This window comes from Andrographis paniculata, unplaced genomic scaffold (assembly GCF_009805555.1).
Source record: "Andrographis paniculata isolate CXL003 unplaced genomic scaffold, ASM980555v1 Contig65END, whole genome shotgun sequence".
NCBI lineage: Eukaryota > Viridiplantae > Streptophyta > Magnoliopsida > Lamiales > Acanthaceae > Andrographis > Andrographis paniculata.
The window spans coordinates 4,639,907-4,711,995 of record NW_026137601.1 but is presented as its reverse complement, the minus strand read 5'-3'; the positions used below and the strand labels follow the sequence as shown (position 1 = coordinate 4,711,995).

At 32.2% G+C, this 72,089-nt stretch overlaps 4 protein-coding genes across 6 annotated transcripts; 1 reads left to right on the top strand and 3 right to left on the bottom strand.

Annotated features, from left to right (window-relative positions):
- Positions 1–11,331: 11,331 nt before the first annotated feature.
- LOC127262398 (uncharacterized) lies at positions 11,332–15,656 on the bottom strand. 2 transcript variants are annotated; one of them, XM_051291053.1, is made up of 7 exons: positions 14,951–15,656; positions 14,497–14,651; positions 14,304–14,368; positions 12,855–14,211; positions 12,640–12,764; positions 12,345–12,534; positions 11,332–12,271 (listed from the first exon to the last, which is right to left on the bottom strand). In XM_051291053.1, the coding sequence occupies exons 2-7, from the start codon at positions 14,630–14,632 to the stop codon at positions 11,655–11,657; spliced, it is 2,490 nt and encodes an 829-aa protein (XP_051147010.1). In that variant the 5' UTR covers positions 14,633–14,651; positions 14,951–15,656; the 3' UTR covers positions 11,332–11,654. The 2 variants fall into 2 exon arrangements, with proteins under 2 accessions (XP_051147010.1, XP_051147011.1); XM_051291054.1 differs by having other exon boundaries at positions 11,332–12,268.
- A 13,530-nt stretch (positions 15,657–29,186) lies between these two features.
- LOC127262585 (putative recombination initiation defects 3) lies at positions 29,187–32,905 on the bottom strand. The gene is made up of 12 exons (XM_051291335.1): positions 32,775–32,905; positions 32,255–32,435; positions 31,663–31,807; positions 31,270–31,404; positions 30,963–31,015; positions 30,665–30,859; positions 30,460–30,525; positions 30,310–30,356; positions 29,984–30,134; positions 29,778–29,844; positions 29,553–29,676; positions 29,187–29,332 (listed from the first exon to the last, which is right to left on the bottom strand). The coding sequence occupies exons 1-11, from the start codon at positions 32,837–32,839 to the stop codon at positions 29,570–29,572; spliced, it is 1,212 nt and encodes a 403-aa protein (XP_051147292.1). The 5' UTR covers positions 32,840–32,905; the 3' UTR covers positions 29,187–29,332; positions 29,553–29,569.
- Positions 32,906–63,426: 30,521 nt separating this feature from the next.
- Positions 63,427–68,000, top strand: LOC127262459 (U-box domain-containing protein 33-like). Of its 2 annotated transcripts, XM_051291148.1 has the most exons (8): positions 63,427–63,992; positions 64,770–64,891; positions 65,080–65,201; positions 65,311–65,415; positions 65,506–65,932; positions 66,014–66,154; positions 66,219–66,728; positions 66,806–68,000. In XM_051291148.1, exons 1-8 carry the CDS (start codon positions 63,767–63,769, stop codon positions 67,742–67,744), a joined length of 2,592 nt encoding a protein of 863 aa, XP_051147105.1. In that variant the 5' UTR covers positions 63,427–63,766; the 3' UTR covers positions 67,745–68,000. The 2 variants fall into 2 exon arrangements, with proteins under 2 accessions (XP_051147105.1, XP_051147106.1); XM_051291149.1 differs by lacking the exons at positions 63,427–63,992; positions 64,770–64,891 and having other exon boundaries at positions 65,159–65,243.
- A 147-nt stretch (positions 68,001–68,147) lies between these two features.
- LOC127262460 (adrenodoxin-like protein 2, mitochondrial) lies at positions 68,148–71,724 on the bottom strand. Its single transcript, XM_051291150.1, has 8 exons — positions 71,595–71,724; positions 70,869–70,946; positions 70,400–70,464; positions 69,681–69,742; positions 69,356–69,462; positions 69,122–69,171; positions 68,896–68,978; positions 68,148–68,815 (listed from the first exon to the last, which is right to left on the bottom strand). Exons 2-8 carry the CDS (start codon positions 70,924–70,926, stop codon positions 68,701–68,703), a joined length of 540 nt encoding a protein of 179 aa, XP_051147107.1. The 5' UTR covers positions 70,927–70,946; positions 71,595–71,724; the 3' UTR covers positions 68,148–68,700.
- Positions 71,725–72,089: the final 365 nt, after the last annotated feature.

The following is a 72,089-nucleotide window of genomic DNA, read 5'->3' as shown; positions in this document are numbered from 1 at the left end:
TATTAGATAATAAAAAAGTATAAAAAAATAAATATAGATTTTTTAAATAATAATAAAGATAATAAGTTGAAAGTGATAATATTACAACGAATGTTAATAAAAATAATTTGATGTTTTGGTTACTGTAGTGCTGATTTGACCAAATCAAAATATTTATAAAGAAAATAATAAATATTCTATAGGATATGTTAATACAGTATAACACATTTTTATAATACATTATATAATTTAATGTAATAAAATATTGTCGATAAAAAAAATCGTGTTAATTTTGTAAATACAAAATTTCGTACAAATTATATTTATTTTGAATTAAAGGGGGTCATATTCTTTAAAATGGTCATTTGATTATTTTTTTTAGTCGATTTATTTTTCAACTCAATTTGAAAGCTTCTTTAAAGGATCTTGAGGATTTGTTCTTTGGTTTGACTTTGCCGATTTTGGAGAAATTTGATCTCCGTGCAAGCGAATTCTTTTGATGGTTTTGAGCTTTTGATCTTTGAGGTGAATTTGATGCTCTATAACATTTTTCGGCGGCGCGTCCCTTTGACTTTTGGATCGAAGAGAGCCGGATTTGATGATTTGGTGAAGTACGCGATGAACGTTTTAAAGTTTTAGGATGAAACTTGGAGACTCTTTCTTGTCTTTGACGGATTCTTCAGCGAGTTTCGGAGCTTTGATCTTTCCTTCGGCTTAGACTTACAACGAAAAACGTTAACTTCATCGCTTTGTCAACCAACATTAAATCATTTGTCCAAATCAGCGACTTTTTTACAAAGAAAGCTTCGAAAAACATGAAGAATACAAAGAATAATGTAGAGTATCTAAAGAAACTTACGTTTGCTCGAGTCTTCGAATAACTCCAGTATCTCAAATGAATTGGCTAAAACTCCTATTTACAAGAGAGAGGTAGCTTCGGCTTGCTTTTCAGATGATGTCACGTGGCGCATTTCGATTGACCTACGAAAATTTTTTATAATCCCTTCTTTTTCGTTGGATGTTGTTTTCCATCTTTGAATGATTTGATTGTACGCCTTCAACACAATAATATATGATTTCATATATCATAATATATTAGTATAATTTTAGCATAATATATTGTGATTTCAATACAATAAATAAATTATACAACATAGCATAATATATATAACACAACATATATTATCTATGTTTGTAATAAAATGTTAATTACTTCAAATTAGCATGCTAACATAGTCAAATCAGCTCAGTTAACTCCCTAATTACTATCAGGATTTGAATAACAAGGTAAATATGATGTTAATAAGAACATTAAGAAAAAAAAAAAACTTTAATGGACGTCTTATTTTAATTGACATTTTTTTTATATATTACGTAAAAATTGACGCATTTTTATTTCGGATAAAATTTATTAAATCAAAATATATTTAATATATACAAATTAACTTAATTAATTGCATAACATATAATATCATGTATCATGTATGACCTATTCAAAACTATTTTGTTTCTATCCCTCTTCAAAAAATAAATATTTTTATCTATATTTAAAATTTCATATCTTTTATAAAATTAGTTTATACTAATTATAAAACAATAAATGATTTTTTATTTACTTTGTATTATATAAACATTTTATTCTCTACAAAATAATATTCATAATGCATATATATTTTTATTATAATATAATTTTTAAAATATTTAAATACATATTCTAATTTTTTTAATTATATATTAAATTTATTTTAAAACTATTATTACAATTAATTACATAAAAAAATAATATCATAATTTATTATTATTAACTAATTAAATTTTGAATTGAGATTTGAATAGTAAAACATTTTGAATTGAAATAGTTTGTATGATATGATATAAATAGATGTTGATGTGATGGTTTGAATGTAAAATTAATTTTTAATATAATATAAAAAATAAAAGATAAATATTTGATTTGATTTTTTTATTTTATTTTATTTTTTTAAGAAAATTAGGTGAATAGTTGAAATCTTTAGAAATCCTATAAATAAAATATTGCTATAAAATATAATCAAATATATAATAACTATATAACATAATATATATATATGTATAGGGTGCATAAAATATATGATATGTAATATATGGATATAGATATACTTTATATATATATAAATGTATGTATATATATTTGTGTGTGTTTGTATTTTAAAAGAGAGAGAGAATATAAGAGAAAAGAAAGAGAAACGAGACAGAATGAGTTCAAAGTTAAAAATCAGTGTATTTCAATTCCACCAATTAATACAATGAGTAAGTCTATTTATAGATCTTGATTGTAGAGATTAATCATCAATTACACTAGGTGTCAATACATAAATAAAACACATGTAATACTTAATTGAATGACACCTATAATAATATACTTATGTGTCATAATACTCCTCTTTAGGTGTCATTAATTTGCAATGAATACGCCTCGTTAAAACCTTGTTAGGAAAAAACTCATTGGGACAAAAATTCTAGTGAAATAAAAAGAGTACGATATTCATGCATTTAAAAATACTCCCTCTTATATGGACATCACTTGAAATCCTGTAGCCGACGCATCCCAATGTTCTTCACTAATTTTTCGAACGTTGCGGTTGGTAAAACCCTGGTCAATAAATCTACTAAATTCTGGTCCAATTGAATCTGCTGCACATCTATTTCACCATTTTTTCTGGAAATCGTAAGTAAAGAAAAATTTTGGTGAAATATGTTTCGTTCTATCTCCCTTAATATATCCCCCATTTGAGTTACACTATACAAGATGTATTATCTTCATATAAAATAGTAGGGGGATTATCTTTTTCAGATTTCAACAACAATTTTGTAAAATGTGTTGAATCATTGATCTTAGCCAAACACACTCTCTACTGGCCTCATGAATTGCTATTATTTCTGCATGATTTGACGATGTGGCGGTTAATGTTTGTTTAGTGGATCTCCAAAATACCACTGTACCGCCACAAGTAAACATATAGTCAGTCTGAGACTTGGCTTTATACGGGTCAAAAAGATACACAGCATCTGCATATCCAATCAATTCATGTTGACATCCTTTTAGATATAATAGGCCGAGATCAATAGATCCTTGAAGATAACGAAGAATATGTTTGATTTCCAATGTCGTTATGTTGGTATTGCACTAAATCTGACCAATAAATTTACAGCAAATACTATATATGGTTTAGTACTGTTAGCCAGATACATTAGTGCATCAATAGCACTTAAATATGGTACTTCAGGACCAAGTGCTTCATCATTCTCCTTTTTTGGTCTGAAAGAATCTTTAATATGATCGAAAGTTCTAATGACCATTGGAGTACTTAATGAATGTGTTTTATCCATTTCAAATTGTTTTAATACCTTCTGGGTATATACAGATTGATGTATCAAAATCTTATTTTCCAAATGTTCAATTTGTAGACCAAGACAGAATTTTGTTCTCCCGAAATCTTTAATTTCAAAATCTCTTTTCAAATATTCAATAGCTTCTTGGACCTGTCCAGGGGTTCCAATTAAATTCAAGTCATCCACATAAACAACTATCATTACAAAATTTCACCCATATTTCTTTATAAAAATACACGGACAAGTAGAATCATTGGCATATCCCTCTTTCAATAATGATTCACTGAGACGATTATATCACATGCAACCAAATTGCTTGAGCCCATACAAAGACTTTTGTAATTTAATAGAATAACATTATTTTGGCTTTGATTTGTATGCATCAGACATACTAAATCATTCAGGGATTTTCATGTAAATATCACTATCCAATGAGGCATATAAATAGGCAGTTACAACGTCTATCAGACACATATCCAAATTTTCATGTACTGTCAAACTGACAAGATATCGAAATGTTATTCTATCTATTACTAGAGAATATGTTTTATTAAAATCAACTTCAGGTCTTTGTGAAAACCCTTGAGCAACAAGTCTTGCTTTATATTTGGAAATTTCATTATTCTCATTTCACTTTCGAACAAATACCCATTTATAACCAACAGGCCTAACACCTTCAGGTGTTTGAACAATGGGTCCAAAAACTTTATGTTTTGCCAGTGAAATTAATTCAGACTAGATCGCATCTTTTCATTTTGGCCAATATATTCTTTTTCGACATTCATCAACTGATCTAGGTTTTGGATCCTCATCATTTTTCCATTAGATCAAGTGCTACATTATATGCAAAAGCATTATCCATAATTGTATCATTTCGGTTCTAATATTTTCCAATAGTAACATAATTTATTGAATTTTCAATAATTTCATTCTCTTCAGAAGAAATTTTATTAGGATTAAAATCTTCAACAAGTTTATCAGGATCAATTTCTTTAGAATTCTGATCCATGTTACTACCCGTTTCTTGAGGGTTTTGATCAACATTCAAATTCTCAACCCTTTTATTTGTTCCTTTTTTTTCGAGGATTTTTATATTTGGAACCTACAAGTCTGTCACGCTTTAGGCATGCATTTAATTCATTAGCACTTTGTATTTTGTCTCCACGAATTAAAATTTTAGCAAGTACATTTTCAGTAGCTATATAAGATCTAGTAATCGTGTTGGCATCACAAAAAACATCAGATAACTGATTTTCTATTCGTTGCAAATGTAAAATTCTTTGCACCTCTAATTCACTTTGACTTGTACAAAGATCAAGAAAACTGAATGGTATTTTCCAAGTAATTTCCTTTTTCAGTTGATCAGTTTCTCCCTCTAATGTCAGGAAATGCAACTAATCAAAATGATAATCAGCAAAACAAGCCGTAAACGAATCACCAATTAATGGTTCAAGATATTTAATGATAGATGGTGATTTTTACCCAACATATATCCCCACTATCCGTTGGGGGCCCACTTTTGTACGTTGGGGCGGTGCAATTGACACATAAACTGCGCACTCAAAAGTTTTCAAATGTAAAATATTGGGTTTTTCATTGTACACTAATTATATTGGGAGTACCTATGATAGCTTTTCGGTCTTAATTTGATCAGTGTTGCTGCATGCATAATTGCGTATCTCCAAACAAAGACAGAAAGTTTGGGTTTCATCAACATAGGTCTTTCAATTAATTGCAGTCTTTTTATATTCAGCTAGACCATTTTGAGTATGTACATGAGGTACATGATGTTCAATGTCAATTTCAACAAACATGCAATCATTATCAAATGTCTTAGATGAAAATTCACCAGCATTATCAAGACGAATTTTCTTGATTGGGTGATCTGGAAACTGAGCTCGTAATTTAATTATTTGAGCAAGCAACCTCGCAAATGCCAAATTGCGGGTGGATAATAAACACACATGCGACCATCTAGTAGATGCATCGATAAGTACCATAAAATATCGAAATGGTCTGCATGGTGGATCTACAGGCCCACATATATCACGCTGAATTCGTTCTAAAAATGAAGGGAATTTATTTCCACTTTTGCTGGTGATGGTCTAGTTATTAACTTCCCTTTCGAGCAAGCAACACATTTAAGCTCATTTGTATTTCTCACAGGGTCTCCGTTCTGAAATTTTGCCCTAAGGGTTCAGCGTCTCACTTCAATTGAAGGAAAAATAGAATCGCCGCTCCGCTTGTATAATCGCCGCTCCGCTTGCGCGCAGAGACAGATGCTGCTTGTTTGGGAATGACCCGCTTCGCTGGTTGAAGATGGCACCGCTTGAACTATGTCGCTGCTCAAACATATTGTTACTGCTCTGCTGTTTCTCCTTTGCTCCGCTAAAAAAGGGATCCGCTCCGCTCAAAGAGGAGACCGCTTCACCGCTTACAGGACATCAGGCTTCACCAGTTCGGGACAGTTGTCCAATTCTTTCTTTTGTTTCAAAATTCACTGTAAATGAACGAGCAATCATCTTAAATATTCAAAATAGAACAGTAGCGTTGCTGCAAAACTTTCTCTTTTTTTTTTTATTTTTTTGAATTTTCTTCCGAAAGATAAATGCCGAGCAGGTATGATCCTTGAAGGATATCGCACTCTCGAAACCTACAAAGCGTACCGCCGATGGATTAGAGGTTCAAAATAAAATAAAATTCAATATTACAATTAAATTAGCATTAAACTCAATATTTTCCATTAAAACAAAGATACTAGGCTTATTCCCCGGCAACGGCGCCAAAATTTAATCGAAGATTTTTGGAGAGATTTTAAAAATATCTTTTAAGATACAAAAAAAATTATATATATATAAAATGAAAATTGTGTCGTGCGTGTTCGTGTAGTAACTTCAAAATTGTTCGTTAAAAATAAAAAAATCTCTTTAATCGGCGAGTGTTAGGGTCGAACTCAGGGAATATGCGAATATCCTATATTTAATTAGAAAAAGTGCAATGAGTTAATGCAATCAAAGAAATTGAAAAGATAAATTGCAGAAATTAAATCTAACTAAAAAGCGATAAAATATATGTATCTCGAAAAGGATGAAGCGAGGCGTTTATGTCTGACTTTTGCGTTCCTTAATAGCTAGACTTCCATGGATGAAATAAGCGGGATGACGATGGCGTAATAGTGAAAAATATATGTATAATTGCGGGGCGGCTCGAAGGAATGAACGTGATCGCATTTGCTCGCTTAAGCCGATTCTTGACTTTGTTGGTACTCGACCTTAGGGGATTTACAACGAGGCTTCAGCGACACCCGGCGAAAAACATTATAAGCAAGAAACTCTACTGTCACTAGAAATTTTTATGACCCAATAGACCACCGCCTATGCCCCATGAATTATTCTTCCAACCGTTCCGCTAGTGACTCTACCCCTCTGATACCTCTCTTTAATCGGAGTTGAATTCAGAACAGCAACTAAGCAGATCGACAAAGCTCTCGCGTACTTAGCTACGTTGAACTACCCAGAATCTGTTTGTGACACGAAACAGGGCTGAAATAGTCGATTGTTCTACCGCCCTTCTGCAACCTTGTCGAAATTCAACTTGAACAATTCAAATCGAACATGGGATTTTTAGGTGAATGTGAGGTGGAGAAATATGATAGAATTTTACTAGCTAAAATAATATGCAGGAATTAAAAGAAAAAATAAAAAAAAGGGAGAAAATCAGTTTGCTCGCGACACAAAACCGAAAATCTCGTATTATTAAACTAGATAAAAATATGGGAGAAAAGAAATGGAGAAAATGGAGTGTATGGAATGTATATTATTGTGTATATATGGTGTGTATGGGTATTTAAAGGGGATATTTATAGGGGGAAAAGCTTCTAGAAGCTTCGCGGTTACAACTGCCCATAAAAAACTACTTCTAAAAATAACTACTAACTACCTCTAAAAATAATAATAAATAACTACCTCTAAAAATAGCTACTAACTACCTCTAAAAATAGCAACTTATATAACTACTAATAACTTATTAAAAACTACCTATTTTCTAGAATGTTCTATAATAAATATTACAAAAATTGCCAAAAATTGGATAAGTGATTATGCAGGAATTAAATATGGGAGTTGGGAGAGCGCCGGAATAAATGCAGGGTGACTGGAATAAATGCAGAAGCTGAGGAAGGTTTGACGGATTTAATGCAGCCACCGCTTGTTTTCTGCATAACCGTCATCGCTCACTTTCATACAGATTTCCACTCCGCTCATATTTCCGTGCAGCTGCCGCTCACGGAGTCCGCGCCAGCCGCCATTTTCGCTTTTGAAAGCCAGTTTTGGAACTCTCAAACAGGTTTTCAAGCATTATTTCACCTGTATAAATAATAAACACCTTACAAATATTTATTCAAGTAAATAATAAATAAAATTAATCTAGCCAAAATTAAATACTTAAATAGCACATAAATAATGCTTAAAAATATAATTCAAGAAACACATCACTTAATTTAAATTATACACCAAATAATTATAAATTACACCTAAAAACTAATAAATTAATATTATACACACAAGATGAAATAAATACAATTATTAGAGTAAATTAACATAAATAATACCAAAATTTGACATAAATAAATAATTAATTAAATAAATGTAAGCTATAAAATATAACAAAATCAAGAGTTATCAGCAAGCAACCTTGCAAACGCCAAATTGCGAGTGGATAATAAACACACATGCGACCATCTAGTAGATGCATCGATAAGTACCATAAAATATCGAAATGGTCTGCATGGTGGATCTACAGGCCCAAATATATTACCCTGAATTCGTTCTAAAAATGAAGGGGATTTATTTCCACTTTTGCTGGTGATGGTCTAGTTATTAACTTCCCTTTCGAGCAAACAACACATTTAAGCTCATTTGTATTTAATATCCTTTGATCTTTCAAGTTATGACTATTGGTATTTTCAATAATTCGTCTCATCATAGTATTACTGGGATGCTCAAACTGGTCATGCCAAATCATAAAATCTATAGACTTCTGGTCTACTAGATATGTTTCAATTGCGTTAATCTTTGTGTAATATAATCCCGGAAGACAATGAAGATAATTTTTCTAATATATTTATGTCCATCAATTAATTTTGTAATCAACAAAAATTCATTATTTGTCTCACTTGATGTCTCAATATGATATACATTTCTACGAAGATTATTACAACTCAACAAATTTCTTTGAGATTTACTAGAATATAGTGCATTTTGGATATCAAGTTTTACTCCTTCGGGGAGAAATATTATTGCTCTTCCAGAGCCCTCAATTAATTTCGCACAACCACTTATAGTATTCACTTCAATTTTTCTCAACTTCAGGTTGGTGAAATATTTCTTATACTACCCCCGTCCCATAAAAGGGGCAACATTTTTCATTTGCGTCATTGTACTTAACGTTAAAAATATCATTATGTTTGTATAATTTACTCAACAAATATCATTGTATTTGTATTATATGAGACTAATAGAGGTATTTTTGCAATTTTCTTTTGATTTGGACTACGTATTGATATAATAATTAATATTCAATATCAACATGCAAAAAGCTCATGGTACTTTTATTATGGGATGAAGGTAGTATTTCAAAATGGTGTGTGTTGATGCATTATCAATGAGACATGAATTGTCTTCCATATTATTCATTATAGCGTGCTCAACATTCATATTTCTTCTTCTGGGAGAAATATAAAAATATTTATATAAAAAATTGGAGAAAATACATAGCCGTAATATTATTACAAAATATAGGGAGCAAAAAGTACATGAATTAAAAAAATATAGACATATCTGTAAGTGTACACTATTATATCGTACTTTCAGGTTATTTTCCGATCGCCTGGAAGGGACAAAAGAAAGATCTTGTTGTTTCTTCAAGAATTTATGATCTCTAGTGGACCTCTCAGTAGGATTCGAACCCAGATGAAGTTCTGACCATCTATCAGAGAAAAAAGAACGAACCGATCTTGTAGGATTCCCAAGAAATGCTTCGATTTCTTCCGGAAGCTCACGTTCCGTGAATAGCCGGGACATTGAGGAATATCCAGAAAGGCATTTCGGGAATTGGTGATCGCTCAGTGATAAAGGAGGTAGGGGTGCAGAGACAGCCAAGAAGTTTGCCTAGAAGCAGCCACCCTTGGTTTCATAGTATCCACCTTCAGGGTGTATTAGAAAATTAGATACATTTAACTGTGTATTATCAGTACATTTATCACCCTCACTACCATTGACAATATTTTCTGAAAAATTAATCACCGGAGGATTGATATTTTCCGGTGCTTTAACATCTTCAGATACTTCATTTTTCTATTTCAAGGAATTTTGGTACAAGTCATCGAAATAAGAATTGGAACGACAATTTTCTGAACCAATGTCCTGTCATTTCGCAACGATAACACTTATCATCGATTTTCTTTGAACTTTGCCCAATATCATTCTGAGGCCGTTTAAAGGGCCTATTTGATTCATGTTCATTCAAATGTCTCTCACGATAGTAATGCGAAACAAACCTGCCACAACCACGTCCACGATTATATCCACGTCCATGACTAAATCCATTTCCATGGCCTTGTCCGCGAACTCGTCCGCGGCAGAATCTAGCATATTATTCAAACACTAAATCGCATTCACTTCAGGGAATGAACTTGCATCAGTTGGCCTCGACTCGTGATTTTTCAATAATAATTCGTTATTCTGCTCAGCATAAGGAGACAAGTAATAAGATCACAATATTTATTGAAATCCCTTTCTCGATATTGTTGTTCTAAAACTATATTAGAGGCATAAAACATGGTGAATGTTTTTCCCAATATATCTCTATCAGTAATATTTTCTCCACAAAATCTTAACTGGGACGTGATTTTAAACATCATAGAATTATAATCGGCAAATGTTTCAAAATCTTGCAAACGCAAGTGTTACCATGCGTGTTTCGCTTTTGACAATATGACCGACTTCAAGTGGTCAAACTGATCTTTCAAATTTGTCCATAATTCGAATGGATCTTTCACCATTAAATATTCCATTTCCAGGGCTTCGTCAATATGATGACGCGAGAAAATCATTGCCTTTGCACGTTCTTGATTTGTATATTCATTTTCACTAATGATTGTTTTCGAAAGCACCATGGATTCGAGGTGCATCTCGACATCCATATCCATAACCCACGGCATATAATTACTTCCGATAATTTCCAGTGGGAGAAATTCAAATTTTGCGATATTAATCATGGTTAAAAGAAAATAAATAAACTTACCAGAAACTTCGCAACCTTTCGAGTAACCTAAAAAAAAATATACAACAACAAAAATAACAAAAAAAATACATTATCTTTATATACACTTCTTCAGCGAAACCCCGTACTGTATTATATAATATAATCAAATATATAATAACTATATAAGATAAAATATATCTATATATGTATAGGGTGTGTGAAATATATGATATGTAATATATATAGATATAGATATACTTTATATATATAAAACCGTATGTGTATATATATATATATATTTGTGTGTTTGTATTTTATTTTAAAAGAGAGAGAGAGTACAATGAAGGGAGAGATAGGAGACATTGAGAGTTCAAAGGTAAAAATCACTATATTACAATAAAACACAGTATCATATTTCCTCCGTTCCAAATACGCTGCAATATTTTTTTTTTTTTTATGTCCCAAACATCTTGCAACATTTCCAAAATAGAAAATAATTAATTATATTTAATTTTTATCCTACACATCACCTAATTTCTAAATTATCATACTTTAATACTACATACCTAAAAATTCGTGCTAAAAACAAATATTGCACCTTATTTGGGCCGGAGGGAGTACTTAATTGAATGTCACCTATAATAATAATATAGTTATGGGTCATATCAAATACACCATTTATTGACCCAGGAGAGAGGGTAGAAGATTACAAATAAATTACACAAAAAGAACATTCATAATTAGAATATAACTGGGCGGCCAAACTCATCCGTACAACCTCGTAGCATTTCTGTTAGTGTACGTACGTATACACACACAAACAAACAAATACAATTACAACAAGAGCAAAAGCTTCTTCTTTTTCCCATAAGGTAAGGTTAGAGCCACCAAACCATCATTCTCCTACATAACATAACATGTCATTGTAGCTTCTACGTACATACATACGAGCCGAGTCGAGCCGAGTCGAGACGACGAGCCAAGCCGAACGAGCTGGGTCGGGTCGGGTTAGATCCGGTTAGTTATCGCTCTACAATTCCCTAACTGGCATCGGATTCCACTTCGAGATCGGGAAGCAAAACCTCGTCTACGAGGCTCAGCACAAAGTCCTCGACCAACTCATCGATCGTAGCCTCCGTTACGACGAACCCAACAACCTCGACGTCCGATCGAAGTTTCATCCAATTCCCGGGCACGCCCATGTCCATTTCGATCAGCTGCTCGAGCGAACAACGCTTCGGGTTTCGAAGCGTGCAGCCATCGATGAGCTTCCACGTCTCCCGAATCAGATCCATCCCTCTCGGGACGGGTCTAATATTTCGTTTACCGTCGAATACGCCGGAAAACTGTCCAAAGTATTCCTCGCAGACCTCCTCCAACGCCTCGTTGGCACAGTCGAAGAGGAGCTTCTGGTCATTACAAGGCCGGCTTGAAAATAACGCCACTTCATCGAATAGAGACGAGTCGAGGATGTCATAAGAAGACACCCACCGCGTAAGATACTCGTCCCAGTTCAAACCCGAGCCGAGCAACACGGCTTCAACGTATTCGAATGCCGATTCCTCGTCCTCCGAAGAGATTCTCATGCAAAGTCCCGACTCGATCGGACAAGGTTGCTCTTCGAAGCAGATCCGCAGAGGTTGGAGTTCTTTTTCTACTGAACATAAAAGATCCTCATTTTAGAGAAAAAAAAAAACGTCGTAAAATTGTAAACATGTACTATAATTAACCTGGCTGAGATACGGTGCTCGCAGGGCTAAGGTCGTCGTCTGCGAACAATGGGTAGAGAACAGACACGGGACTCGGCCTCTCAGTTTTGTCGATGACAGGGTAAGAATCTTCTTCGACTTCCCTGCTTTCCGATGAGCACGACGGCGACGCCGGCGGATGGGACAATATTGGAACTTCTATAATCGAATCCTTCGGATAATCACACGAAAAATACAAAATGCAGTAAGTATACTCGCAAGGAAGAAAATCCCGAAACAACAGAGCACGCTGTAATGAAGATAATCGAAAACTTACTGATTCATGGGAAGTACTTTCTTCACTTTCTACGTCTCCTTCTCGGGTTTCCACAGCGAATGAATCATCGATGATCTTTTTATCCTCCCGGCATCTTGATTCTGCAACTTCTTCAATCTCCGAAGCTGTCAGAGAAGCATTTTCAAATTTGGTTAAACTCTACCGAAATTTCTGATGAATCTACAATTATCGAGCAAAAAATAGAAGGAATTTACCTTCGGGAGCTCTATCATCTTCCACGGAGCATTCAAGTTCCGGAGAAGAATTCAACCCATCTTTTACCGGAGACTGTTCTTCATCCGAGGAGCTGCAACGCTTCCTCAAACTCGAACAATCGTCAATCTTTTCTTGCAAAGTCCGGCCAGCGCTACTCCAAGCTTTTCCAAGTGGAGAGAATCTCATCTCAGGAGTTATAAAGATGTCGTCATCGGTTTTCCTAGGACTATGACATCGGTTCTGGTCATGAAACGAAATGATCCGACTGAGGGATTCGGAAAGATGCTTCTTAGCCTCAGTGTGGATATCAGATCCCCCGAGTCGCGACAATCGGGGAGACTCCGAGCTTCTCTCTTTCAATTTAAAGCTAGGCGAAAAAAGGGTGAATCTTTCGGTGTAGAAATGGTTTCTATTCGGCGAACTCCATCCCGGCGAGCTTTTCCCGTTTTTGTGGCTAGGAGACGATCTAAGGCTCTGTCCATCGGAAGAAACGACGCGCCTCTCCTTCCCCATTGCATTCCGTAGCTTTTGTTTGAAATTAGTGAAAGAGAAGTAAGACGGAATCCGGTTTCCATTCTCCTTATCATAATCCGACGAAGCAGACAAGCCACGAACAGGGCTGTGTCTGTGTGCTGTTTCTCGGCTCGGCTTCAAGACAACAATTCTACCCGGTGACGTATAATCCTTGTTCCATTCCAAGCTCTCGACCGACTTGCTCCTTCGAAAGAAATTCCACTGCCTGCGGCTGCGTAATTCGTTGTGTTTAGGAACGGATCTAAGCTTTTGGTCGTCGTCTCCTCCACGGGTATCGACCAATTTCTGGAAATGCTTGACGAGGGCCGAGTTCTGATCCCGTAGAAGCTTCAAGAACAAGCCCTTGTTCTCGCTCAATGTCTGTACCGCGTCCATGAAATCCTCAGCGCAAAGCTCGTCCCTTTCTTCCCGGGAGTGCATAACGAGTTTTAACGCCGCAACGAGGTTTTCCACGTCGGGAGGACTGTCGCCATCACCGCCATCTGGCGTACGAGTGTTTCTCCGACTGATCCGCACCAGCTCTTCTATCGCTGCTTCCAGATCAAGATTGTTCGTCGCGTTTTGCTTTGGAACTGCATCGACGTTTTCGGCCGACCACACGGCGCCATTCAACTCGGCGACATCCAGATCGCTGCTAGACTTGATGTGGTCTCTGTTTCTTCGGTTTCGCTTGTTTTTTACACCTTTTTCGGATTCAAAGCCAGCTCGCTCAGAATTGGTTTTGCGACCATTCGATGAAAATCCGTTCTCGTTGATCATCTCAACGGCCATAAGTTCCTTCACACTCGAACTCGCAGCATCGGCTGCATCATTCTCGCCATCCTACATTACTTACATGTTAAATTCGAACAATGCAACAACAAATGGTCAAATCAAACACTAACTACAACATCGCAAAATCGCATCAAACATACCGTTGTATAATCAAGATTCTCGATCCAATTGGGGATAACCTTTTGGCTACTCGAATGTCTGATTGCTATAAGAAACACATAAAACAATGCTCAAATAACCAAAACACCTCAAGCTAAATATAGAACACAGTTTCCGAAAACTCGAAACAATCGATCGAAAGATAGCAACAACCAATTTGTATCGAGCTCTTACCATGCTTTCTTTCTCGCCTGCGATCGGAGAGCAATTTCGCTGAAGATCGGCCCTGCCGGAAGTCAAAAATGCTCATCAAACTCCACATACAGCCCGGCTGCTGCCGCAGAGAATGCTGCAGTGATCTCTTTGTCATTGCAAGGATTATCTATTTCCTTCAATGGCAAGAAAAAACACCTTAGAAACAGTATGGAGAAATCAATGATATCTGAAGGGAAGATTATTCCAATTCTGAACAACAAAATCGTAATAACTGGAAAAAGAATTGCAGTGAATTCACCCTCAACAAAAATTACCAATATATATATATATATATATATATAATATACTTATACAATTAGCTGATTGACTCTAAAATCATTTATCACATTCTTGTCTATGAAGGAAAGAACTATTGATTGCAACAGGGCAAGAAATGATATAAATACAAACATACACACACATATATATATACCTGAATTTGGCAGAGAAGAAGCAGCGAGGGATACTTTATGGAGCATCCGGGGAAAGAATTGCTGCCAAAGGATAAGTTCAAAGCAACTGTAGCCCTGGGGGATTGTCAAGGAATCAACTGCTTTTTTTTTTTGGTTAATCTAATCGTCGTCTGTTTTACAGCAAAAGAGGACCTGGAAAGTGGTTGGGTTAATGGCGGTGTGATCCTCCCTGGAACGGAATGGTCGAAGGAGAAAAGATTTGTTGGTGGCAGTTGAATCAAAATGAGTTTCGCTTATGAAATTTTCAATCGGAGTGAGATTTCTGCATCGAGAAGCAAAATCTGAAGAGGAAATTTTCAGATTGTATTTGCAGAGATTTTTATTTATTTATTTCAGGAGGTGCCAAAATCAACAAAAGGGGGAATAGAACAAGGAAGAAATCGAAAATTGGGAATGATTGAGAAAATATGAAAATTCCACACCGACCAGAGAGAGAGAGAGAGAGAGAGAGAGAATAGTAATAAGTAAAAGGAAATTGCTAAAATGGAGGGGAGAAAGTAGGCGTGGGGACAGCCATTAAAGAGAGGAGCAGAGCACTGTACAGATCAAAAGGAAAGAAAATTAATGGAGGAAGAAAAGTTGGAAAGTGATATTAACCAGTGGGGCGTGCGGGTTGGGTAGGATTATGGGGGCATTTTTAGAGAGAGAAGTAGACGGGTTAGAGAGAGAAGGGAGGGAAGGGGGAGGGTGGGTTGAAAGGTGTATTGAAGAAGATGAAGGACATCGTTGATAGAAATCTTTGGGAGATTTTTTGGTTTAGAAAATGAATATGAATTGTGATCGTTGATGTCAAAACAGTGAACGGTTGGGATCTATTTGGTTTTGTGGTCCCGGAGTTTGCATGACTATACTGGACTTGTTACAAATTATATTTATGTATAAATTGTGAAATTTATTACTATTATTAATTGGTTTATTTTTAAATTTAATATAGCAAGGGTGTGTTTGTTTGAAGGATTTTGGAGGATTTCCACTATTCATCCAATTTTTTTCCCCCAAAAACATCAAATCAAACACCTATTTTTCATTTTTTATATTATACTAAAAATCAATTTTACATTCAAAACATCACATCAAACTCTATTTATATCACATCATACAACTATTCAAATTCAAAATTTTTACTATTCAAATCCCAATCCAAAATCCAAACCCCCAAACAAACACACCCTAAGTAAATGAAAGAGGAGGGTTAAATGGGGGGTTTATTCTTTCAGTTTTTATATAGTGGTTTTTAGTATTTGAATTATATTTTTCTAAAAAAATTGAGTATATAACTTTTTTCTATTACAAAAATATTGTATCAAATTATTTTAATTAAAAAAAATCAAATTTTAAATTTAATTTATACAGAAATGTTTGACTCAAAATTTGAAAAATAGTAAAAGAATAATATTGGATGTAGCATTTTAAGATAAATAATACTCCCTCCATCTCACGTATCATGTCCGCATTTTCATTTCTGTCCGTCCCACATTCTATGTCATTTTCCTTTTTTAAAAATGATTATACATTTTAATCTCATTTTAAAATTTTTAATTTTTAATTTTTTTAATTTTAATTAAACTAATTAGTTATTTTAATCTTAATTTATAATTATTTATATTATAGGATAATTATTTTCACTAATATATTTTTAATTATTTATTAATTACACCCCTCATAAAATACCGTGTATACAGCGGAGGGATTATCATTTGATTGGAATTTTGAAAAAAGAAAAAAGTATTATTAATCAATAATGTAAATTTTTTTTAAATATGTCTATATATAAATAAAATTGAAACTCTACTGTATATATATATTAAAAACATTGGCATTATTCGATAATTATATAATATCAAATCAAATATTAAAATATTTTAAATTTAATAAAAAAATTGTGAGTTTAGTTCACCTTGAATTTAATTTTGTATTTTTTGTTTAGACTATTCAAACATTATAAATAAGATAAGAGTAATATATTTCTATAAAATAAAAAAAAATAAAAAATTATGAATATATATGGTAGAAAAATAAAAATCAAATTTCAAATTTCAAATATATTATTGTTACTTCTTATAAATACCAAATCAAACTACCTTGAGCTTAATTTTTGTGTTTTTAAAATATTTAAAAATGAAATGACTATTGAATTTGGTAATTTTGTAAATAAGTATTAAATCTAATATATTTTTTTAAAAAAAAAAATAGTAAATGGTAACAAAGTAAAAATATAAATGGATAAACTTAGGCCAAAGTTATATTGAGTGTGCATTTATTTTTTGACTTTTGAAATAAATTTACCTTTTACAAAAATAAAAAATAGTACTTTATTTAATGGAAGTTTGGGTTCAATTTTTTTTTTTATCATATATTCTTCATGAAATGTTTTAAATATATATTATAAAATATTGCATTAAATTACCGTTCAAACAAACAAAAATTAAAATCTAAAAATTAGGATATGTTTGATATTTTTATGTGAAACCAAAATCAAGTTACTCATGTTATATATTGTATAATAAAATAATATTATTTATTTTTATAAAATATCATGTTTAAATATTATTTAAATTACAATTTAAAATTAAAAAAATATAAACTCAAAACAAAACCATCACAAAAAAGTAAACACATCTAACAAAATTGATTGTTGTTATTACTCCCTTCGTCCAATTTCTATTGTCTTAAAGTATATTTGCACAATTTTTTAAGTGATTGTCTTTTTGTTATGAATTGACAAATTTGCCCTTAAGTGTATGGTAGAGATTAAAAGAATAAATAAATGAAGGATAAAAATATAAAATTTTTGTTTAAAAAAAAAATAAGACAAATAGTTGTTGGACATCCCAATAGGACATTAGTTCGTAGAAGGAGGGAGTATTATTTAAACTAATAGTAGTTATTTTTATTTTAATATTCCTAAATAGTGTTATGATTACCAAAGCAACATTAAATGCAAGTAAATGAATACAAATCATTTTAAAAAAATGGATAATCATTACAATTTGACCATATTACCGATAATGCTGTTTGCTTTAAACTCTAGGCATTGCTACATTGAAAAAGGGAGGTTTTTGAATATTTACAGTTTTCTCCGGCCAAAAGTATAGTTTTAGACCATCCGTAACGGAGATATCCGCTTTTGGGTATCTTTATTATTTTTTCTTATCTATTTTACTTTTTTTTTTTTTTTTCTATCGCGTCAGTGAAGATATTCTCTTCTATTTTATATTCACAACAAAGATACTCATCCTAATTATTTAATAAATTTTTATTTTTATATTATATATATATTATTTTTTAATTATAATTTTACTTTGTAGTATTAATTATTATACTATATTATATTATATTATATTATATTATTATTTGTCAATATTTTGATTTATTAAAAAATTATGGAAAAAACTTTATATTATTTATTATTTAATTAAATTTAGTTTTAATTTTAATATCAAATTTGTATTTTGTTCGAAGAGTTATTTTTAAATATTGTTTAAATTATATGTATTTTGTTCTATGCTATTCAAATTATCTTGTCTTTTATTTTATATTAATATCTTATTATTAATTATGTATGTATAATTAATTATAAACTAAATATATTTATTGTTTAATATAATTTTATATTATTTAATTGCTTTAAAATTTATAATTATATTTTATTTAATAAATTAAATTAAATTTACTAATATTGATTTGTTCAATAGAATTATATAATATTTGTATTTGTATATTTTAAATTTCAAATTGATAAAATATATTCAATATTGGTATCATTTTGTAGAATACAAAATATTATAAATTATAAAAATACTACAAAATTGAAATATTACAATAAATTCAATATAAATTACAAAAATAAAACATATATAATATATTATATATATATACATACCTAAGTACCATGTGTCCCAAACTTTTAGAATTTTTTTAATTATTTTTTATTGAGAAATGTAAAAATATTATTAAAAATATTTAATTGTATTATTTTGTAAGAAAAATAATGTATTACTTCATCGCTAGATAAATTTGACTCAATTCTTTTGCATATTTACAAAAAATGAGATTAAATTTGATGGAAGGAGAGAATATTATTAAGAAATGTGATTAAAATTTTATGAGAATAAATAAATTCATAACTCATCTATCATATTTATCGCTATCAATAGCTAAATTCATTTTTAAATTTTATTATTCGTATTTACTTTTGGAATAATTTTTTTTATAAAATATTATTAAAATTAAAAACTTTGTAGTCACATTATTTTTTATTGTTTAATTATATTTAGATTAATAAAATTAATTTTTTTTTTACATTATTACTATTTTATTAATGATATAATAATTTTTTAAAAAAATTATGTTAAAATAGTACTATAAAATATTCGGCATAAAAAAATAAATTATTTTTAATTTTATTTTAATATATCACTAAATAAAAAATAATTAAAACAACAATACATTATAAATATTATATAAATTAATTAAACTAATTAATCATCTAATACAATATTTTTTAAACTTTGTATGAAAAAAAGAGACCAAATTTATGGAACAAAAGAAGTATTTATTAAAATACTATCATATCACACTATACACTTTAAATCCATTAAATTCAAAGGTATTTAAGATTTTTTTTTTTTTTTTTCACTTTAAACAAATCCATTCACCCATATAATATAATTTTCATGAAATACAATAAAAATCATTGAAATAATTTAAGTGGAGTGAAAAATATATATTTTTATTAAAAATATAATTAAAAGTATATTTGAGAATATATTAAAAAATTAAAAACAAAAAACTCAAAACAATTATGATTTATTTGATTGTGATTTAAAATTAATTTGAAATTGAATGTTAGGTTTTAGTTTTGTTTAATTAGTATTTTGATGTGATATTTTGTAAAAAAAAAAATAATATATTTTTATTGAAATTTGTTTATGGTAAATAATATTAATTTCAGTTTAAAATTAAGAAAGAATAAAGCCCATATAATTTATAAGTGTGTCCACCCAATATGTTATGATAAAGTTTTTAATGAATATTTCAAAAATATATTATATAAACAATTCTATAATACGAGGAGCGTTGCCTTGTTGATTTCAGTTTCAAATCAACATCGTAAAATATAAAAATAACACATATTTTTATTACAAATAACATGTCATATGTTAAAATCAACTGTTGCATATCTTGTGTGAGACTGTATCATGTGTTATATTTGTATTATTTTAATATAAATTATGCGCTGTCAAAAGTAATATCGTCTGTTTTTTGTTAGCAGATCGCGTGCTGTTCAACCTAATGCTAGATTTTAAATTCAATATTATAGTTGCCTCTCTAAAATATATTTTAAATTCAATATTTTATATTACTGATATATTTGTTAATATCTAAATATATATATATTTAAAAAACACAATTATGTGTGTTTATATCTGTCAAGTTTTGATTTTGATTTTTAGTTTTAAATAATAAAATTTTATATTGAAGTAATTATTTATTTAATATAAATATATATTAATATGATATTTTGAATATAAAAATAAATTTTAATATAATATAATAATTAAAAGATAAATAGTTGATTTAATACTTTTAAAAGAGACAAAAATTAAAAAGAGTAAAATCATCTCTAAAATCTTACAAGTAAATACACTAAGCACTTATATGTTTTTTATATCAAGCATATGTTATAGGTAAAAATATGTATATATGTAATATTTATTTATTTAATGTAATTTACCTTGAACAAATGTAGATTTTCTCACAAACGTATATATAATTATTTTGTATTTGTTTATTTGTTTGTGCATTTTTTTTTTTTTTGCTTATTTGATTTGATTTTTTTTTATTTTTTATTTGTCAAATAGTTATTGGATATTGTATTTTATATAAAAATCATATATTTTTTTTACAAAAAAAAAAAACAGATATATATATATATACACGGATATTGATCAGTTGCGGATCACCATGATGCTGATACGGTCAAATCATCATGTATTGCTGACTTGTTCGAATATATACATATATATATATATAACCGTAAAATAAATAGGACTTCAGAGAAATATTTTTTATTTAGTGTGGTATTTATTTTTTAACCTACTCATTAACAAAATCATTTTGAGTGAACTTAGAGTGACTCTTTTATTTTTTTTATGTAGAAATAATTATTAAAATTTCATATAAGATTGCTAGATGTAATATCTTTAAATTGCAAAATGATAGATTAAATTACTAAATACATATAAAAGAATATTGAATGATAATATAAAAATCTCTCACTTTATCAACTTTTCTAAAATTATTTGAGTATATTTGCAAAATCGAATTATTAGTATGATTAGTTAGTTGAATTGCAACTTTCCAACAACTTAATTAATATAACAACTAAAATGGCCAATAGAAAAAAGACAAATATGTATACACTTAAAAAGACAATGGTAAGAGACAGAATGTGAAGTCATAAGACATTACCCCACTCTATAATTTCTCAATGGATTGGAATATACATCAAATTTAATAATAAAATTATTTCATTAAACCCATATATTTATTTTTTTATTTTTTTATTTTTTTATTTTGGTCAGCCAACCATTGCAATAATTTCCACCCAAGTTCTTTCAACTGCCCATATTTAAATAAATGAAAATGAAAATACAAACTCAAAGAGTCTATTAATAGATAGTAAAATTTTGAATTGAAATAGTTATTTGATGTAATTTTAACTTTGTATTTATGTGATATTTTAAATTTTTAGTGTAATATAATAAATAAAAAATAAGTGTTTGATTGTATATTTTTTGAAAAAAAATAAATTTAAATAGTAAAATCAAAACTAAAATAGGACAAATAAACACATCCAAAGTTACGTTATTTTCATTTTGAATTTTTTTTTTCTTCGGTGTTTGATTTTAACGTTTTTATTATACAATTATTGTAATTTTTATAAAAACCAAACAAATTATTTCATACCATACAATTAAATGGGAAAGATAAAATTTCTTGGTAAAAATTTATGAGTAATATATAATAAATAAATTAATAATATATACAATAAATAAATTAATGACAAATAATATTTTAATAGTTAAAATATAAAAATAAGTAATTAAAAAATAAACAGTTAAAATTGGCGTGATAAATGATTAATTCATTTTACCATAATTTTATTTGTAATACACAAGATGACAGCGTGGATGCATACATGTTGACTGCCCATTGAATTCTAATTGGAGAATATATATAGAATGGTGTATTTTTAACCATGTACTTAAGTCGGCTTAGGTCGGCTAATGATACTATAAATAGAAGTGTGTATCGTACTCCTCCCATGCCAAACAGCTTGTAACATTTTTTTTTTTGTATATCTCAAATACTTTGCAATATTTTTAAAATATGAAATAATTAATTATACTTAATTTCTACCCCACATTTTATCCCCTCACATCATCCAAATAAAAAAATACTCCCTCCGTCCAAGATACCGTGTCTGCTACACTGTAGACACGGTATTTTAGGAGGGGTGTAATTAGTAGATAATTAAGAATGTATTAGTGAAAATAATTATCCTATAATATAAATAATTATAAATTAAGATTAAGATGACTAATTAGTTTAATTAAAATTATAAAAATAAAATTAAAAAATTTAAAATGAGATTAAAGTGTGTAATCATTTTCCAAAAAAAAAAAGTGACATGGTATGTGGGACAGACAGAAACAGCAATGTGGATATGGTATCTGGACGGAGGGAGTAATATATATATTTCTTTCTCCATCACATCATCTAATTTCTAAATTATCTTACTTAATACTACCCACCTAAAAATTCGTGTCAAAAGTAAATATTGCACCTTATTCGGAGGAAGAGAGTATTTTGTAAAATAACAACAATAATAAAGCAAAGACACTGCACTGCACCTTCCCCTCTAAAGATTCATCTCTAATGTCTGCTTCTATATAAATATATATACCTGCCTACATACAAATATCAATTGCGTATTATGTTAATATATATAATAGCGATTAACAGTATGAATAATTAATATTTTTATTTGGTATTTCTATATTAATATTTATAACAAGTTCAATTTTTTGATAATGTATTACTTCCTCCGTTCTATAACTAGATATTTATTTGTTTTTTGCACGTAGTTTTAGAAGTATTAGTATTATATTGGGATATAATAGGAATAAAGTAGAAATGACTAAAATAACCTTATTAGTATATGTGATATAAATGTAATTACATTTGTATAATATACTGTAAGTTGTAAGGGTATTTATAATGTTTGGTAGATAATACAATTATTAAAAATGAAAATGAATATTTTGTTGTGAGACGGACTAAAAAAAAATATAGATACTTTGTTATGGGACGACGGAGGGAGTATTATTATTGTTATTATTATTATTATTATTTACCCATCCGGCAGCATCCTATATTGCTTGCTTATGTAAGAAGGAAGGGGAGTAGTGGGACATTGTTGATAGCCACAGGAAGTCGGCAAGCAATTGTTCTTATTTATTACTTCCACCGGCTATCTGAGATGACGTTTGTTATTTTTAGGCTGATATTTGAATATTAATTATTATACTGAAATATAATATAAATTAAGAAAAAATTATAAAAATATTTTAATTAGTGTTTTATAATACTAATAAAATGATAATTGTATATTTTTTTATATAAATATAAAGATATTTTTAATATTAGATACAATTACGCAAAAGATAAATGTGATTCTTAGAGGCGGACGAGAGTAAAAACCAATCACTAATTTCAGCTCTATTTAGGTATATATTTTTTGAAAATTTGGCATAATTCATTAATAGTATATTTTTTTAAATAATTCACTTATTGTGCGTTGATATTTGAATATTAATTATAATATCAAAATGTAGTACAAATTAAGAAAAAATTATATAAATACTTTCATTATTTTCTTATAATACTAATAGAAGAATATTTGTAAAAAAAAACTATATAAATATAAAAATATTTTTAATATTAAGTATAATAAAGTAAAAGATAAATATAACCGTCAGAGCGCGGACTGAACAAATATTATTATAGCACAACAATTGTTATTATTATTATTATATCTCTTGGACACACAAACATGATGGATTTATGATGGTCAATATCATATATAGGTTTATAATTTATTAGTCAATCACCAAATTAATTGACCAATGCAGGTTGCCCTTCCATAGTAGGCAAGAATCAAATGGTCTTTCACTGTTTACATATATATTTTTATTTATTTATAAATTATTTTTTTTAAAAAATTATAATTATATTAAATTTTTATTTTTATTTTTATAGAATATTACATTAATAAATGAATTTTTTATTTTTAACTTTTTAAAAATATAAAAATATTTGTCTAATTGAAAAAATAGAAAAAAAAATATAATTATATCAATTGATTAAATATATATAGATACAAACAACATATGAATCAGCATCAAACAATATCATCATATACAAAATGCAAAATAGGGACAAACAACATATGATATAGATGTATACAATACATATACTCTCTACGTACGCCTCTATGGGTCACATTTATCTTTTACGTTATTTTACTTAACATAAAAAATATTTTTATATTTTTATAATTTTTTTTTTGTATGAATGTCTTTCTATTAGTATTATAAGACACTAATTAAAATATTTTTGTAATTTTTTTTTAATTTATACTATATTTTGATATAATAATTAATATTAAAAAATCAACACATAAAAAATAAATGAGACATTTAGAACCGGATATAGAATATTAAATTAACCGAATACAATTTCAACAAATAAACTAACAATAATGCATGATAGCGGCGGACAACCATACATACACAAAAACAAAACATGTTAATTGTCCAGTAAGGGATGACCTGTTAATGGGGATTGGACATGTGACCGTGAGACCATGGGTTCAAAGCCCCGATGCCTCAGGTCACCTGCCACACATGATTCGTTTAGTATGACTTGTCTGTCGAGCTTAGTTATCTAATAAAATACAAAGAAACAAACGAATTCATACAAAACATACATATGTTTATTTAAATAAAATATGTATTATTTATTTGTTTACGTTCAGTGAAAATTAATATAAGGGTAAACTGTGTTTTTAGTCCGTAACTGGACCCCTTTATCATTTTAGTCCCGTAAGTGGAGCATGTCACAAACTAGTCTCATAAGTGAAAAATTTTGATTGTTTTAGTCCTACGGCACCGGAGACACCCGCGTGGCTTGCCGGAAGCCAGGTGTCCGCCAGGTCTCTTGCAAGGTCAGCGACACCTGGTGGACACGTGAATTTTATTTATTTATTTTTATTTTTATTTTTAATTGGGCCAAATAAAAAAATTAAAAAAGGCAAATAAAATTAAAAATAAATTAAAAAATAAAAAAAAACTAAAAAAATTAAAATAAAATCCACGTGTCCGCCAAGTCAGCATGACCTGGCGGACACGTGGCCTCCAGTGAGCCACGCGTGCAGCTTCGGCGCCAGAGGACTAAAACAACCAAAATTTTTTTCTTATGGGATTAGTTTACGATAGACTCCGCTTACGAAATTAAAAGAATACGAGGGTCCAATTACGATATTAAAAAAAAAAAAAAAAAAGTTTATCCTTAATATAATGCTAATTTTGTACAATCATTAAGGTAACCGTATATGGATGGCATTCCCATTCAATATTTATGTCTAATTGTTTACGCTAACGTACTATTCAATATTTAAAAAGCATAAAATTAGATACATGAAATGACACTTGTCTCCTTCAAACAACCATGAAATGACAAAGATTCAAGTTTGATACGGAAGAACGGCTACCCCATTTTATTTTATTTACTTTTCTTATTTTCTAAATAAATAAATAAATATATTATATATAATATAAAATAAAACCCAAAATGAAGTAGGTGTGGGTGGGCCAAAATATATACTATTCCATCCGAGCTATTGAAATGTTATTATTTTTTATTTTTATTCGTCTCAAAATAAAATTATTATTTTCTAATATAGTAATCGTACTATCTACCTAATATAATAAATACTTTTTCAATTTACATTAACTTTTATATTACATCATACTAATAGGAATATTTTTATTTATTTTTACTACAATCCAATATAATATTAATATTAAAAAATCTACGTGTAAAAAGCAAATGTCACCCTTCCAATGGGACGGAAGGAGCATAATTTATTGCAAACACAAACAAATAAGAGAATGGATATATATATATATATAATAGTAATAGAAGAGAAAGGCAAAGGGATTATGCTTAACACTGTTTTGGACAAACTTGTCTTGAAAATGACTCAAAAGGCAATAGTAGTAAGTAGTAGTCATAGTATTCAATTCAATTCAATTAAATATAGTGTCCACGTCACACAGTCATCAATCAATATTATTATTTGGCAACAAATTAATTAACTTTAGACTAGTGAAATAAATATTTTCTTTCTTTGAAAGAGATATACATGCATACAGATTTTTGTTACTATTGTTCTCTATCATTCCATTCATCACTAGTAATGGCTTATACAATTATTATTATAAAATCGTCTATTATCCTGGCCGACAGTTCCACTCTACTTTGGGATTTGCGGTTTGTGTTTTTATATAATATTCCCATTCAGATTTTAAAAATAATAATATTATATTAAAAATAAATAATAAAAAACTAAAAAATAATAATTATTTATACAATATTGATATTTAATAATATATTTATGTAAAAAACAATAATATTTATATAATATTTGTGTTTCAGCGTGCACACAACTATTGTTTTGAGATAAATAGATATAGAAAAATAAAACTTATTTTAAAATGGAGAGAGTATTATATTTTTATTAAAAATAATTTTAATTTGAAATCTAAAAAGAAAACAACTCTATGTATATATTACTCATATTTTAAAATATGTATATAAGATATTTATGTAAATTTTATTAAATGATTTGTCATGTTAAAATAATAATAAAAAAAGACAGAACTATTGAGTTTGGTCACCCAATATTTTTTTAATGTCACAATTCATAAATATTATTAAAAATAATATTCACATAATACTTACCTTAATATATATAATATATATTTTATTCACTCACACAAAATTAATATGTAATACAAAATATTATATATATTACTCACATAATTTTCCATAACTAACATAAAAATACATACAAAAAATTGATATCTAATACTCTCTCGGTCCATTACATACAAAAAATTGACATCTAATCTGTTAATTAAATTTAGCCTATTAAAAATTTTGGCCAAATTAAAATTTAAGTATTAACTATTATCATCAATTCAACACTTATTTATTACAATTGTTACTATTTTTATTATATTTTTTCTTTGCCATAATTAATTATTAATTAAGTTTCTAAAAATACCTCTATTATCTTTTCATTTTTTTTTTTTTATCAATTTTAATAAAATCTTAATTAATTAATCTTAGTATCCAATGCAAACTAAAAAAGTATAATATTTTTCAAAATATATATACAACTTCTCTATGGTACCAACAGTAGTACAAGATATTTTACGTGATATCTTTTTTTTTATTTTTTTTTTTATTTTTTATTTTTTTGATAACATGGGAATCCTTAGTTGCTAGCCAAGAGTGCGCACGGGGTAAACTCCCATCCGAACCTAAGTGATTTTTTTTTTTTTTTTATAAATTTATTAATCATGAGTCAAGCACAACACCAACTGCTTTTACTATTCCAATGTTCGCTCCTGCCTTGAACATAAGGAAAATGAAATGATAAAAAATTTAATTAAAAAGTGTCATTTGCCATTTCTTACTATTGGCCTCTCAATTGAGTGCTCAAAACGCCATTATATGGCATCCAATGCTTATTGGTGCCAAATTCACAATAGAGTGGTCCCAAAAACATGGTTGCAATCCAAATCATTTCTAATCAAGACAACTTCGGTTATCACAAGCAGGGCAATCGAATTACTAAAACATGAACAAGACAAGAGGTGTTCTGTTTTTTTTTTTTTAATTACATCAATTTAGATGGAAACAAAAAACAGGAAGTATTCCATTTTCAATATCATTGAACCAAAAGACCTCAAGCATGTCTTCATTCTCAAGCAGGACAAAGGGTTTGATATATTCGAGAGGACAAAAAGGGGGGCCTTTAAAGTGAAGGCTAAACTAATCAGACATTTAATTATGCATATAGTGGGTAATAATTATGATTACTTTAATAATTGGGATTAGGATTATTAGGGAAGATAGGCTTTTTGGAAAAAAAAAAACCAGATCCTAGGAAGTATCGAGATGGGGAAAGTCCTAAAAGGGTACTTAGAAATCCTCTGTATTGATAACCTAAAATCTTTAGAGTAAGTGAATTGGCATAGTTTCGTAGCTAAATAATACATGACCATTTATATGTGTATTTTGTGTCACTGTGTGATGTATATATATTATTTACACAAGGAATTATTTTATGCATAATATATATATAATATGTTTTGCTAACTTTACGTGTTAAATTATTTGGAGTTTATGTCAACTTGGAGTGTAGTCTAAGTTCTTTATCATGTTAAATTATTATTATTTTTTTGATAACGTGGGAACCCGTAATCGCTACCCGAAAGTCCGAACTGGGTAAATCTCCGACCGAATCTAATACCCTGTAAACCAGTCATGACGGAAAAGTCATACTAGGTGAACCATGTGTGGCAGGTATTCGTGCATTTTGCTTGCAAGGATAACATTGGAAATAAAATCTAAGATCGAAAGTTGTTATTCAAACTTGTTTTTTTTTTTAAAAATAATAATAATAATAAATGAGGTAAAGTTATGGGATTTAGTTGTAAACTGAATTATCACTTCTCTCCTCTTATCCTTTATGTGTTTTTTTTTCTAGAATAGGCCTCATTACCTCTATTCAGTACATGTGGATACAAGAAGGTAATTTGGTGAAGTTAACAATTAGAAAGGGTGCTATTGGTACTAATCAAAATAATTCTATCCAGTCCTAGACTCGACCATTGAAATGCTCTATAGTTGTCTATATTTCTTAGGTTATATGTGACTTAACCAAATATAGGAAATTAAGTACAAAAACCAAGACTAAACTAGGAACTTAATCATGGGATAATTTCGTTAACATATAGGAAAAGGCTCATGAGAAAAATAGAGACTACTGCAAAAATGAAACCATGGAAGGTAATGGAATTTGGGAATGAAGCAAACCTGTTGTGGCTAGAGAATAAGTTTGATAGAGTCTCCTCTGTCACAAGTGAACGATCCGGAAAATGTCCTGCCGTGCCGAGCATTATTTGAGTTTCTTCCATGTCCTGTCGCGAGTTCATGAAAGTGAAACTCAAAAGTATGTAAATCCAGAAGGAATCAAAGATAAGGTGAAAGAAAGCAATAAAAAGACATGGAGCTCACAAGTATGGACTTGTTATCTGACTGCTAAGAATGAGTTCATTTAGGATCCAAACATGGCTCAATTTATTGCATGCAAACGCAACGCAAATTATGAATGTAGGCGTCTAAAAGAGGGACACATACATATGTAGAGCATGCCTTCAGTTTATGATGATGGTATTGCGAAATTTTCTCCTTTTCCTCCTTGCTTTCCTTAAGATCCGCGCTGTTTCTTCCATGGCTTCCTCTGTCGAATATTCATCCATTCCTGATCAAAGAAACACAATGGGAATAACAAGCACACAATTGATCATGCAACTTCGAGAGCAATAGAAGCAAAACTAGTGTTGGCAGTCACAATATTTTTACCTGTTCCATTTTTTGTATACAAGCAGGAAAAGCATTCCTCGTCTGAATCAATGACAATTTGGCGTTCCTGTTCCAACCACAGCATTACATATATTATTCACAAACATTTTTCATCTAGAAGGCTAGGATTTTCTTAAAGAAGTAAGACAGGATTTTCATAACATGCACATGAAGTGGAAAAGAAGCACAACAGTTATAGAAGTTACCGATTGATTTGGTGGACTTTTCATATGATTGTTCCGCTTATAAAGATTTCCATATTTAGTTGTTGCTTGCTCTTGCTTTACCAATGTCCAGCCTCCCATTTCAACCTTTGGTGCTAGCCTTGTTTGTTTTGCTTTTGAAACTCGTGTTGAACTACAAACAAGAAGGTTTTGCGTAGTTAGGGAACAGATTGAAGCATCTTTAGTAAGTGAATATAATGATCTTATTACAGAACAAACTTATGAAGTAGAGTGCATGCAGAAACAGGAATAGCCTTATATATCAGATGGATATCGTTCCGGCAAAGAGTAGCCCTGAATAGGTGTACCTGCTTAGAAATTGAAATTTCTCAGGAGAAGCATGGAAAGTGACAGCCTGCAAAACATAGTAACTACTTTAAGAAAATATCTTCATGATGATTACAAACAACTCAAAATGAATCTACCCTGTGTCATTAAGGCTGTGCAGAGAAGAGTACCTTTGGTCTCTGGGCAGAAGAAGTTGATTGTCTTTGTTGGGACATCTTTATATTGGAAGAAATTTCCTTTAAGTATTTGAACAAGAATATGGTGAATAAATCTTTCTGTGGTGGACTTAAATGCACATATATAGCGCAAACTGTTGACCTAACATGTCAACATTGTCGTCTGAAATTCATCAAATTTGGTTTTAAGAATACGTACCTGAATTTCTTTACAGAATTTGTTGTGAAGTTCATTTTGAAACTTGTGTAGTTGCGTGTCGATTTTCTCCGATAAGGATGACAGCATTGAGACTACATCTCCCAACATCTCTTGGTTCATAATCTGCTTGAGCTGATCAGTTACAGATTTCAAGCCCATGTCCAGTTGAGTTTTGATGTCTTCTTGTACCCTGCTCTGGTTAATAATGGATTAATAATATAATTAAATTCAGTTGCTTCTTAGCTCATGGCATATCAAGAGATTAAGGATGCAATATAGCCGGATATGGAAATCTTACTATCGAGTGCACTGAGTCTTCATGAACAATCAATTTTTGCCTCACACCTTCCACTGTAAAGCATTAAACAGCTATGTCATTTAGCTCTAAGCTGATCTAACAAACTTTTTCATCCCTAAACCCCAAAATACGAGAAACCAATGTTTCCATTTGAACAGTATGATAAACTCACAATATTCTCATTGGCAAATAGTGAGATAACCATAAGTTCCCACTATCAATAGCATGCATAATTACACAAATCTAGCTTTCGAGTACATGATTACTTTGGGTTCTAAACTACAGTCAAGAGATGTTGTGTACTTACTCTCTAATGCCACTTCTTTTGTAACCTTGTTCACTTGCATGATGTCATTTTGAACAGAGTCTAAAATCATTCCAAGCCTGCTTAATGAAGTTTCCATCATTCCAATTCTGTTGTCAAGTTCTTCACTGTTCTGACCTGATTGATAAAGTAAGATTCAAATTTAGGCAATAAACTGTTATAAGATAATATTGCTAACAAACCTATTAGGAGTTGGTTTTTTCACATGAAATTTCTTCATCAAAACCAGAATTTTATTACAAACTTTCAGATTTCTTTTGGATTGAACTAATACACAATACAGTTCTAACTCCAGGCAAAATATTACAAACAATTGCAATCAACGAGAAAACCAAGGTTGTTTTACTGGATTTTTGTATCAAATAAGAATCTTACATTTGTATTCTTGACTGGACCACTTGCGCATCACATTGTTAGAAGCTCTAGATACAATCATTCCACTCTCTTCTTGTGTGTGGCTCATAGGAGGTAAGTAAGACGTCCTTCTGATTGAATTTTCTCTTTCTTGAGACCCTATTTTCTACGAACAATTCAAATTAACCACAAATTAGCAGATTCAAGGTGAATAAACCAGAAACGAACACCAGATTATTTTCTTACTTTTGTTAGAAAGGAAGAGAACTCTCATTCAGTCGAGAAACATGAACTCCACAATAAATCAGCCAAGGATGGAAAGAACAAAAAGACAACAAATTGAACAGCCAATTCTCATAGTATTACTCCTTAATGGAACTAGTAGAATCACCTTCTACAAGAAAACTGCTTATAAATCCAAGACAATATTTGTCACAGAATCTTTTCAAGTTTATTAGTCTCCATGTAATATGATAATATGTGTTTATAGATAGATGCATACGAATTAATGAATGTTGAATCCAAGAATATGCTGGATTCAACGTTCCTCTAAATCAGTAATACATCCCCACACACGCAAGCTCATGCAATACTCAAATATAAGGATGAACACCTCGTTAAGGAGACCTTCGCCTTGAGAATTCTGTGAAAACTGAGATAGGTGCTGAGATGAAACTCCTTGAGAAAGCGAACGCTGTGAGTGTTGCAGCGGCTGTAGCTGAAGCTTTGACGCTGTTTGGCTTCCTCCAAGTATTGCAGAAGTGTCTAATCCGCTTGAAATCACACTCGATCTCCTTAGTATCCAGAACAAAATCTTCAATGTCATAACAATGTATCCAATTCAAATCTATTATATATATATATATATATATTCAAACATACATATATGCGATCAATTTTTTTTCGTTGCATGAACTGATAATAGGAATAATTTATGTATGCTGATGAGCAAATTGAGTAAATAAACATCAATATTAGGAACAAAAGAAACCTCTTACTACGAATGCTGCTCCGCAGATTACAAATTATTCTTGTGCTTTGCAGATATTTGCAATTCGTTAACCAAACAGAAAAGCGTACGCTGTAGAACGCAAAAATTTAAAAACAAGCGTGATTGGAAGAATTTCATATACCTGGACTGAGGAGGAAGAACAGATATGGAGCTAAGATCGCAAGCTTTGTTGATCTTCAGCTTCATTTCTCAATTGCTGATGTGAAACTGGAGATTCGTACGAAATCAAAATTTTGAAGGAAATCAGCTCGAACGTTTAACCATTTGTTCCTAGCGTTTGACTTTGGTTCGAGGCAGCGTATTTGGAAAACAGAGGCAAAAATGTTCAGAGCAGTCTTGAAAGTATATTTATAGTTAAGAATTGGCGGGAATGGGCTAAGGGATTGCTTGGATCCGTAATAAGAGAAGCATATTGGGCCGCCACGAGGCCCAAATTTTGATACAAATATTATTTACAACTGAAAAGGAACGAATGAATTAAAAATGAAAATAAAAAGGAAAAGAAGAAAGGGAAAGCGAGGCGGCAGCGGCGGCTATGTGTGGTAGTAATTTTATTATCTTATTTTCTTTAAAGCTTCTTATTTATTTATATTATGTAATATCAATAAAAATAAATTAATTATTTTTTCTGTATAAAATATCATATTTAATACTCCATCGTGATAAATTTAATTATGATATTAATTGAGAATAATTTTATATTAATTTGATGATTATATAATAAAGTTTGATATATATTTTGATTTAGTAGATATTGAATAATAAATTATATAATAATATATGATTGAGTGAATATTGGATAATAAATTAATAATATTTGTGTTTATCCATTATATATATTTATATATATTGTAATAGTTTTGTAGAGAAAAGTATCGAGAAATAAAGTTTATTTTCCTCCTTTATTATTCCATATTTTGTTAATTTTTCTATCAGTATCAGAGCCAAAGCCATGAATGACTCGATCCCTTTATCCGTGCCGATTCTCGATGGAAAATTTTTTAATCAATGGATTGTCCAAATGAGGGTGTTTTTCGATTTTTATGAATTACCGAATATTGTTGAAGAAGGTGTTCCAGTATTGCCGGAGGGTGCAACTGTTGCACAACAGACAACCAATCGAGAGAATAAGAAAAAAAAGATAAAAAAGCTCTATATCTTTGATGAAATGATGAAAGATGAGTCTTGGTTATGACATCTTCGCTTTGGTCACTTGAATTTTCAAAGATTGAAAATGCTTGCTCAAAGGAATATGGTGAATGGATTGCCAAAGATCTATCACCCCAATCAAGTGTGTGAAGCATGCATTTCAGAAAAGCAAAGTAGGCGACCATTCAAAACTGAAAATAATTGGTGGGCAAATCACTTATTGGGTCTTGTTCACTCTGATGTTTGTGGCCCGATGAGTGTTAAATCTCATGGCAAAAATAGGTACTTCTTGATATTTATTGACGATTTTTCTTGAAAGATTTAGGTTTACTTTCTACCTAAGAAATCTGCAATGTTCACAAACTTTATGAAATTTAAAGCTCACGTAGAAAAACAAAATGATTTTTCTATAAAAAAAGGTTGTGAACAGATGGTGGCGGTGAATATATATCTTCCTAGTTCAAGAGTTTCCTAGAGGATCATGGAATCGAGCATCAAATAACTCCACCTTACACTCCTCAGCATAATGGAGTTGCAGAGCCGAAGAATAGAACCATCTTGGATATGTCAAGAAGCATGTTGAAAGCCAAAGGGTTACCGAATTCCTTTTGGAGAGAAGCTGTTGCTTGTTCGGTGTATTTGTTGAATCGGTCTCCAACAAAAGCTATTCGTGACTTGACGCCAGTAGAAACATGGTGCGGAATCAAACATAAAGTTCAACATTTGAGAGTATTTGGTTCCGTGGTCTATGTACATATTCCGGCGGCCACTCGAACAAAGCTAGATGATCGTGGAGAAAAGACCATCTTTGTGGGTTATGCGCATGGTGGATACAAAGTTTTTAACCTAACAACAAATAAAGCCATCATCAGTAGAGATGTCATTGTTGTAGAGGATGAAACATGGAGTTGGAGTTTGCCTCAAGTAACTCAAAGCCGACCTGTTCAATTACTTGAAGGTGCTTCTCAAGGTGGAATTCACAGTATGGCTGAAGAAACTACACAAGCCAATACTTCCAATGAAAGACCGACACAAGCCAATACTTTCGACGAAAGGCCAAGGCGTCAGTGACAACTTCCGGTCACACTACATGACTATGAGTAGAGCTGTTAACAAGCCGAGCCGAGTCGAATTTTCAGTGTTCATGTTCGTTCGTTAAGCTTAACGAACAAGGCTCGTGTTCGTTCGTTAAGCTTTCGAGCTTGTTCGTAGTGTTCGAGCTCGGCTCGTTAAAAATTTTTAATGTTTGAGCTCGTGATCGTGTTCGGCTCGATAGGGCTCGATTAAGCTCGTTCGGGTTCGATTGAGCTCGATTAAGCTCGTTTGTCTCACTTGTTTGTTTTTTTTTAAAAAATAATAATAAAACATGAAAAAATTGTAATTCAAGAATAAAAGCACAATAAATAACAATCCACTAAAAATTTAACAACACGAACTTAATTCAACAAAATCCAACACAATTTAACACAAACTTAATCCAACATAATACAACACAATCCAACACAATACAACACAAACTTAATCCAACACAATCCAACACTAACTTAATCCAATACAATCCAACATAAACTTAACCCAACACAATCCAAAACAAACTTAAATGAAAATACAATCTTTCCAAATATAACATCATGATATGCTATCAAACTATGGATGCATCAAATGATCGTATCTTTTCACGCTGAAAATCTACAAAAATTTGTATATATATGTTAGTATATCTAAATATAAATTAAGTACAATAATAGAAGAAAATAAGTACCCGGACATGAAATTAAGATACGCCATCAAACCATAGGTAGAAAATATGTACCAAGAATAAGCTACCAAACCGCTAATTCATCAAGAAATTACGCCTTTAGCTTTGAAAATCTGCAAAAATAATAAATACAAATATCAATGCATGTAAAATAAAATTAAATGGCTAATCTAAATACAACTATAAAATATAAATTTAAAAATGATATATTGAATTACAATACATTATTTATTTCAATGATTCAACCTGGAAGATCAATTTCTTTGTAGTTAGAAAACTCCTTAGTATCCAACTCTTCCTGTAATAGAATTCAAAATTATATCAATTTAATTTAACATAGAAAAATTAGAAAATAAAGAAAATAAGAAAAGTATTACCTTTTTTAAGAAATATTTCTTAAGACCATGCAAATTTCTAATCCAATCATTGTCACAAAGCAACATTTGCACCGTATCAACCGACATAGAAGCCTAACGATCATCAATAACTCTACCACCGGCGCTAAACGTAGACTCAGAGGCCACTGTGGTTAAAGGAATAGATAATATATCACTTGCCATCCTTGCCAATACTCAAAACCTCAATCTTTCTTCTTTCCACCAACCCAAACCATCCAGGTTTGCATTGACATCACAATCATATCTACTTTCACTCAAATAAACATCCAAATCAGATTTCTGTGGCGGGGCTTTATTAGACTTACTCACGTGCATATGAAACTTTGCTTTTCCGGTTAAAATTTCACTTCCAACCCCACTAGTACCCAAAGAGTTAGAAGTTGAAGACCCTCTAATTTCAGAATGTTTACGCTTCAATACAATCAGAGGCCTCTCTTTAGAAGTGTAATTCGTGACATACTCATCATAAAGATCATACAAAATCTTCTTGATCTCACCCACGTAAATTGAAGCTTCATCCTCACCATAAATTATTGGAAAAGCAAAATCAATAAGCTCCATTTTATATCTTGGATCTAAAATAGCACCCAAAGATATCAATACATTACTGTCTCCCCAATACTTGTTAAATTTCTCTTCCATTCTTAATGCTATAGACCCCATATGAGAAGAATGATGTGTGCATTTCTCATTAAGAAGCTCTTTAATCCGATACAACTCAGGGAGGAAAATATTAGCCGTTGGATATTCAGATCCAGAAATCATATTTGTAATCTCATGAATAACTCCTAAAAATTGGCAAACATCTTCCACTTGGCTCCACTCAAATTCAGTCGGCATATAACGAAATCCAACATCAATATCAGCATATCTAGAAAACACATCTTTAAACTGTAAAGCTGAAGCTAACATCATATAAGTGCTATTCCATCATGTTGGACAATGAAGAAATAACTTCTTCGGAGACAAAGAGAGTTGTTTTTTTTTTATTTTTATTTTTTATTTTTATCTTGCTAAATTCAATGAGATGCGCTTCAGAATTACATAAATACTTTATTTCATCCCGAACACAATCAACCACAGACCCAATCTTATTAAGACTATCTTGCACCAACAAATTCAGGATGTGTGTACAACAACGAACGTGAAATATCTTTCCCCCAATACTTAATTGTTTTCTCAACAAAAAATCAATTTTCAATCTCTTCACACATACATCATTGTAAGAAGCATTATCAACTGTAATACTAGACACTTTATTTTCAATTTTCCAATTAATGAAACATCTACTAAGTGCATCAACTATAATAACACCAGTATGCGGAGGTGGAACATTACAAAAATTCAACACTCTCTTTTGTAATACCCAATTGTCATCTACAAAGTATCCAATCACCACCATATATTGAACCTTTTGGTTCGACTTCCACAAGTTAGTTGTAAGACTAATTCTTGTAACACCTTTTAACATTGATTTTAACATTTTTTTTTTTTTTTCAGATTCAAAAGTAGTCATGCAATCCTTCTTCACAGTATGTCTACTAATCTTTTGATAAAAGGGAGAAATAACTTTAAAAAACTTGTTGAAAATAGCATGCTCCATTATGAAAAAGGATATTCATAAGCTAAAATCATATGGGATGCAAGTTCCCATACCTTAGCATGATCGTACCGATAATTCGCAATCAAAGTTATCCCTTCTGAATGAGATTCGGTAGTGAAAGAAAGAACCTGCTGTTCCGAAGGCAATGATGTTTTAATGCAACTATCCAGATGACGCTTATAAGTAGTTGCCGTTCCTCCCGAATTTCTTGAGAAAATCCCTTTACAATGACTACATTGCACTTTTACTGACCCATCAGGTTGAGATATTTCTTTAATATGTTGCCACACAAACGATTTCTTAGCTCAACTTTTTTTTTTTTTTTTATAATCCTCCCTATTTTCTTCCATGTTTTTTTTTCTTTTTCTTTATCCTTTTGATGGCTATTAACAAGAATCTCCAAGTCCACGTCCTCGTGCATTTCATCATCTTCACCTTCATCAATGGGAACTTGTTCAACAAGATGATCAACATAATCTAGGGCATGAGCAGTAGATGAACCTTATTGGGATTAACTTTGAGACATAACTACAATTACAAATATGAAAAATATTAGAAACTCTTATTGAAATTGAAAATTATGATGACTAAATTGAATATTATTGAAATAGATATAGTAATTTACATATATAGTCATGATAATCAAATTGAATATTTATTTAAATATTTATATATGGATTTGTGAACTGTAAATCTGTAATATATATTTATAAAGAAAGAAAATGTCAGAACAGAGATCCAACGGTTGAGGTGAAATTCAATATATATATTTGTTCATATGTATTCAGAATTTCAAAGAAAGCGGTAAAGCTCCTAAATCAATAAATCAATGTATGTGAAAATAAATATAAATTTACGTGTTGGAGCTCGGATTGGGAGGAGGCGGGGAGGTGAACTGCAGACGGCGGGCTGTGGTCGGTGGAAAGGTGGAAGAAAAGGCAGGCGAAGGCGGCGTTACTGTCGCGCAGACTGGAGTATTGGCGGGAGCCAGCGGCAGGACTGTGGGCTCGCAAAGGCGGCGACTGTTGACGGCGGCGAACGGTGGAGGAAGACAGTGGTTGCACGCTGTGGAGGAAGACAACTGTGAGAGGAAGAAGACGGCGATGACGATATGATAATTGAGCAATGAAGCGATTACTACTAGCGAGTGAGGGTAAGAGAGAAAGTAAATAACAGAGAGGAGCGGCGGAAGAAGTGAGGGTGAGAAAGAAAGTAAAGAACATAGAGGAGCGGCGGAAGAAGTTGTTGGGGGAAGTGGAATTATGGTTTGAGAAATGACAAGTATATTATTTTATTCTTAATATATTATATATATGTGATATTTTATGTATTAATCTAACGAAAGAAAGTAAAGAACAGATAGGAGAGTGGACGAAGTTGTTGGTAGGGGGGAAAATGGAGAGATTACTCAGAGGAGGGCGTTTATTTAATATTATTTTTTAATTGAAATTATAATTTAAAATTACTTTTAATTTAAAATTGTTTTTTTAATTTATATATATATTTAATTTATGTATAAATTAAAATTAAAATTTAGAATTATTTTTATTTATTTATTTTAAATCAATACTTTATTTATTTATTTATTTTAAATCTATACTTTATTTATTTATTTATAAATTATAATTTTTATATAAAATAATATATTATTTTAACGAACGTTCGCGAACAAGGCTCGGGCTCATTCGTTAACCAAACAAGCCTGTTTTTGTTGTTCGGCTCGACTCGTTATTCGCGAACGAGCTTTAACCGAGCCGAGTTCACGAACGGCTCGGTTCGTTTAAAACTCTAACTATGAGGTAACTTATGATGATGTCATTTCTAATGATAGAGAAATTGTGCATATGACTATATATGCATATTGTGAACCTGCCTTGGTTGACGATGCAATGAAAGATAGTAAATGGGTGAAAGCTATGGAGGAGGAGTTGAGTTCCATAGAAAGAAATCATACTTGGGAGCTTGTGGATACTCCATATGGTTGCAAACCCATCGATGTCAAGTGGGTTTTTAAAAAGAAGTTGAAGGAAAATGAAGAAGTAGAAAGGTTATGGCGAGGCTTGTGGCGAAAGGCTATGAACAAAGGCCCGGATTCGACTTTCAAGAAGTATTTGCGTCTGTAGCTCGAATGGAGACGATAAGGTTGTTGATAGCTTTAATTGTGCAAAATTGTTGGAATATACATCAAATGGATGTAAAATCCGCATTTTTGCATGGCCCACTTCAAGAGGTGATTTATGTGAAGCAACCACCCGGATTTTAATCATATGGAAGTGAGCACAAGGTGTATAAACTGAAGAAGGCCTTGTATGGACTCAAGCAAGCTCCACGAGCACGGAATGTGCGGATTGATTCATTCTTCTCCAAGATTGGATTTCAAAGATGTCCAAGTGAACAGGCTCTTTATGTCAAATTCACTCCTACTGGCGATAATTTGGTGTTGTGTATATATATGTTGACGATCTTATTTTTGCAGGGAACAATCCCCGCATGATTGATTATTTTAAATTATCCATGAAGTGCAAGTTTGATATGACCGACATGGGCTTGATGTCATACTTTCTTAGCATCGAAATTACTGAGAGAAATTGTGGATTTTTTGTTGTACAACAAAAGTACATTTCTGAAATATTAGAAAAGTTTAACATGCAAGATTGCAATGTTGCACGAACTCCAGTGGAAGTTGGCACGAGGTTGGTAAAAAGTGAAGATGAGTCTGCTGTCGATTTGACATATTTCAAACAAATTGTTGGAAGCTTACGATATCTCACACGTTCAAGGTTGGATATTACTTATGGTGTTGGGCTAATTAGCAGGTTCATGGAATCTCCACGCCAATAGCATCTTCAAGCTGCTAAAAGGATTTTGAGGTATTTAAAGGGCACTCATGATTATGACCTTTTTTATTCATTGTCTAGCAATTCTCTTGTTGGATTTAACGATAGCGATTGGGGAGGAGATCTTGAGGATCGAAAGAGTACTACCGGAAATTGTTTTTTTTTTTATTTTTTTATTTTTATGGATCTACTGTTATTTCCTGGTCTTAAAAAAAGCAGTCTATTGTTGCACTATCAACTTGTGCATATAAGTATGTTGCTGCGTCCACGACTGCTTGTCAAGCTATTTGGTTGAGAAATATGTTGGATCAAATTGACATTCCGGTTGAAGGTCTTATACAGTTGCAAGTCGATAATGTTTCGGCAATTAATTTGGCCAAGAATCCTATAGCGCATGGGAGAAGCAAACACATAGATATTCGTTATCATTTATTGAGGGAAGCCGTGAATGAATGGAAGATTGAATTGAGGTTTTGTAAATATGAAGATCAAGTTGCCGATATTTTTACAAAGTCAAAGCACGAATCATTTGTGATGTTGAGGAAAATGTTTGGGATGACTTCGGCGGAATATCATAATTAAGGGAGGGTGATAGAATTTAATTATGATATTAATTGAGAATAATCCTATATTAATTTGGTGATTATATAATAAAAAGTTTGATATATATTTTGATTTAGTAGATATTGGATAATAAATTATATAATAATATATGATTGAGTGAATATTGGATAATAAATTAGTAATATTTGTGTTTATCCATTATATATTTATATATATTGTAATAGTTTTGTAGAGAAAAATATCGAGAAATAAAGTTTATTTTCCTCCTCTATTATTCAATATTTTGTTAATTTTTCTATCACATCGGTCTTATATAATTTGTTCATTTTTTTCTATTTTGATTTATCCTACATAATTTGTCTTTTTTCTTTAATCACATTTAAAATTTAAATTTATAATTTTAATTAAACTATTTAGTCAACTTAATTTTGATCAATAATTATTTTTATTATATCATAATTATTTTTATTAATATACTTCTTAATTATTTATTAATTATATAATACTTAAAACTTCGTGATCCAATTAAAATGAACAAATTAATTGAGACAGATAGAGTAACAATTTTAATAAAAAATGCAAATACATACTAGAATAACACCAATTGAGAAAATCCATACTCTCTTTAGAACACCAAAAAATTATTGGCATAGAACTAATATTTTGGATTTATTTGATTGTGGTTTTAAATTGACGTGAGATAAATTGTTGATTTAAAATATTATTTAAATAATTTTTTGATATAATTTTTTGTAGTATTTTATTGAAAATTATGTGACAAATAGTATTGATTTTAATTTGTAATTATAATTAATTAATTTTTTATTTATTTATCAAGTTTTATTGATTATTTTAAAAACATTTCATTTAAATTTCTGTTTACCCTTTATTTAAAAAATTAATAATTATTTTGTAAAAAAACATTTTTACAATTCTACGAGTAAACAAACTATTTAACCATGGATGTTTACAGCACTTAGCTTATACAATAGTTGCACAAAAAAATATCTCCATTTATCTTTACGCGTTACACTACAAAAAAAATAGCCATTTGTAGCGAAATCGTAGTCGTTACAATTTTCTTACTACAAAAGCTATTTTTTGTTCCGGATATTACCGTAACAAATAGTATTTTTGGTATGGTCAACACCTATTCTTTTGTTGCGGTATATTTCCGTTACAACTACAATAATTATCTTTTAAATTTCAAAATAAATCTAAAATAATCTAAAATAATATATCATATTTACATATATATGTATATCATATATAATACATACATAATACTTACATATTAATATATACAAATTAAATACTTATATATTAATATATACAAATTAAAATTAAGGTAATTATTTATTTAAAAATAATAAAATTTCAAAATAAATCTAAAATAATCTAAAATAATATATCATATTAATTTACATATATATGTATGTCATATATAATACTTACATAATACTTACATATTAATATATACAAATTAAATACTTATATATTAATATATACAAATTAAAATTAAGGTAATTATTTATTTAAAAATAATAAAATTTTAAAATAAATCTAAAATAATCTAAAATAATATATCATATTAATTTACATATATACGTATGTCATATATAATACATACATAATACCTATATATTAATATATACAAATTAAATTCTTATATATTAATATATACAAATTAAAATTAAAATAATTATTTATTTTAAAATAATAAAATTTGAAATTAAATCTAAAATAATCTTATATAATATATCATATTAATTATTCCCTGCCCTGCTTCTTCTGAGTCTTGTTTCTTCTTCAGCGTCTTCTTTCTTCTTCTTCCTTCGTCGATCTCCTGGTTCGTCTTTTTTCTCTTCGTCATTGTCTTCTTCTTTGTGTTCTTCTTCACCAACTGGCTGACCTTCGCCCTACACCCCTGAAAATCGCACCTCCTCACTGTCTTCGGCCGTCGACCGCGTCCCACACGCAAGCTATAGCTTTTCCTGTAAGTTTGGATATGGGATTAATTATTTATTTTTTTTTTCCTGCCTAGTTAGGCTTTTCTGATTTTTAATTTTTGTTCCTAATGTTAGATTTAGGGCTTAATTTGTTACATAGATGATGAGAGATTTTGCAATTATGTGGTTCGTCTTGACACTACTTGATAATTAGATTCATTCCTCTTGTGCCTTACTTCATGGATGACAAATAGCCTTTTCCAGAAAGAAATTATTCCTGCATTTTTACAAGTTTGAGGTTTAACTCATTACTGGGCAGCTAGATATAATATTTTTAGTTCAAATGGAAATTTTAAGTGGGAAGTTTGTTCATGGCATTTCAAGTTGTTCCTGAAGTACGTGATTAGCATAAACTTTATTTTTACTGGTAAAACTTACTATATAGTTGGTGGAGGCAGAGCACATATATAAGTTTATATATATGTCTGTGTATTGTTTGTATGAATGAATATTGCAATCAGAAAAGGGGAGGGTTGGGTACATCAACCAAAGAATTACTTGGATTATAAGGTTTAGGGACCACCTCCAAATTTAATTCTAATGGGGACCACATCAATTGGTTGCTTCTCCAAACCTTCTAGAAGCTTATATATATGTATATATATATGTGTGTGTAAGAAGATAGTGGTGCATTCTGTGTAGTTCATCTTCCATGCTGATAAAGCACAACCACTACCAAAAGTCCAGTCTAAATATACCATCATCACTGATATGTATAATATTGTTTGTGTTTTCTCTGTTACTTTTTACTGCTTTTATAAAGTGTTCTGCTGATTCTTGGATCTACTAATGTGCATTATGGATGACACGAGGCGTCTTTGAAATTGAATAGGTGTGTCATACCCGCCATTGAGGGACAACGTACTTTTTGGCACAAGTCTAAGCGTCGATCCAAGCTTGCTGCATTGTAGTAAGTTATTCATTCATCAATAGTATATCACATTACTTGTATAGCTTTTATGATATGAACATTCGAATTTTAGTGCTGATATTCATATTTTTAGTTCAATACTACTATTTTCGGTGGTTATATAAGCCGAGGCAGGTTAGTATTAAGAACCAACCTGAAATAAATTATCTTAGGGCCTGAAAATTATTTACATGGCACGCTATTAAAGTGGTACTTCTATCTTGATCCACATTACAACATGTGTTTAATTAAGTGCATACGATATTTGTTAATGGGATTATGAAAAATCTTCAAACTTTTTCTTTCTTAGATGGACAAGAGTTGGATTGACGAATCGAACCATACTTCGTCTACTTATTTAGATGGTGTGATTCAATTCTTAAACTATGCTTTTCGTGGGAGGGACGTAGACTTGGTTGTATATTGCCCATGTAGGACTTGTTTAAATCGTGCCACTAATACTCGTAGGGAGATATTGCTTCATTGCATTAGGTATGGGTTTGAACCGTCTTACAGGGTGTGGACTAGCCATGGTGAAGTTATGGGTGAAACATCAAGTACCACGGAAGACAGGCTTAGGTCAGCACTGTGGGAAGATGACCTAGATATGCTATGCCTGACCACCAGGGTGAAGGGATCAATGAAGGTAACACTGCGAACAATGTAGGTGACGACCATAGAGATGACAACAACAGTGGGTGGAGGCAAATGCTTGAAGACATGCAAAATGATCTTATCCCAGGGTCTAAGAAGATTAACAGGCTTTCATTTATTGCACGTCTCTTGCATTTGAAGGTTCTATGTCAGTGGTCTAACCACTCGGTCGACCTACTATTAGAGCTGTTGCGGGATGCCCTACCAGATGTTGTGATCTTGCCGAAGAATTACTACGAGGCAAACAAAATAACAAAGAAGTTGGGGTTCAATTATAAGAGTATAGATGCATGCATTAATAACTGTATGTTGTTCACATGAGATGATGTAGAACTCAAATCTTGTGTGATTTGTGGGGCTAGTAGGTTCGTTGACGGCAGCCCTACTAAGGCAGCAAAAAAGATGAGGTACTTTCCCTTAGTGCCCCGTTTACAGAGATGGTTTTTTTATCTTCGAAAACTGCAGCTTCCATGCGCTGGCATGCTGAAGGCCGTGTCAACGATGGACTGTTACGCCATCCGGCTGATAGTGCAGCATGGAAGAACTTCAATCATCGTCACCCGTCATTTGCCAGTGACATACGCAATGTATGTCTAGGGTTGGCCATTAATGGGTTTAATCCTTTCGGAAACATGAGTGTGAGCTACAACATTTGGCCAGTAGTTCTTGTTATTTACAATCTACCACCATAGTTATGTATGAAACAACCATCATTCATCCTATCTACAATTATTGATGGTCCGAAGGGACCCGGGGATCGCATTGATGTTTTTCTTCAGCCTCTGGTTGCTGAGTTGAAAGAATTATGGAGTACGGGGGTTAGAACATATGATGCAGTAAGTAAGGAAAATTTTCAAATGCGGGCCGCTTTAATGTGGACCATTAGTGACTTCCCAGGGTATGCCATGTTATCTGGCTGGCCAACACGGGGAGCAAACGCATGCCCTAATTGCGGTATGAGAACACATTCGGCATACTTGAAAAATGGTCATAAATTATGCTATTGTGGACACCGGCGATACCTGCCCGACGGTCACAGAATGTGTCTGGATCGACAGTCCTTCGATGGAACGATGGACTTTGCAGCACCTACTACACGCATAACTTGTACAGAACTGGAAGAACAAATACGCGATGTGCCAACTACATATGTGAAAGACGATTTGATTACACAACACTTGGCACATCGATTTAGAAAACGGCGTCGCTATGAGCATGAAGAAGTGTTAAGGTGGAAAAAAAAGAGCATATTCTTTGAATTACCATACTGGGCTGAGAATGATATACGACACAACCTTGATGTGATGCACATTGAAAAAAATGTTTGTGAGAATATCCTTCACACTTTGTTAGGCACGAAGGGCAAAACAAAGGACAACCTTAATACAAGAAAGGATTTACAGTTGTTGAATATAAGAACTTCTTTGCATCCTATTCCGAGACTGAATGGTGTTTTTTATTTACCTGCAGCCGCTTACACCATGAGTTCCTCTGAGAAGAAAATATTTCTATCGTTCTTGAAAAATCTAAGACCCCCCGATGGTTTCAATAGCAATTTATCCCGTAGGGTGAGAGTGGAGCAACCAAGCATTTGGGGATTGAAGAGCCACGATTGTCATGTTCTAATGCAGAAGATTCTTGCCATTTCCCTCCGCCGGTACACCTTGTATTTTTTTTATCATTTCTCGAATATGATCATTGTGTGCTTGTACAACTTCAGATCAAATGTTGTATTCGTTCTCCTTCTATAGGGCACTACCGAGAGAAGTAGTTCTTGTATTGATAGAATTGTGTGGCTTCTTCAATTCGATGTGCTCACCCAACAACTCAGTTCGTCAGTTGGAGAAGTTACAGAAAAGGGTAGCTTTGACTCTCTGCCATCTAGAGAAGTTATTTCCTCCGTCATTTTTTGACGTGATGGAGCATCTCCCAATTCACTTGGCGGAAGAGGCAATGATTGCCGGACCTGTGCATTACAGGTGGATGTATCCTATTGAGCGGTATTTAGCTACTCTTAAGAAGTATGTACGCAACCGTGCACAGCCAGAGGGGTCCATTGCATGCGGATACCTCTCGGAGGAGTGTATGTCATTTTTTTCAAGGTATCTTGGTGGTGTCGAGACAAAAGAGAACCGAGGCCCGCGACATGATGACCAGGAGTGCACAACTGGCCGTGGTATTGGTGGGGTGCGTTGTAACCTTGATTTTATCTCCTTGCAACAAATTCACGGGTACATATTAGGCAATTCGGAAGCTATTGAGCCAGCAAGGATATTGCAAGGAGAAATACCAATAACTCCATCAAAAGAAAGTTTCCACACAGGACTGGTCGGAAACCATTCACAGCGTTGGCGGATGAGGTCCTTCATTCTCTTGTTTGTGCAATATTTTAGTCCACAGCTACGACTCCCTAGTTCTTATGTGTAAGTGAAGTTAACTACTGGTTTCTTATTTGGCTAACTCTTAGATAAAGGCAACAGGGAAAGAGGCTGATAATCTGGAAATTTGGATTTCGTCTCGCACGAATGGACGTAGTGGTGATGATGAGATGACTGATGATATTTTGGTATGCAAACCTATCTCACCTTTTGTTGAATGGAATTGTAGTACTTCTCGTCTTTCATCTTTGTATTTGTTTGAAATTCTGTAGGCTTATTTGAATGATGAACTTAATAAAATTCCTGTTGATAAAAGAACCCCGGTGGCTCGTGAGGCTTTGTACCGCCGTGCACTCGGGGGGAAACGAATTAGAAAAACAGTTGTTGATAGTGCTGCCAGCTCTGCCTACCCCCGGAGTCATTTGACTGGAGGGCCCGATGGTCCTGATCTCCGGAAGCTTGCTGAGGACTATCAAAATGGCCTTGTTGAGATTAGAGAATTTATGTCTGAATTTATGAGTGTCCGTGCTGAGATGTCTGAAATTAGAACCATCCGTGCTGAGATGTCTACTTTGTTGAATTCTTCCCCGCGTGCCTCCATACGGGGCCCTGTAAGAATACATATCTTGTGTATTAATTAGTTTTGCATTGTACCATTTGGGACGAGTCATGTCCTTTCATACTCACTTGTTTTGCAGTGTTCTAGCCACACAGATGGAAGGTCAGAGACCCCGGGGACTGATGTCCTTACCCCGTTGACGGTTAGTAATTTTTCGTTGATAATTTTATTTGTATTTGTTAACTGAATCACCCTTTAGATAATAACATCCACTACTAATACATCACCACCACCTTCGAGAACATGCATGTAGATTATATGATTGACATTTGATAACGTTTTTCATGTAGATCGTGTCTCGTATTCTTCTCATATCTCGTGGTTTGGAAAAACGCGTTGTCGGTGAGGGGGTGTTGCTACCCGACCCTACCCCAGGTTTGTTGTCAACCTAGTTATATTATCTATATGGAATCGGTTTTGGTTGCAGCCATTTTGAGTAAAGCATATTCTATGGTTATTAGTTAGTCAAAATAGTAATACATGATATGGTGACAATGCAATTTATATGGAACTGCAATTGGGTGGTTGTTTGCTCTGTATGACCTTATTGGGTAGCATATAAATCTATAATTAAATATTTTTGTAGGCTGGTGGGTAAATTGATTTTTTCCCCAAACCACTTTGATCTTTGATGTAACTTATGTGTTAGGTATTTGGATAAATTAACACTACTCAATTAATTGTTGTTTTTAAATTGGTAAATGTTTAAGTTGGTAGTTTAAACAAACAGCTTTTCACATGTATCAAATAAATTGATCACGTTGCTGATTGTTTTATACTTGTGGGGTTGTACAGATGTTGGTCCGGATGTCATCAAGATAGGATCCATGCTATTATTATAGTTATACTAATCTATATTTTACAATTTTGATTACGCTGTTGTATGGATGGTTAAATTAGGCGATCATCTCCGACCTTTTCTCTTACGTATGCTATAATGTTTTAGTTAATATCTTTAATATTTTATATTGATTATATAAAACGTGAGTCTTATTTTCTTTCCGATGATTTGCACATGTTTTCTTTATATTTCCATAGGTGACACTGTTGACATAGTAAGGGTTTTTGTTACATCTGCTACTGTTCCGGAGGCTGCGCTTATTCTACGGACAACCTCCGGAGCACAAACACTCGGTGAGGTTGTCCGCGTTGAGCCAATCGACTGGACTTTTAAAGATGTACGCAACCACATTTACAAGATTTTCTATTGGATTACAACTTAACCATTTTACAAATAAATTCTTATATAATTTTGCACAATGCTGTGTGACGGTGCATGGGGCTATGCAGCATGACACGTGATTCTATGATGATTGACGTTTGTTTGTAGATTGATGCTAACTGATTCCTTTATGTTGGTTGAACTTGCTGTCTCTGCTACATTTTGTGTGTTTGTTGCTACGCTTTGCCATATATGTTAGGCTACATTGCGAAATATTTATGTTTCCACATAGTGTGTACTTGCTACAACTTATGGTGATACAGAATTGCCGTAATATTTCCATATTTTGTAATGTCATTTGGCAGTAGTTTCTCAAATCGTACAGGTTTTTTGGTCCCGAAACAATTTTTTTTAGGTTATTATTGAAAAAATAAGAAAATCTTTTTCGATACAATAAATTAGTCGTTACAAATACTGATACAAAAAATATTAACCAGGTTTCTGAAAACCACCTATTGTAACCAATAACTACCGTAACAAAAACCGTTACAAATGGATAAGCGTTTATTGTAACGATTCTTTTATAACGGTAAATGGCCGCTACAAATAAATCAAAAGTACAATGATAGCGTTACAAACACTTTTACAATAAATGCGTTGACCACCCATTTTTTGTTACGGAAAAAGTCCGTACAGAGACTTTTTGTAACTTGAGTATATGCACCGGTCAAAATCCGGTACAAAATCGTTACAAATAGCTTTTTGTATCAAAAAATGGCCATTTGTAGCAGTTATTGAGCCGCTACAAATGACCATTTTTTTGGTAGTGATATTGAGATGTCATCTAATCCAGAGACAATATATCATTTTATCCTCGATTCGACGTAATTATCGAATTTATTCTATAATTTTTTTATTATTTTAATATTCTCACAACATTATTTATTATTCTAAACGCACTAATTATTTAAAACCAAAAAATCTTTATCTTTATATATATATATAAAGTCGAATTATCGAATTTATTCTATAATTTTTTTATTATTTTAATATTCTCACAACATTATTTATTATTCTAAACGCACTAATTATTTAAAACCAAAAAATCTTTATCTTTATATATATATATATAAAGTCGAATTATCGAATTTATTCTATAATTTTTTATTATTTTAATATTCTCACAACATTATTTATTATTCTAAACGCACTAATTATTTAAAACCAAAAAATCTTTATCTTTATATATATATATATATAAACCTCAAATTCATATACAAATTAAACAATATTAGGTTTTGATTACTTATTGGGTTATTTTGGGTTTTAAGACAAGTTTTTACTATTTAATTTTATTTTATTTTTAAAATATCAAATCAAATACTTTTTTTTTTTAATTTTATATTATACTATAAATTTATTTTACATTCAAAATATCAAATCAACATCTATTTATATCACTTTAATTAACTATTGAAATTCAACTTTTTATTATTCATAAATCCAAACCCAAAACCCAAAACTCACAAACAAACACATAAGTATTTTTGGATGGATTCCTCATAAATATTATTTAAAAATTACAATATAAACCTATTAACACAATATATAATATATTTTATTTACTCGCAAAAAGTCAATAAATTTATACAAATATTATTATTTTTATATTATTAATACAATTCCCGGTAAGATAAAATGAACAAAATTGAAAGATACTTATAATTTAGAATTATTCATCAACTCATGGCTTTATTTGATCAAATTCGATTTGTGGTTCGATTTTGCAAATGTTGAAGTTGTTTGTTATTTCACGCAATTCTAATATATACTAAATAAAAATATACTTATTATTTTATTTTATAAAATATTATTTAAAAAAAATTCAAATGCAAACACTAATCCTCCTTGAACCTATAGGACGGAACGATAGGTATGCTAATTTTTGGTTTCATTATAGAGTTATCATATTTAAGCATAAAATTTCAATAATAATAATAATAATAATAATAAAGTAATATTTTTTCCGTCCCGGATATAAAGTTATGATTAATACAAATATAGAAATTTATGAGAAATATATTAGTAAATAATTAAAAAATATATTAGTAAAATTAATTATAATATAATATATTCATTCCATTCTACAAGAAGATTGTAATTTGATTTTTGCATCATCGTGCTTAACATTTAAAATATCCTTATATTTAAATAATTTATTCGAAAAATATTATTGTATATCTATTATAAGATATTAATAAACACATATTTGTTTTTTTTTTTTTGATTTATAGTACATATTGATATAATAATTAATATTTAAAGATCAATATACAAAAAATCAATGTCAACTTTCTTGCGGAATGAAGGGAGTAAATAATTACCGATTAATTTTAATATAATTAATTAATCTAATTAATATTTAGAAAAGTTATAAATTATAAAAGATAATTAAAATGAATTTTTTTTTTCAAAAACAAAATAACATAAAACGTGTAATAAATAGAAATGTGTAATAAATATATTATTAACATAATATTAAATTATACAATAAAATTTAATATGATATTTTGTATATTTTTAAAAAATAGTAATAAAATTATATATTATTTCAATTTTTAATAATATGTTCAAATGAAAATACAAAGTCAAGGTCATTTTCAAATATTAAAGACAAAAAGTTATTAAGGGTGTGTTTGTTTCGGGGTTTACATTTTGAGTTGAGATTTGAATAGTAAAAATTTTGAATTTAAATAGTTGTATGATGTGATATAAATAGGTATTTAATTTGATATTTTTATTAAAAAAATAAGATAAATAATGTATTTAAAATCCAATCCCCAAACAAACACACCTAAGTTCAAACATCACATTGACCGTGATTTTTAGTAAACTTACATATATAATATTGGTAGTTACATACGTATGTTGCGTGAGAATATTATAAATAGAATATTATGAATAATAAAATATAAGATAAAAAAATATTAGATATAATACTACATCATATATATATATATATGCCTCTCTAATTTGACTTCGTTTGATTTTAATTTGAAATTAAATGTTTGATTTTTATTTTTGATTTAAATAATTATTTATCCATTGACACGACATCAAATGATCATAACCAGTTTGAAGATATTAGTTTGTTTAGAGAGATTAGATATATGACCTAAGTTAGTCATTTTTTAGCATATATTCATTGTATTTTCTTGTTGAAATATTTATTCCGTTCGGTTCAAGGAAATTAACTGTAACTAATGATGAAGTTTACTTCGTTTTGGAGGGAGCCAAATCATTTATTAGAGTGTATTGTTGTAAAAAATCCCCACCGATGACTTAATCAACAAAGTTTGCCGAAATTGATTTGATAGTAGAGTTCTCTGATCTTTTCAAAAAAGGATCCGGTCTATCTCAAGATATTTGAGTAATTAACATAGCAATCAAGATTGGTAATGTAACAAAAACACTGAAAAAGACTGGAATTAATGAAAAAAATCTATAAAAAAATAATACAAAGTTGTAAAACAATATGAAAAGACTAAGAAAAATTAAAAGAAGAATTATTCTGAAAAGAAAATGCATGTGAAACACGTGCAGAATCTCTCTGGAATGTCACTGGAATTGAATTTGAATGTTTGGATGTTGATCCATAATCTGGAAAAGGTCTTCCTTTTGGATAAACTTTCTCACCCTCTGGATCTTCTTTATAAATATTTCAACCTCCAACCTACAAAACAATCCCCACGTCACTAATGGTTCTCTGAAATCTTGTTAGATAAATCTTTTATTCATATTTTTTCTACAACAACTTCCACCTTCCTACAAAACAGCCTTCTACATCACTTTCTTGCTAAATCCAAGAGCTGGTTTTTCCGGCTGTCTGCTAGGGTTGGGCAGACCTGACTGGACCTTGTTATTGTTTTCTATGGGCCTTCGGTTGCGAGGAGTAGGCTGGGTTAGATTTGGGCTTTTGAATAAAATTTGAAATTGACTGATTTTGGATTTGGTTGATTACAGAGTGATTCCAATCAACCGAAAATTTATCGTTTGAACCTTCGGAATACAGCTTACGTATGAGATGGAATAAACATTCCAAAGTCTCAAACAACTCGTATGGATTTATGAAGATGTGTGCACGTGAGGGTATTCGTCAATTGAGTTCATGTTATCCAATTGGTTTATTTTTCATTCGGTTTCATATCCTTGATTCACCATTTTGAATTGAATTTGAAGTTATGGAATTGATCCTATTCATGTCATGCTTGTTTTCCTTTTTTATTTGTCTACATAAAATATGTATTTTCTATTTATAGTAAATAACTTTTATATCCTTCTTAATTTATATCCTTCAATATTACATTCATTTACACAAATGTCATAACTACTTACACACTCAACCCCCGGCAACGATGCTAAAATTTGATCGAAGAGTTTTGAAAGATTTAAAAATATCTTTAAGATACAAAAATTGATATATGTATAAAATAAAAATAGTGTCGTACGGGTTCGTGAAGTAACTTCAAAAACTCCAGGAAATATGCTAATATCCTATATTTAATTATAAAATGTGCAATAAATTAATGCAATCGAAATAGCTGAAAAGATAAATTCCAGAAAATTAAATCTAATTAAAAAACAATAAAATATATGTATCTCAAAGATGATGAAACGAGGCATTTGTGTGTAACTTTTGCGTTCCTCAATGATTAGACTTCCATGGAAGAAACGAGTGGGATGAAGATGGTGTGCTAGCGGATAATATATGTATAATTGCGGAACGATTTGAAGGAAGGAATGTGATCGCATTTGCTCGCTTAAGCCCGATTCTCGACTCGGTTGGTACTTGATCTTAGGGGATTTACAACGAGGCTTCAACGACACCTGGCGAAGAACATTATTTGAAAGAAAAGCCGTTGTCACTGGACATTTCCGTGACCCGATAGGATAACACATATGCCCAATTAATTATTCTTCCGACTATTTCGCTAGTGGCTCTCCCCTCTAATACCTCTCTTTAATCAAGATCGAATTCAGCCCAACAATTAAGCAGGTCGACAATATTTCCACATACTTAATTGCCACGAACTACCTAAACTATGTTAATGAATACAACGTGATCATAGACTTCGATAGTCGACCCTTCTACCGCCCTTCCACAACCTTGTCGAAAATCTAACTTGAACTATTCAAATGCGAATATGGAATTTTTGGGTGAAGGTGAGGTGAAGAAGCATGATAGAAATTTTATTAGCTAAAATAAAATTAATAAAGGTGAAAAAATCAGCTTCTCACCACAAAACTAAAAACCTCATTTTATTAAATTTAGGCAAAAATATGGGAGAAAAGAAATAGAGAAAATGAAGTTTATGAAATGATAGATTGTGTATGGTTATGTATTAAAAAAAATACAATGATAGAGGGTATTTATAGGGGACGAAACCCTATAAATAACTATCTCTAAAAAATAACTACTTATAATTTACTAATAACTACTTATTTTCTAAAATGTTATAAAATAAAAATACACAAAACATTAAAAATTTAGTTAAATAATAGTGCAGAAATTTAATAGATGAGTTGGGAGAGTGCAGTGCAGATTTAATGCAGACTGACTGGAGTTATTGCAGGAGCTGAGAGAGTCTGACAGATTTAATGCAGTCGCTGCTGACTAGAGGAAATAAATGTGCATCTGACCAGCGAGAGTTAATGCGTTGCTTCGCTGAAACTGAGGCAAAATTAATGGCCACCGCTGGAATTCCGCGCAACCGCCACTTCACTAAATTTCATGCAAGGACTTCCGCACTCGCTGGTGTCTGTTAGCCATCGTTGGAATTCTATGCTCGTCGCTTTCTGCGCTCATAAATGCATCATTCGTTCACGGATTCCGTGCAGCTGCCGCTCGCTTTTCTACGCCAGCGATGATCGTTGACCACTGTCTGTTGACTTTGGCCCTCTGACGTTGACCGTTGTCTTTCGTGCCTATGGCTCTTTTTCGCTCATGAAGCAATTTTTTCCTTTATGAGGCTTAATTTGGACCCGAAGACCAATTTTCAAGCATTATTTCACATGCATAAATAATAAATACCTAATAAATATTTATTTAGATAATAGTCAAAATTAAATACTTGTACATAAATAATACAAAAAATATAATTCAAGAAATACATCAATTAATTTAATTTATACACTAAATAATTATAAAATATACCTAAAAATTAATAAATTAATATTTTGCATACAATATACAATAAATACAACTATTGGAATACATTAATATAAATAATACAAAAATTCGACATAAATAAATAATTAATTAAATAAAAATAAGTTATAAAATATGTCAAAATTAAGAGCTATCACATAACTACTTACACACTCAATCCCTTCAAATTTTTCTTTCACTTCATTAACTTACTTGTATACTTCGGAAAATACCCCTATTTTATATGACAATAAACTAATATAATATTATATTGACAAAATTGTCCATAACTCCCTTTTTTATTTTAAAACTCAGCGTAAATCTCTCTTTACTTTAAAAATTGCATGGTGCCCACTTTTACTTTAATCAATATTGCATGAAACCCTTTCTATGGTTTCAAAAGTCAATGTAAATCTCCATTTTACTTTAAAAATTATATGACTCGTGTAATACCCCTAGTTTGCTCATATTGGAAATGTTACCGCCACACTGCATCATGAGGTCGTCATCTTCTACTTCGGGCCCCACAATACAGTGTTAAGGCTAAAATTAACCTTAAAAGCGCATTATTATATAACAAAATCTGATTTATGAATATTTACAAAACACACTCCTTAACAAGAGGTTTTTCCGGTTAAAAATTTACATATAATATAATAGATGTAAGTTCACTCACTCAACCCGTCTTTCTATATCCCGAGACGTCCCCTGTCTCGGAGGTGCCAGGCATGCCTGAAATCAATATTTTTCTTAAAAGCAGTCTAGAATTAGATCCATTTTAAGAACTAATATGAAATATGTCATTTCATACCTTTTTAAAGTAAATTCTAATTCCCGTCAATCATAAAATACGTGTCATGTCATGTTAATAGTGAAATGATGCAACAAAGATATCAAACTCGACAACAATGCACATCCACATATATATATATATATATACATCCGCCGAAGTGAGCATCCTGAATAACCTTGACTCCATAATCATAGGCTCACTACATCTGTCTAAGTGAGCAGCCGAAATACCCTCGGCCCCGTAATAACAAGCTCACTAGACCATCATCAATAAATAGCCGGAAAATTCTCGGCTCAAGGAAGGATCTGATAAACTCATAATAATATAACAGTCATCCGGTCACTTCCATATACCCACCATACGACTCCCACAATCAATACATGAACAGCCGAACGTTGTCGCCATTAACCACAAGATGCCCCATAGCCTGTGATAGCGAAGATAGGGCCCCCACTGACTAGCCCTATCCCGTGTAATATAGTAGAATCCGTGCAACCTAGAATCACCCAAGGAAACTCGGAAACTCTACTCCTCCTCGCGCGCCAACGGGATCACGTTTGGAGTTAAGCATATAATCCTAAACTACCGGTAGACCTGACCAGTGATCAGTCTAATGAGTGGAACAACACCGAACACAAATGATTACACCAAATATGTCTCAACTAAAATAGGTCTAATCTCTGAATGACCATGCGACTAAGTCACCCAGTTGTCCGACTACTATCGTCCACTATCGCCAAAGTGTTACGGTACATCGGGGTCGAATATCCTAACCCCAGACGATGCCCTCGCCTAGCACTACCGCACACGGTGACTAAACGATAGATCCATAAAATATATCCAATAAACTGTGCAATATGTGTGCAACATGCCAAATTTTGAATTTAACGAAAAGGGCTGGTGAGACAGCTCACCTATCCTCATTTTCATAAATTCACCAGACGCGATCAAATACGTATATCAAATATCATAAACTGTGAAGTCTCCCACATACATACGCACACATATATATAATATATATATGCATTGACAAAATGATTCACATAATATCGCATTGCATATTAATCAGAATCGCATGCAATATACATACCTAATTTCTTAAAATTGGATTTAATTCCTTACTGCTTACCTCTTATCGACACTCCCTAGTTTTTGCAATCTCACCCAAATCTCCTCCAACGTACACCTGCCCCATTATTTACTCAAATCAGCTGAGCTATATGCTTATTTATAGGAGCTACATGCTTATTCAAAAGCTAATTTCTATAATTAGTTCGTTGGGTTTCAAACTTTTATATTTAGTAGAATATGATATTTTAGCTATAAAACTCTTATACCTCATAATATTTATATTGCTCGATTATTAAATAAAAATACTTAAAGATACGAATAAATAGGCAGGTGCATTACACTGTAAATCTTTTTATTTAAAATATATACTTTGTTATAAACTACGCAATGGCCACGTCGACAGGATGTGGATGTTTTTACAATGATTTATTTTACCGCCTCACTCGTGTGTGTATATATATGTATGCGGTAATGTACATAGAGTGAAGAAAAATCAATTTACAATAATTTCCCCTCTCTGTCTGCATTCATTGTATACTTACGCATACATACTAATATACACTATAATAAAATTGAGAATGCTTAGAGTGATGATTAAAATCAGCACTGTGCTAATTTTTTAACTCAACACACGTTATATGTACAAACAACACGCAATATTATTATATACAACACATACTATGTATAATAAAGGTATGTGTTGTTTTTTTTTATAATAAGAAGTGTGTTGTATAAGAGTATGTTATGTGCTTAAATTAACTGTTTCGTGTATTGTATGAGACTATAACATATGTTGTTACTTCATCTGTTGTATTTGTATTATATTAAAATATATAATGTGTTGTTAGTTCATGTATTGTATTTGTATTATATCGAAATATACAATGTCTTGTATATAACAATATTGTGTGCTGTCAGACAGCACACGATGTGCTATTGAGACTATAACATGTATTTTTTGTTCATGTGATCTATTTGTATTATAGTAACATATACAGTGTGTTGTATGCAATAATACCATGTGTTGTCAAACAACACACCATGTGTTGTTCAGCACTGTAGTCGCTGCCAATACAATTATAATCATTACTTACATATATATATATAACAATACTTATCTAATACAACTACATATTATACATATATATACATATACTTACCATTATTATATAAATTATTATATAATACGTTATCAGCACGAAGGCTCTTGCCTGTTTTATTTTTGGTAAGTTTTATTTTTATACTATTTATATTATCTATTTTCTGAACTATGAAAAATCTTGTAAAATTTTCTTTTAAACATTTGTCTCTCACTGGCAATAATTTTCTAACTTGGTCAATGGATGTAGAAATGCATATGGTTTCTATGGGCCTTGTTCATACAATTGCTAGTAAAAATATGGCTACAAGTCAAGATCAGGCCAAGACTATTATTTTTATTCGTCATCATCTGGACATTCCTTTACAGTCCGAATATTTAACGGTGAAAGATCCATTTGATTTATGGAATAAATGGAAAGAGAGATTTGGGTACTTGAAATATACACTATCCCAAAAGCCCGACATGATTAGCTTAACCTGCTGTTGCAGGATTTAAAATTGTTACTGAGAATGATAAATTGGAGAAGACTCTCTCTACCTTTCATGTTTCTAATGTTGTACTGCAACAACAGTATCGTGAGAAAAAATTTCAAAAGTATTCACAGCTCATTGCATGTCTTTTATTACCTGAGCAAAATAATGAGTTATTGATGATAAATCATCAGTCTCGGCCCACTAGTTCCAGTCTGTTCCCTGAAGCGAACGTGACATTTTCTGAACGAGGACGAGATGTGGTTGTGGTCGTGAGAGTTAACGCGGTCGATATACCCCTTGCAAACACCGCGGTTTTGACATTAATAGGAAGCAGAATAAACCTCAATATGAGGATATAACCGAAAAGACTAAACAGAGAAAGAGGCAAGTCGGCATTTGTAATCGGTGTGGCATTGAAGGTTATTGGGCCAATACCTGCAAAACAGCCAAACACCTAGTCGATCTTTATCAAGCCTCACTGCAGAAAAAAGGGAAGAAGGTCGAGATTAATCACGTTGATAATAATGACGATCCCGATGATGATCTTCTAGTTTACGACACAACGCGTCTTGATATAGCGGATTTTTTCGTAGATCTAGCAAACCCAGTGGACATATTATGTCATTTTACATTATGCTACTTTATATTTTGTAATCTTTAAATTATCACATATTACACTTTTGTAATGTATTTTGTAATATTTACATATTTTTTTATTAAAACTGCATTTTTTTATATTTGAAGGTTAAATGGATGCCAATCAAAATGATACAAATATATATTTTATTGACAGTGCAACAACACATACTATATTGAAACACGAAATATTTATCTTATTTGAAAAAAGAAAGGATAAATATCAATACAATGACAATGCAAATTTAATTGAAGGTTCTGGAGAAGCCATTATATTTCTCCCTGTTGGGACGAAAATTGTGATAACAGTATGCACTGTTGGCCACTAAAGCTCGAAGAAATTTACTGAATTTACTGAGCTTTTATGACATTCGAAAAAATGGTTATCACATTGAGACTATGAGTGATACAGATGGTAAATTTTTTTTGATCACCAATATCTACTGGTTTATATTATGTCAGATTAGGTGTTGTTGAAACACACCTCATGCTAGATCAAAAGACTACTGATTTTCAAATATAACATTATCACATTGGGCATCCTGACAGTATAATGATGAGGCAAATACTTGAGAATTCGCATGACCATTGATTAAAAGATCAAAAAAGTGTTAAACTCAAATGAGTTAACTTGTGTTGCTTGCACTCAAGGTAAATTGATAACCAGACCAGTGCCAGCTAAAGTAAGTATTGAATCACTTACATTTTTGGAAAAAATACACGGTGATATATGTGGACTAATAAACCCACAATGTTGGCCATTTAAATATTTTAGGGTGCTTATTGATGCATCTACCAGATGATCATATGTTTGTTTATTATCTACTCGCAATATGACATTTGCGAGATTGCTTGCCCAAATTATTAAATTACGGGCACAATTCCTCGATAATCCAATTAAGACTATATGTCTGGATAATGCTGGTGAATATACATCAAATGCATTTGATGATTATTGCATGTCGATTGTAATTAATGTAGAACACCCAGTTGCTCATGTTCATACACAAAATGGTCTGGAAGAATCACTTATTAAAAGATTGCAATTGATTTCTAAACCATTACTAATGAGGTCTATGTTGCCCGTTTATACTTGAAATCATGCAATTACATGTAAGAACACTTATAAGAATGAGGCCGACAAGCTATCATAGCTATTCCCCTATGCAATTAGTATTTGGTCACGAACCAAATATATCTCATTTACATATTTTTGGTGTGTTTTTTATGTTCCTATTCCACCCCCTCTCAAACGTACAAAATGAGTCCTCAACGTAGATTGGACATTTATGTCAGATATGAATCGCCGTCAACTATGAAATATCTTGAACCTAAGATGGGTGATTTATTCACTGCAAGATTTGCATATTGTCATTTTGACGAATTATATTTTTTGAAATTAGAGGGAGAGAAATGAACCGAAAAAAGGAAATTAATTAGAAAATCTTATTGAATATTTGTGATCCTTGTAAAAAGCAGTGTGAACTAGAAGTTCAACGCATTATACATTTGCAAAATATTGAAAATCAATTAACGGATACATTCAATGACTCAAGTAAAGTCACTCAATCATATATTCAAGCTGTTAATGCTCCGACTAAAATAATTGTCCCTGATAGACAAATTACAAGTGCTAATGAATCAACGACACACTTAAAGCATAATAGACCACCCGGTTCAAAAGACAAACATTCTAGAAAGAAAAGAGGAATGAATGATGATAATCACGTTATGAATGACATTGATAAACCTCAATCTAACGAAGAAGTCAACCCTGAAATAATTGCTCAAGAAGAGCATGATCTTGATGAACATGATGAGATTATCGAAAACTCAATCAACTTGTTACTTCAAGAAAATATTGTAATTGTAAAGAGACAATTATTGATAATGCCTTCGCATACAATTTAGAACTTGATATAATAGAAGAAAATGAGAATCCTAAGCCAAAATCAGGTCATAAATGTCTGCAAAGAAATGACTGGCCAAAATGGAAAAATGTGATTTAATCAGAACTTGACTCATTAAACAAAAGGGAGGTCTTCAGACCAATTGTTCAAACATCAGATGATATAAAATCAGTTGGATACAAATGAGTATTTGTATGAAAAAGAAATGAGCATAATGAATTTGTGAGATATAAAGCTTGTCTTGTAGCTCAAGGATTCTCACAAAGGCCTGAAGTAGATTTTGATGAAACATACTCTCCAGTTGTTGATGAAATAACATTTAGATATCTTGTGAGCCTAGCAGTGCGAGAAAAGCTCGACATGCTTCTTTTAGACATATTTACTGCACATCTTTATGGCTCATTGGATATTGATATTTATATGAAAGTTCCTAAGGAATTCAATATGCCTGGAGTATACAAATTAAACCCAAAGGAATCATATTCCATCAAATTGAAAAAGTTATTGTACTGACTTAAACAATCATGACGAATGTGGTATAACCGTCTTAGCGAATGTTTAATAAAATAAGGTTATATTAATGATTCAATAAGCCCATGCGTCTTTATAAAGAAAAATAGATCAAATTTTGTCGTTATTGCAATATATGTTGATGATCTTAATTTAATTGAAACTCCTGAAGAGATCCAAATTGCAACTGAATATCTAAAGAAAGAATTTGAGATCAAAGATTTTGAAAAGACAAAATATTGTCCGGGATTACAAGTGGGTCATGTTAATACTGAAATATTTATCCATCAATCGACATATACCCAAAAGGTATTAAAACAATTTTATATGAATAAATCTCACTCTCTGAGTATACCAATGGTGGTCAGATCCCTTGATCTCAGTAAAGATTCATTTAGGCTAAGACGAAAAAAAAAAGAAAAAATACTTGGCCCCGAGGTACTAATCTTAGCGCTATTGGCACATTAATGTACCTTGGGAGTTGTACCAGGTCAGATATATCCTTTTTAGTTAATTTACTGGCCAGATTTAGCGCATCTTCCACAAAGCACCATTGGAACGGTATTAAGCACATTTTCCGTTACCTTCAAGGGATTCATGACATCGGTCTATTTTATTTAAGTAAATTTCGAAATGAATTAATTGGTTATGTTGATGCTGGTTATCTGTCTGATCCACACAAAGCAAAATCTCAAACTGGCTATTTATTTACTTGTGGTGGAACCGCAATCTCTTGGAGATATGCTAAACAGACAATAACAACTACATCTTTAAACCATGTTGATGTTTTAGCAATTCACAAAGCTAGTCGTGAATGCGTTTGGTTGAGGTCTATGACTCACTATATTCAGAAAAATTGTGGCTTGAATTCTGATAATGTATTACCTCATACAATTTTGTTTGAAAATAATGCAGCTTGTATAGTTTAGTTAAAAAGAGGATATATTAAAGGCGATCAGACAAAGCACATATATCCGAAGTTTCTTTTCACTCACAATCTTAAAAAAAATGGTGAAATTAATGTGCAACAAATTCGATCATCTGAAAATTTTTCAGATTTATTTATGAAGGCGCTACCGGCTGCAACATTCAAAAAATTGACACAAGGTATTGGAATGCGTTGGCTGAAAGATATCAAATAAAATCGATAATAGAGGGAACGCGTTAATACAAAAATGTTGTACTCTTTTTCCTTCATTAGGATTTTTTTCCACCGAATTTTTTTTTTCTAATAAGGTTTTAAAGAGGCACATTCTTTGTATAAAAGCATCCAAGGACGAGTGTTATAAACTATGCAGTGGCCACGTCGACAGAATATGAATACTTTTACAATCATTTATTTTTCCGCCTCACTCGTCTATATATATATATATATGCGTTAATGTACATAAAGTAAAGAAAAATCAACTCACAACTCTCTCTCTCTCATACATACATTATACAACAATAATTATCTAATACAACTACATATTATACAAAAATAAGCACGGTCTGAAAGCCATGGCTCAACACGCTAATGAACTGGGTTATTCCTAGGCTCATGAAGGTCGAAGCATGCTTGGACGAACAAAAATAGAAAATAATATCATTTTTATGAGACAGATGAAGTATTATATTGTATTATAGTAAAAAGACAAAAATATTCCTATTAATTTATAATATAAAAATAATGATATTTGTGTAACAGACACATTTGATGGACAGGCGAATTAAGGAAAATAATATTATATTGATATTGGATATACAATTGTTTCTAAAAAATTAAAATGTATTTACTTTATATAATTATTGTAAAAAAATAAGGATAATTTTACTAAAAAAAAAAAAAAAAAGATGACAAACTAGTTAAAAAAATGAAAATAAGATTATCGTTTTTAGACGAACAAAAATGACAAAATAAAATTATTATCTTAAAATATAAAAAAATATATTGTAAATTGAAAATATATTTATTAAAATAAAAAATGAGTCATTAGAAATGATAAGTTGATGGAGGACCGATGGAAATATAAAATGAGACTACCGGAGGGAGGGAGTGTCAAGAAAGACACCCTTGTATTAGACAAGCAAATTCACCCAAATAGCCACCAAAATCAAAACAACGGCAGTTGAGCTGATTGACCTCACCAACGCTGAATTCGTCCAGCCTATTCTTCGCTGAAATTTCATTCCAATATTAAATTTGCTGCACGTTTGTTGACAATTGATGAAAATGACTGCAATGACGTATGCAGAATCACTCAGAGGAGGTTCGGCAATGGCCATGGAGGAGGATCCGCCGCCTATTAAGGAAGTTACTTCAATTTTGAGATCGATTTAGGTTGAAACAGTTCAATTTTGGAGAGGAACAGCTGTCGCGCGGGTAAATATGGAGGAACTGGAGCTAGGAAAGACGTTGTATACGTCTTCACCCTCGACTTCGACTTCGTCGTCGTCATTGTCCGCTCCATTTGTTAACGATGGAGTGATGTTTGTAGCCTTGGGTGGGAATGTGAAGGAGAATGCGAGTGTGTTACTGTGGGCTCTGGCGAACTCCAGGGGGTTGAGAATCTGTATTCTTCATGTTCATCAGCCTCCTCACACCATGCCTATGCGTCAGTACTCTACTCTTAACTCTTTCATATATTTGCAACATTAATTTATTTGTGATCGATTTCGATGATTTTGTGTATGTAAGTACAACTGTATTACGAGCTGAGTTGGTTGAAAGTTTAGCAGAATAATTACATAATCGATTCAAGGTTGAGCTTGAGCTTGAAAAAATACTCTCTATTTAGAAGATACTTGATAAGATTTTTCTTTAACCCACACACACTCCAGGGATGTCTTACCACTTTGACTACTTGATAAGACTTGAACTCTAAGCTCGAAGAAATTACTTATATGATCTTCGAGTCCGTCGAAAGCTTTGTTTAGCTGAAAATTTACCTAATCAAGTAAAAGTTGAGCTTGATAAAATACTAGTATTCAGCTCAGGAAAGGTGCCTTGATAAGACTTGAACTCTAAGTTTGAAGAAATACTCGTCTGTTCTTCATGCCGAAAAGTGTCTTTGAGCCGAGTAGGACCTGTTATATTAGACTTGAGCTGGAAAAAATACTTGTGTTATCGTTGAGTTGAGTTGAGTAGGTTCAGCTTGATAAGACTTGACCACAGTGAATAAGTTCATATATTTGTCAATATTCAACTCAAGCTCGAGCTTCAGATCAAATTAAGATATGTGTTAGAGTTGGACTCTGTATAAGCTCGAGTTAAGTCTCAAAAACTCGACTTGAATAGCAGCTGCATATGTAAGTTGGGGTGGGGTGATTTGCTTGTCTGAATGGTTGGTTTTTACTGGTCTTTTGCTTTAATTGTGGTTTATTTACAACAGTGGGGACTGAAGTTCCGATTCATTTGATGGATGAACAAGAAGTTAAAGCATATCGTCAAATCAAGATTGAAGAGATGCACAAACTTCTTGAAAATTATATCAACATCTGTGGCCAAGAAAGGGTATATGATATGCTCCTCTTCCACACATATTTCCCATTTATTTTATTTATGGATATACCTAACTAGACTACTGACTGCTGAATGCTTTAGCAGCCCAGAACCAGTGTCTGTAGCCGTACCTTACAGAAGATGTAATTTAACTATCATGTCCGCCCGTCCTATCGAATTATTTACTCTCTCTTCTGTAGGTTCGAGTGGGGAAGATATGGAAAGAAACAGACTGTATCAAGAAGGGCATCGTGCAGCTTATATCCGAGAATGGCATCAAGTGGCTCGTCATGGGGGCAGCTGCTGATAGGCATTATTCACGGTGTGTGTTGCTGGAAAAGTTTGATCGTTTTGGCTAACACAGGTTTCTGTTTATTCTTTCTTGCCAGGAGGAAGTTTCACAAGTTGCTTACTGCTTTTTGTTGTTGCAGAAGAATGAAGGAGCCGAGGTCAAGGAAAGCAATCTACGTGCGCAAGGAAGCACCCAGTTTCTGTCACATCTGGTTTATATGCAAAGAGAACCTCGTACATACGAGGTATGTGTTTAGCACAGTGTCTACGAAGAACAGTTACATATGAATACTGCATCACCCAAATATTTAATTCCCAATGCAACCATTCACTAGGGAAAGTAAGCCAAGCATTGTTAGCATCGGAGCAGAGTATCAACATATTAAAGCAAGTCCATATGCTGAGGAAGCTGTATGGCCGTTGAGATCGAGCTCTGTTGCAGAAGGGGGAGGCGCCAAAATGAAGTCAGCAATGCGCCATCGTAGGGTGGAATCAGACAATCATGGAATGCAGCATCGATTACCATTCAGTGGCTCCCCGGGGGTGCAATCTCCTCCGAGCCATTCGAGTTCTGTAGACAGCCTTATGAGAACTCCTTCAATAGGTTCTCGCATTTCAACGAGTTCTAGCGAAAGACTCGATCGTTCATCTGTGACACCTCTTAAACACGAGGTGAATGAGATTGGGTCGGAGTCTGAATCGCTTATATTTCAGCTGAGCCCCAAAGACTACTCTCATTCCTCTGCATCAGCCAGAACAATCGTATGTACTTACGCGATTGCATCCACGTTTTCTAAGGTTGTCTGATGCATTTTATGTGATTCGCTCGTTGAACTCGAGCAGGTAGAGAAGAATACAAGAGATGAGCTGTACGATAGACTCGACCAGTTTGTGGCGGAAGCAGAAAGTTCCAGGAAAGAAGCATACGATGAATCAATCAGGCGAAAGAAAGCTGAAAGAGAAGTCATCGATATCATTCGCAGGGTAATGTTCTATACTGCTCTTTCCTTACATACTCTTCCGGGATGAATGTATCATGTTATTACAGCTGAAGGAAAGCGAAACTATCTGCGCCGAGGAGCTGAGGCGCAGAAGAGAAACCGAAGAAGCACTAGAAAGGACTAGGCAAGAAACTGCAGAGATCAAATGGCAACTCAACAAAGTACTCGACGACTTCAGCGCTGTCGAGGAACAAAGAACAATGCTGCAGCACAGACTCGCCGATGCTGACAGAATAGTCAACGAGTTAAAGCAGAAAACTTTTTCTTCTGTAGACTTGCTGCAAAAGTGCGAGGAGGAACGAAACGAGCTGGAGGTTGAGCGAGACGCTGCGCTCAGAGTAGCCGAGAAGCTGAGAGAAAAGCTCGGTGAAGAACTCTTCTTTTCAGAATTCTCTGTGATGGAAATTGAAGAGGCAACGAACAACTTCGATGAGTCCTACAAGATAGGTGAAGGAGGCTATGGAGGCATTTATATAGGACGGCTACGCCACACCCAAGTGGCGATAAAAGTTCTGCATCCCGATAGCTTACAAGGGCCGGTCGAATTTCAGCAAGAGGCGAGTACGACATGCACAAGTTATTACTAAATATGAGAATCGAATTCATAAACACTAATCTTGCAATGTTGCTTCAGGTGAACATCTTAAGTAGGTTGAGGCATCCAAACATTGTCAACCTTATCGGAGCATGTCCCGAAGCATGGGCTCTCGTCTACGAGTATCTACCCAACGGGAGCCTCGAAGACCACCTCATATGCAAGAACAACACGCCCCCGTTGCCATGGAAAACCCGGGTTCGTATAGCTGCAGAGCTCTGCTCTGCTTTAATCTTTCTGCATTCTTGCCGGCCGCAGGGAGTCATCCATGGTGACTTGAAGCCTTCCAACATTCTGCTCGACGCCAACTTTGTGTGCAAGCTCGGCGACTTTGGGATATGTCGCCAGCTCCCACGAAACGAATCTTGGGAAAACAACATCACATTGTTTTGGAAGACTGAACGGCCGAGGGGAACTATCGCGTACATTGATCCAGAGTTTCTTGCAACGGGAGAACTGACAGTGAAGTCGGACGTCTACTCATTCGGGATCATATTGTTGAGGCTGTTAACAGGGAGACCGGCGATGAGGATAGTTAAGGAAGTCCGGTCTGCATTGGAGAAAGGGAGTCTAAAAGAGGTGCTGGACCCGACGGCCGGGGCCTGGCCATTGGTGCAAGCACAGCAGTTGACACATTTAGGCCTCAGCTGTTCGGATCTGAACCGGAGAAATCGACCAGATCTTGGTTCCCAAGTATGGAGAGTGATTGAAGCTATGAATATGAATATTTCATGTAGATATGAAGAGCATGGAAGAATACCTCCCTACTTCACTTGTCCCATCTTCCAGGAAGTGATGCAAGATCCAGTGGTGGCAGCAGATGGATATACATATGAGTCGGAGGCTCTCAAGGGATGGCTGGAGAGCGGTCACGACACATCCCCTGTCACAAACCTAAAGCTTCTGCACTTTAATATGGTCCCCAATCACCATCTCCGATCCGCCATACAACAATGGCTCCAAACACCACAAAACTAGTAACTACTTACAACTTCTTCTACTCTTCTTATGGAAAAGTGCCCATGTCATGTGTGTATTGATATAAAACTTAACAACACTCCACAAGTGGAGTTAAAAGCTTTTGTATAGGAGATTGCTAATAATGTAAATCCCTCGAGAATTCCAGGGTACATCTTTATTTTAATTTTCATTATTTACTTCAAAATCTGACCAGAGTTAAGGGAGGGATTCATTATTCAAGAATCTAAAATCTTCATTTAACAGACCAAGGATGGGTAGATCTCATCTCACACAGACATATATCATTAAATAGGCTAACTAACTCCAGCATACGTAGAACAAACAGTCGACATGCAGAGTTTGGACAAAGTTATGCAAACCCTGGAAGTATGCAACTTTGGAAATAAGTAAAAATCCAATGTATAGAACTTAACCAATTCCTTATCTATATAGTTGCTCCAACATTTCATTATCATTCCTTATCAGCATTAAATTTGGGGTAGAATAAAAAATAAATGGCAGCAAGAACACAAATCCAATTACACAAATCCAATTACACAAACCCGGGGAAAGAATAAGTGAACTAAATCCTTTTCGGGGCATTGCTTAAATTTTAAAACAAAAATTTAAGCATTAAGGAACAAACGGCAGGGAAGTCTATCAGAGCAAGAACTAAATGACAACTTGATGTTGCCGTATAAGATTCGGGTTATCAATGTGTAAGCCAGAAACAGAACAAAGGGCAATAAGAGCTCCTCCTCAACACAAAAGGGCTATTTTTTTTTTTTTATTCTTTTCAGCGATATTACCAAACGAATAAAGCATAGGAATAAAATATACTCAAAAGGGTATAATTATCAGCTACTCACCATTTGAGGTTCACTTCCCATGCTGCGATACACCACAAAATTGTATGAAACCTCCGTGACAACCTATGCTAAGACTCCTAACCATTGTCCATCTGCAAGAATGATTTAGTGAGGTTTTGGCTTATATCCATCAACTGCAAAGTTTCGTGTAGCAGCCGGGAGTGCTAAACGAAGTCCATCAAGTTCAGGTTTGGCAATTATCTGACAACCCAGACGAGATCTGCAGCAAATTATTGCATTTTAAATTGTGAAAAAAGTACCAAATAAAAAATAGATAGAAACTGAGATAAAGAGGGCTACGTTTCGGTGAGTCCAAATGCAAGATCTAACATATCATTTTCCTCATCAGTTGGATCTGGTAAATTGTTATACTTGTCCACATCCTGCCCCATGTAAAGCATTAGCATAATAGATGCCAAAGAGTCAGAATACTCATATCCATTTGTCTGAGGTTACACATTATAGAACATAGGAATGATTGAACAATAAAGCTTAGTTGGAAGGTAATTGACCCGCAGAAGCTTACCATCACAATAACATGACAAGTGGAACAAGCCAGTGATCCCTCACATGCTCCTGCAACAAATAACAGAATTTAGCTAACTTGTGATCTTCTTTATCTCAAAAATTGTTTAAATTAAGATTGTTGCATAGGGTAGTGCATGAACTTGATTGATGTCTGATAACAATGGAACAAACAGCTACTTATAGATGATATTGTATGCTGTAAAATATAGATAAACTCAACCAGCATTGTCACCTTCAAGTTCTATGTCATTCTCATGTGCAGCTTCCAACATTGACATTCCAACTGGGACTTTAACATGAGTCTCTTCTCCATCTTTGTCAACAAATGTCACATTTATTCTGGAGAGAGCATAAGAGGAATATAGATATTGTAAGAACTCCACATAGTGTATACCCTTTAGAACCATCTGCTTGATGGTGTAACAAAATCATGAGGCATAAACTACTTAAGAACAAAACTAACTACTTAAAGACTTTGATGATATATTGATCGGGAGTTCAAATCAGAAAAAAAAAAAAAAAAAAAGAAAAAAAGGTAAAATGGTCAAGATACTTACTTTTCTGCATTGTTGTCCTCTGGATCAGGTTTATTAGAGGTGCTGCTAAACAATTCATGTCTCTGACAAATATAAAAAAATAAACAGGTCTCAACGTTTATTCTCCGGGATCAGATAGTGCAGGTATGTACTGAATATGTAAAATAAAAAGATGAGGAAACATGTTAAACACAAAGAGAAGGTGTGAGATTAAAATGACACTGATAGCTTAAATGCACGAGGAAGTGACTGCCAAAGCTAACCCCAATTAATTTTTATTCTCACAATAACACTTCAATGGATGAAAGTGTTGCTAGTTCTTGTTATTCTGTTCCAATTATATTTTTCTGTTTTGGATTTTATATCTAATTTTTCTAACATCTGGTTCCCACTTTTCTTAGTCCATCACAACATGATACTAATCCTAATAGTAATGCCTAATCTTCAAACTGCATGTCTTAAATAAAATTTAGTTAAACCAAATGTGCAGAGTTCATATTCATAATCCATCAAGAAACTATACTAAGGGTGAGGTAGATATGTTCCCTTCTCAATTAGGGAAACATATTATACAATTTACCCAGACAATAGGCATAAATCAGGTTTGTAATGCATCTAGGAACAAGTGACAGTAGCTTTTATAGGAATTACTTGACTACATCGAAATGCCTATCATATTCAAATGCAGAAGCTAAAATTATACAAAATCAGACTTATATCGGAGGTATGAGCAAACTAACCAGACCACGGAGGAATTTATTATGGGATACAGGAAAGTAAGGCGTTCTTTGAGTAAGAGTTGGAGCTGCAATTCAAATAAATGCAAAGTACTAGATAAGTGTATTAAAAAAAAAATGGAAAAAATAAAATAAAGGCACAAAAACAAGTAGAAGAACAAAATGATCATATCATAAAACTTGCAAAGGTGACACTTCCTTTCTATACACCCCTTCCCTTACCATTATTAGATCTTTCTCCTTCCTTATTTGTGGAAGGATGATCTTCAATTCAAACATAGTTTAAACAAGCATCTATCAAAGATGTACTAACTGCATTTTCGCAAGTATGCTGACTTACTACATAGGAGACAAAAATGAGAATCATAGTGAATTGACTAGTGCATTATATCAAATGGTTTCTACAGCAGGCAACAACAAATTTCAGTTTCAATAAGTGAATTGCTTTAACCAATTAGCTAAAAGAACAAACCTTTGACCCGACTCTTGATTATATGAGCTCCTAGCAAATAAAACCTAGAAAAGAACATAATCCTTCAACCTGTGAAACCTACATGAGTAAGCAAAAGAAATCAATGAACAAAGTGGAAACATGACATGGTGGTATCGAAGCTTGCAAATATATATATATATATATATATCCTCAATCTAGATGCAAAAATCATGTTAGGCATAAACTCCCCCCACAGCATAATATATACCCATAAATCTCGTTAAAAGTGAAGACAATAGATTTGATGCAAAATATATGCAACCTTCCACATACAGATTCCAATTCTAGAAAACCTAAATTCAATGGAATTATGTACGGATTTCTGAATATCCTAGAAATTGGGAGGCGATTGCGTTTTGCAATATAATCAACCCTTTGCTTAATGCTAAGCCATGGCAACGTCTTTCTAGCTCGAATTTACGTTAACTACTTCAGCAACTATCACTTCTCGAAATTGAAAGTCTCATTCCAAATTCACAGTATCAAATTTATTGAGCAGCCAATCATATATAAAACCAGAAGATGAAGAAAGTCAAAAAAAAAAAAAGGAAAAGTTGTCTGCTCATCATTGCGATCAATATCACTAATCATCCACGGTCATCAAGTTCCAGGATTTTTGCTTCTAGGAGCAATACTCTCAGCTCCTCCCCCAACCTCCGAACAGGAAACAAATCGAGAGCAGCACATAGAATCCGAAGAACATACCTCGGTTCACCAAAGTACGCGCGAATCGAATTGCGATAAAAACACAATGCGTAATTCCCACGCAGAATGGGAACCGAAGGAGACGACTGAGGCAAGCTCCACAAGAAAAGCAATCGAACGATGTCGTTCAGGCATTTGTGCGCAACCGACTTGCCCAATCGATTTCGAACCGCCGGTTCGCCGGTTTCTAACCGGCCCCGATCGAACCGCATCCAAAACCGTTTTTATCCGGTTCGGTTTGAGTTTCTTCGTTCTCACATCCAGCTTGCGGTTCGAACCAATCGTTTTTGTACTTTCTTAAAATAAAAAAAATATAGTACTACCTCCGCTACGGAAGAAGAGTGATTCATTGCACCTAGATTTTTGTGATATATTAAAGTAACGATATTTTGTAATATATTGAAAATTATAAAAATATTAATTATATTAAATAAGTAGCATAATTACTAAATAATAAAATGATATTTTTGTTTTGTTTTAACACAAACAAAAATA

Excerpts from the sequence above, each read along its gene's own strand:
- LOC127262398 (XM_051291053.1), bottom strand. The coding sequence starts at position 14,632 with ATGACAAAGAGATCACTGCAGCATTCTCTGCGGCAGCAGCCGGGCTGT. Across the intron at positions 12,765-12,854 it reads AGATGATAGAGCTCCCGAAG|CTTCGGAGATTGAAGAAGTT; the intron begins GTAAATTCCTTC and ends CTTCTCTGACAG. Across the intron at positions 12,272-12,344 it reads GAGCACCGTATCTCAGCCAG|TAGAAAAAGAACTCCAACCT; the intron begins GTTAATTATAGT and ends TTTTATGTTCAG.
- LOC127262585 (XM_051291335.1), bottom strand. The coding sequence starts at position 32,839 with ATGAAGCTGAAGATCAACAAAGCTTGCGATCTTAGCTCCATATCTGTT. Across the intron at positions 30,135-30,309 it reads AAATTTCAATTTCTAAGCAG|TTCAACACGAGTTTCAAAAG; the intron begins GTACACCTATTC and ends TCTTGTTTGTAG. Across the intron at positions 29,677-29,777 it reads GTATACAAAAAATGGAACAG|GAATGGATGAATATTCGACA; the intron begins GTAAAAATATTG and ends TTCTTTGATCAG.
- LOC127262459 (XM_051291148.1), top strand. The coding sequence starts at position 63,767 with ATGGAGGAACTGGAGCTAGGAAAGACGTTGTATACGTCTTCACCCTCG. Across the intron at positions 63,993-64,769 it reads TCCTCACACCATGCCTATGC|TGGGGACTGAAGTTCCGATT; the intron begins GTCAGTACTCTA and ends TATTTACAACAG. Across the intron at positions 66,155-66,218 it reads TCATCGATATCATTCGCAGG|CTGAAGGAAAGCGAAACTAT; the intron begins GTAATGTTCTAT and ends ATGTTATTACAG.
- LOC127262460 (XM_051291150.1), bottom strand. The coding sequence starts at position 70,926 with ATGTTCTTTTCTAGGTTTTATTTGCTAGGAGCTCATATAATCAAGAGT. Across the intron at positions 70,465-70,868 it reads AATCAAGAGTCGGGTCAAAG|CTCCAACTCTTACTCAAAGA; the intron begins GTTTGTTCTTTT and ends TTTGAATTGCAG. Across the intron at positions 68,979-69,121 it reads CTTGTCATGTTATTGTGATG|GATGTGGACAAGTATAACAA; the intron begins GTAAGCTTCTGC and ends TACATGGGGCAG.